We start from the raw sequence: 72,089 nt of genomic DNA on the forward strand, positions 1-72,089 counted from the left end.
CATGGACATCTTTATGCATCATTAAAAAGGACTTGTTTTATCCTCGGTGTCTTGGGGCTCCATCCATAGATAGCTCTAGATCTCGTCTGTAGATATCATGGCTCCTTCTGTCAGCATTCCTGGCTACTCTTCAAAACAATGAGGTGCGTTGTGTTGCTGTGGCATTCATGGTCTGAAATACTGTGGGAATTTATGAAAACTTGCAAAACAGGTTGCCCTCTCTGGGATGGTCCACTTGGGGGTTGGTTCTGGGCCGCTAACTGAATAGGACTGATCTAGCCTAATCCAGAGCCATACTCCAGTCCAGCAGGTGGCGCTCACGCGCTCGGCGGGTTTGCTAACCGCCATAAAACTTCAAAGAAGAAGAAGAAGAAGAAGAAGAAGAAGAAGTAGTTACTGCTGAGAGAAGAAAGGGAAGAAGCTCTAACAGTGCAGACTGTTTAACCTGAAGCTCCGAGGACTAAACCACACACCAGACTCCATCTACACCCAAAAAACCTTTTAGTAACAACAACGGAAACCGCGGACAGTAATGGCGCCCCCTCTGCTCCTCCTGTTAACGTCTGAGTGAGAACATAACGGTAGGTGGACGGACGGAGCTAGCTTAGCATTAGCACCTGTGGCAAAGTTCTGTGTGATGGAAACATGAAAGCTGGTCAGAGTCAGGTACCTTCAGCTTTACCTGCTGCTGTTAACATGGAGATATCTGCTGTTTATGGAGATATCTGCTGTTTATGGAGATATCTGCTGTTAACATGGAGATATCTGCTGTTTATGGAGATATCTGCTGTTAACATGGAGATATCTGCTGTTAACATGGAGATATCTGCTGTTAACATGGAGATATCTGCTGTTTATGGAGATATCTGCTGTTTATGGAGATATCTGCTGTTTATGGAGATATCTGCTGTTAACATGGAGATATCTGCTGTTAACATGGAGATATCTGCTGTTAACATGGAGATATCTGCTGTTAACATGGAGATATCTGCTGTTTATGGAGATATCTGCTGTTAACATGGAGATATCTGCTGTTAACATGGAGATATCTGCTGTTAACATGGAGATATCTGCTGTTTATGGAGATATCTGCTGTTTATGGAGATATCTGCTGTTTATGGAGATATCTGCTGTTTATGGAGATATCTGCTGTTAACATGGAGATATCTGCTGTTTATGGAGATATCTGCTGTTTATGGAGATATCTGCTGTTTATGGAGATATCTGCTGTTAACATGGAGATATCTGCTGTTTATGGAGATATCTGCTGTTTATGGAGATATCTGCTGTTTATGGAGATATCTGCTGTTTATGGAGATATCTGCTGTTAACATGGAGATATCTGCTGTTAACATGGAGATATCTGCTGTTTATGGAGATATCTGCTGTTAACATGGAGATATCTGCTGTTAACATGGAGATATCTGCTGTTTATGGAGATATCTGCTGTTTATGGAGATATCTGCTGTTAACATGGAGATATCTGCTGTTAACATGGAGATATCTGCTGTTTATGGAGATATCTGCTGTTTATGGAGATATCTGCTGTTAACATGGAGATATCTGCTGTTAACATGGAGATATCTGCTGTTAACATGGAGGTATCTGCTGTTAACATGGAGATATCTGCTGTTAACATGGAGATATCTGCTGTTAACATGGAGATATCTGCTGTTAACATGGAGATATCTGCTGTTAACATGGAGATATCTGCTGTTTATGGAGATATCTGCTGTTTATGGAGATATCTGCTGTTAACATGGAGATATCTGCTGTTAACATGGAGATATCTGCTGTTTATGGAGATATCTGCTGTTAACATGGAGATATCTGCTGTTTATGGAGATATCTGCTGTTTATGGAGATATCTGCTGTTAACATGGAGATATCTGCTGTTAACATGGAGATATCTGCTGTTAACATGGAGATATCTGCTGTTAACATGGAGATATCTGCTGTTAACATGGAGATATCTGCTGTTAACATGGAGATATCTGCTGTTAACATGGAGATATCTGCTGTTTATGGAGATATCTGCTGTTTATGGAGATATCTGCTGTTTATGGAGATATCTGCTGTTAACATGGAGATATCTGCTGTTAACATGGAGATATCTGCTGTTTATGGAGATATCTGCTGTTTATGGAGATATCTGCTGTTTATGGAGATATCTGCTGTTAACATGGAGATATCTGCTGTTAACATGGAGATATCTGCTGTTTATGGAGATATCTGCTGTTAACATGGAGATATCTGCTGTTAACATGGAGATATCTGCTGTTAACATGGAGATATCTGCTGTTAACATGGAGATATCTGCTGTTTATGGAGATATCTGCTGTTAACATGGAGATATCTGCTGTTAACATGGAGATATCTGCTGTTAACATGGAGATATCTGCTGTTTATGGAGATATCTGCTGTTTATGGAGATATCTGCTGTTAACATGGAGATATCTGCTGTTAACATGGAGATATCTGCTGTTAACATGGAGATATCTGCTGTTAACATGGAGATATCTGCTGTTAACATGGAGATATCTGCTGTTAACATGGAGATATCTGCTGTTAACATGGAGATATCTGCTGTTTATGGAGATATCTGCTGTTAACATGGAGATATCTGCTGTTAACATGGAGATATCTGCTGTTAACATGGAGATATCTGCTGTTTATGGAGATATCTGCTGTTTATGGAGATATCTGCTGTTTATGGAGATACCTGCTGTTTATGGAGATATCTGCTGTTTATGGAGATATCTGCTGTTTATGGAGATATCTGCTGTTAACATGGAGATATCTGCTGTTTATGGAGATATCTGCTGTTTATGGAGATATCTGCTGTTTATGGAGATATCTGCTGTTAACATGGAGATATCTGCTGTTAACATGGAGATATCTGCTGTTAACATGGAGATATCTGCTGTTTATGGAGATATCTGCTGTAAACATGGAGATATCTGCTGTTTAACATGGAGATATCTGCTGTTAACATGGAGATATCTGCTGTTTATGGAGATATCTGCTGTTTATGGAGATATCTGCTGTTTATGGAGATATCTGCTGTTAACATGGAGATATCTGCTGTTAACATGGAGATATCTGCTGTTTATGGAGATATCTGCTGTTTATGGAGATATCTGCTGTTTATGGAGATATCTGCTGTTTATGGAGATATCTGCTGTTTATGGAGATATCTGCTGTTTATGGAGATATCTGCTGTTAACATGGAGATATCTGCTGTTAACATGGAGATATCTGCTGTTAACATGGAGATATCTGCTGTTAACATGGAGATATCTGCTGTTAACATGGAGATATCTGCTGTTAACATGGAGATATCTGCTGTAAACATGGAGATATCTGCTGTTAACATGGAGATATCTGCTGTTTAACATGGAGATATCTGCTGTTTATGGAGATATCTGCTGTTTATGGAGATATCTGCTGTTTATGGAGATATCTGCTGTTAACATGGAGATATCTGCTGTTAACATGGAGATATCTGCTGTTAACATGGAGATATCTGCTGTTTATGGAGATATCTGCTGTTAACATGGAGATATCTGCTGTTTATGGAGATATCTGCTGTTTATGGAGATATCTGCTGTTAACATGGAGATATCTGCTGTTAACATGGAGATATCTGCTGTTAACATGGAGATATCTGCTGTTAACATGGAGATATCTGCTGTTAACATGGAGATATCTGCTGTTTATGGAGATATCTGCTGTTAACATGGAGATATCTGCTGTTAACATGGAGATATCTGCTGTTTATGGAGATATCTGCTGTTTATGGAGATATCTGCTGTTAACATGGAGATATCTGCTGTTAACATGGAGATATCTGCTGTTTATGGAGATATCTGCTGTTTATGGAGATATCTGCTGTTTATGGAGATATCTGCTGTTTATGGAGATATCTGCTGTTTATGGAGATATCTGCTGTTTATGGAGATATCTGCTGTTTATGGAGATATCTGCTGTTAACATGGAGATATCTGCTGTTAACATGGAGATATCTGCTGTTTATGGAGATATCTGCTGTTAACATGGAGATATCTGCTGTTTATGGAGATATCTGCTGTTAACATGGAGATATCTGCTGTTAACATGGAGATATCTGCTGTTTATGGAGATATCTGCTGTTAACATGGAGATATCTGCTGTTAACATGGAGATATCTGCTGTTTATGGAGATATCTGCTGTTTATGGAGATATCTGCTGTTAACATGGAGATATCTGCTGTTTATGGAGATATCTGCTGTTAACATGGAGATATCTGCTGTTAACATGGAGATATCTGCTGTTAACATGGAGATATCTGCTGTTAACATGGAGATATCTGCTGTTTATGGAGATATCTGCTGTTTATGGAGATATCTGCTGTTAACATGGAGATATCTGCTGTTAACATGGAGATATCTGCTGTTTATGGAGATATCTGCTGTTAACATGGAGATATCTGCTGTTTATGGAGATATCTGCTGTTAACATGGAGATATCTGCTGTTTATGGAGATATCTGCTGTTAACATGGAGATATCTGCTGTTAACATGGAGATATCTGCTGTTAACATGGAGATATCTGCTGTTTATGGAGATATCTGCTGTTTATGGAGATATCTGCTGTTTATGGAGATATCTGCTGTTAACATGGAGATATCTGCTGTTTATGGAGATATCTGCTGTTTATGGAGATATCTGCTGTTTATGGAGATATCTGCTGTTAACATGGAGATATCTGCTGTTAACATGGAGATATCTGCTGTTTATGGAGATATCTGCTGTTAACATGGAGATATCTGCTGTTAACATGGAGATATCTGCTGTTTATGGAGATATCTGCTGTTTATGGAGATATCTGCTGTTAACATGGAGATATCTGCTGTTAACATGGAGATATCTGCTGTTTATGGAGATATCTGCTGTTTATGGAGATATCTGCTGTTAACATGGAGATATCTGCTGTTAACATGGAGATATCTGCTGTTAACATGGAGGTATCTGCTGTTAACATGGAGATATCTGCTGTTAACATGGAGATATCTGCTGTTAACATGGAGATATCTGCTGTTAACATGGAGATATCTGCTGTTAACATGGAGATATCTGCTGTTTATGGAGATATCTGCTGTTAACATGGAGATATCTGCTGTTTATGGAGATATCTGCTGTTTATGGAGATATCTGCTGTTAACATGGAGATATCTGCTGTTAACATGGAGATATCTGCTGTTAACATGGAGATATCTGCTGTTTATGGAGATATCTGCTGTTTATGGAGATATCTGCTGTTAACATGGAGATATCTGCTGTTAACATGGAGATATCTGCTGTTAACATGGAGATATCTGCTGTTTATGGAGATATCTGCTGTTTATGGAGATATCTGCTGTTAACATGGAGATATCTGCTGTTAACATGGAGATATCTGCTGTTAACATGGAGATATCTGCTGTTTAACATGGAGATATCTGCTGTTAACATGGAGATATCTGCTGTTAACATGGAGATATCTGCTGTTAACATGGAGATATCTGCTGTTAACATGGAGATATCTGCTGTTAACATGGAGATATCTGCTGTTTATGGAGATATCTGCTGTTAACATGGAGATATCTGCTGTTAACATGGAGATATCTGCTGTTAACATGGAGATATCTGCTGTTAACATGGAGATATCTGCTGTTAACATGGAGATATCTGCTGTTAACATGGAGATATCTGCTGTTTATGGAGATATCTGCTGTTTATGGAGATATCTGCTGTTAACATGGAGATATCTGCTGTTAACATGGAGATATCTGCTGTTAACATGGAGATATCTGCTGTTAACATGGAGATATCTGCTGTTTATGGAGATATCTGCTGTTTATGGAGATATCTGCTGTTAACATGGAGATATCTGCTGTTAACATGGAGATATCTGCTGTTAACATGGAGATATCTGCTGTTTATGGAGATATCTGCTGTTAACATGGAGATATCTGCTGTTAACATGGAGATATCTGCTGTTTATGGAGATATCTGCTGTTAACATGGAGATATCTGCTGTTAACATGGAGATATCTGCTGTTTATGGAGATATCTGCTGTTAACATGGAGATATCTGCTGTTTATGGAGATATCTGCTGTTTATGGAGATATCTGCTGTTAACATGGAGATATCTGCTGTTTATGGAGATATCTGCTGTTTATGGAGATATCTGCTGTTAACATGGAGATATCTGCTGTTTATGGAGATATCTGCTGTTTATGGAGATATCTGCTGTTAACATGGAGATATCTGCTGTTTATGGAGATATCTGCTGTTTATGGAGATATCTGCTGTTAACATGGAGATATCTGCTGTTTATGGAGATATCTGCTGTTTATGGAGATATCTGCTGTAAACATGGAGATATCTGCTGTTTATGGAGATATCTGCTGTTTATGGAGATATCTGCTGTAAACATGGAGATATCTGCTGTTTATGGAGATACCTGCTGTTAACATGGAGATATCTGCTGTTTATGGAGATATCTGCTGTTTATGGAGATATCTGCTGTAAACATGGAGATATCTGCTGTTAACATGGAGATATCTGCTGTTTAACATGGAGATATCTGCTGTTAACATGGAGATATCTGCTGTTTATGGAGATATCTGCTGTTTATGGAGATATCTGCTGTAAACATGGAGATATCTGCTGTAAACATGGAGATATCTGCTGTTTATGGAGATATCTGCTGTTAACATGGAGATATCTGCTGTTTATGGAGATATCTGCTGTTTATGGAGATATCTGCTGTAAACATGGAGATATCTGCTGTTTATGGAGATATCTGCTGTTTATGGAGATATCTGCTGTAAACATGGAGATATCTGCTGTTAACATGGAGATATCTGCTGTTTATGGAGATATCTGCTGTTAACATGGAGATATCTGCTGTTAACATGGAGATATCTGCTGTTTATGGAGATATCTGCTGTTTATGGAGATATCTGCTGTAAACATGGAGATATCTGCTGTTAACATGGAGATATCTGCTGTTTAACATGGAGATATCTGCTGTTTATGGAGATATCTGCTGTTTAACATGTATTGTAAAAAGTCTGTCCTACACTCACAGGAGTGCTGACTCAGCAGCTGCAGTTGCAGCCTCTTTTGATAACATGTTTGGGACGTTGAAAATAGATAAAGAACGTGCATGTCGTCCTACGTGACATGCGCGAAGCATGGCAAAAGCAGTGACGGACTTCTGTGTGCAGTCTCTCGTGCACTAAGGTGTGTCCAGCATTGGAGATGTTTGTGTCACTAGAGCTGTTTACAGTGAAATGCCCATTCAGCTTGGCTGCTTAGTTAGTTTGTGCTGTTTAAAGCAGAATCAGGAGAACTGCTGTAGTTGAAGTTTTATTCTGTTCATCTTGAGTTTTAGAAATTTAGAATCGTAATTAAGCTCTGAACCATAGATACATGTTTTGCATTTGAGAATCTGTGTTGTTGTTGTTGTTGTTGTTGTTGTTGTTGTTGTTGCTGTTGTTGTTGTTGTTGTTGTTTAAAGCCCTTTGTCAGGAGTATCTCAGGGAGCCATCCTGCAAACTGGCTGAGTAATAAGGAGAATCAATCTAAATGTAGAAGCTGTTTCTCTTTTGCTGCTGCTTATTGCCCTCAGAAATGCAGATGACTTTGGCTGCACTGTTAAAAATACATGTAAGCATGTAACACACATGTAACCCAAAGACATCACTGTAAGTTTGTCATTAGTGTATAACTGTGTTTGAAAAAAAAAAAATCAACAATATATCCTTCAGTTCTGATAAAAATCAAATGTTTTGTCTGTTTGTACAAAAATAGACTACCAATATTTAGAAAAATTGTTGTCCATGATAGAAATGGTGTTTTTAACAGTGAAACAGAATGGAATTAAATATCGGTTTCAGTATCGGGCAAAATTTGTTTCAAAATATCAGCATATCAGATATCGACAAAAATCCAATATTGTGCATCCCTAGAATATAGTGACCATATATGGACTATAGTGGACTATAGTGGACTATATAGTGGACTATAGTGGACTATATAGTGGACTATAGTGGACTATAGTGGACTATAGTGGACTATAGTGGACTATAGTGGACTATAGTGGACTATAGTGGACTATAGTGGACTATAGTGGACTATAGTGGACTATAGTGGACTATAGTGGACTATAGTGGACTATAGTGGACTATAGTGGACTATACAGTGGACTATAGTGGACTATAGTGGACTATAGTGGACTATAGTGGACTATAGTGGACTATAGTGGACTATAGTGGACTATAGTGGACTATAGTGGACTATAGTGGACTATATAGTGGACTATAGTGGACTATAGTGGACTATAGTGGACTATAGTGGACTATAGTGGACTATAGTGGACTATAGTGGACTATAGTGGACTATAGTGGACTATAGTGGACTATAGTGGACTATAGTGGACTATATAGCTCACAATTAAAACATTACTTTTGCTGTTTTTTTTTTGTTTTTTTTTTTAAGATTTATTTTTGGGCATTTTGTGCCTTTATTAAATAGAGGAGGACAGTGGATAGAGTCGGAAACAGGGTCGAGAGTGGGGGAGAGGCATGCGGTGGGGGGGCCTCAGGCCGGATTCGAACCCAGGCCGCCCGCATACATGGGGAGCGCCTTGAACCACTTTTGCTTTTTTAAGAGAAGTAGAACTAGACAAATGAGAACAGAAGCTGGGCCCCTTAAATGAACTAATTCTATTTCTGGTTCCGGCTGAGAACCAGCTGTTCAGGTTCAGAACCATTTTTTCGTGGCCCGTTCAAAATTAGGTTAAGAAACCGGAACCGGCATGGAGCCCTGTGGGTCTGAATGGCCTATCTGTGTCCCATGCACGTTAACTTTGTGTGGAAAATGTGACTGCAGACCTGGTTTTTCCTCACATCAGTCTGGTTCTCTTTGGTTTTATCGATTAGGGCTGAAATGATTCTCTGAGTAATTCAAATCACTCAATTACAAAAATTCTATGAGGCTAAAAATCTGCCTTAAATCAGTCGTATCCATGTATAACCATGTTTAAGTACGGACATCAGGCTGTTTAGCACGGACGGTTGTGGCTAGGTGCACTTCCTCTCACTGTTATTATAACGTGGCGTGCAGTAGAGGTGATGAAGATGATGCGATGCTGTTGAAAGGTACTTGTCCTGCCTCTTTTCATAAAAACTGCTGCTCATTTTCCTTCACAGATAAAATCAGTTGAATATAAAGCTACTCTCTGCATCTCTGGACAAATAAAGAAACTGAAAACTTGTGCTAAATCAACAGTTTACATCTTTTTTAAAGCCACACTTCATCTGCTTTAGCCTGTCTTCGTGTCCGCCATGTTTATTTCCTCGACTTCTCTGTTCTTGTTCTCTTTGCTGCTCTTAAGTCCGTGTTTTTTTAAGAGATGTGGAAGTAAGGCATTGATCACTTAAAGTGGTCCTGACTGACAGATTCCTTTGACGTGTTCTGATTTTTGTCTGTTTTTATGGATATGCCCCTCTCTGTCCCTCTGTCCCAGGATGCCAAGACTGCTGTCAACATGGAGACGTCGTCGAGTCCCAGGAACACTTTCAGTATGCAGGTAAAGCTTGTGCAACTGATGGGTGCCCTGCACCCAGCCTTCACGGCGAGTGTGGTGCATGTGGCATCCTCCCTGACCGCCGTTAATAAAGACAGAAATTCTTTATTAGACTTAGATTAAGACTAGCTCTATTTTTAAATGTGTTTTTTTCTCTCAGCTCATAAACACCTCCTCTCCTGTAGTTGAAGTAGCGTTCTACCTCATAACAACCCCTCCTGTTTCCTCCTTTTATCTCCTTCCACTCCTCCCTCTCTCCTCCCGTCTTCCTCCTCCTCCTCCTCCTCAGTGCTGCAGCTGTGAGAGCCCCTCCTCCTCCTGCTGGTGTGTGGACTGTAATGAAGCTCTGTGTGACGCCTGTTTGTTGGCTCATCGCAGAGTCACACTCACCAGGTCTCACCAGATCCTCAACAAGCCGCCTACAGGTACAGACCACTGAGACTGAAGATTATGATGAGTCTAAATGCCACAGGCAGGGCCCCAATGGCCTCTTAGTTTGCATCAGTGATGGGTTTTCACCATCCAGATACCGAGTCACGTATCTTTAGTCTGTGCTTCCAAATGTGTCTTAGTGATTGTAGTATATAGACACCTGAGTGTGCGTGGCCCAGTCTCTGGTTCACGGGTATTCATGGCTACCATTAAACCATGAAGACAAAAGAACACTCAGAGAAAAGGGTTAATGTCAGGGGATGAAGACAAACATTTCCAAGTCTCTGAACATCCCCCAGAGTTCAGTTAAATCCATCATCAGTCAATATAGGTCTATATTTACAGTCAATATAGGTCTATATTTACAGTCAATATAGGTCTATATTTACAGTCAATATAGGTCTATATTTACAGTCAATATAGGTCTATATTTACAGTCAATATAGGTCTATATTTACAGTCAATATAGGTTTATATTTACAGTCAATATAGGTCTATATTTACAGTCAATATAGGTCTATATTTACAGTCAATATAGGTCTATATTTACAGTCAATATAGGTCTATATTTGCAGTCAATATAGGTCTATATTTACAGTCAATATAGGTCTATATTTACAGTCAATATAGGTCTATATTTACAGTCAATATAGGTCTATATTTACAGTCAATATAGGTCTATATTTACAGTCAATATAGGTCTATATTTGCAGTCAATATAGGTCTATATTTACAGTCAATATAGGTCTATATTTACAGTCAATATAGGTCTATATTTGCAGTCAATATAGGTCTATATTTACAGTCAATATAGGTCTATATTTGCAGTCAATATAGGTCTATATTTGCAGTCAATATAGGTCTATATTTACAGTCATGTAGACGATCACATCATCTTTCAGAGGGAGAAGAGTTGATGATAGATATTTTGCCCCTTATTTTTACTAAATCCTGATCTTTTTCAGTTTGATGAAGGATATAACCATAATTACCGATAATGATGGTTTGGACTGACATGACCATGTGTCAGTTCTTTGTAGCTGTTTGCCAGAAGGTTCCTGATCTCTCCATCTGTTTCTGTGTTAAACTTTAGTACTGAAAGTCTGGAACAGTGGTTGAGAAGCCCCCCCTCTCAGTAACAAAACGCCTGACTCTTTTTTCTCTGTCAGCAGCAGTGGTCCCATTGTTGCCCACCAAGTTCTGTAAAGTCCACCCCTCCGAGCCGCTCAAAATCTTCTGCTTCACCTGTCAGCAGCTCACCTGCCGGGACTGTCAGCTCGTCACTCACATGAACCACAGGTATGTTGGCTGTACAATCCACCTGTCTGTTTGAGTGTCTTTAGGAACAGTAGATGATTAGATGATATCTTCAGGGGTGGTGACACTGATCAGGACCTCTACTTTCTTATCTTTTAATCGGTTAACAAAGTGTCTGTCTGTGAAATTCATGTGGATAATCCCTTCATTCTGGTTAGAATTTGTGGATGTTAAAAGTATCATGGATTTCACGAGGAGCATACTGTGTTTAATACTGTCAGCGACACTGGAAATCAATGAATGTTTTTATATAACCAAGATTCAGTCAGAGAGTCGTTTTGATGACCACTCAGCACTCCCTGTCACTGCTTTACTATCCTGCAAACACTGTTAGAAACCTCACTGTGGTAGGGCAGCACAGGGAGTTTGGTCAGAACATTTCATCAGAGGATCCCACTCAGACTTTTCTACATGACAGCGATCCTGATCACAGGACAGGCCGACCTGAAAAAAGGGAAGGTGAGATCTCAAATGTGCGGTTCATGCAAGACGAGGGCTGAACGATTTGCAAAAATAATCTAATTGCAATTTTTCCTGCAGTATTGCAAGTTGAAGTGCGATTATTTAGGTTCCTCAGTTTTTCTGTTGTTTAACAAACATCAGCAAGAAATCATTCTACATTATAACAAGTACAATATTAGATCAGTTAAACTAGAGCTCAATTTAGAAAAAATATCTTTCTGTGATTTTGGCTCACATAGCAAATTTGATATCAGTTGCTTTATTGAAGGGGATGATCATTTCTCATATTATTCTTATTTTGATGAAGAAAAATAAATGCATGAGCAAGAAAAGTAATATTTTTGTATAAAATGAAATAAAATAAAAAAGATACTTAAAAGTTTGAATAATGTATAAAGCAGTGATAGTGCGTGGCTCTGGAGCCTCATGTGGCTCTTTTATGTCTTCATTTTAAATATTATTCCCCCAGAAAACCTTAAAAAAGGGAAACTTTTTGCATTTTTTCACCTTTTTTCCACTTATCAACCATTTAGCTACCTTTTGCCATTGAAAACCACTTTTCCCCCCCATTTTTTGCCATTTTTACCCCATTTTTGCGTGTTAAGGCTGTCTTTTGCCATTTAATACCAGTTTTTCCCTACTTTTTTGCCCATTTGACACTTTTTTTGCAACTTTGTACCCATTTTTTGCAACTTCTATCCCATTTTTGCCCCTTTCCACCCTTTTTCTCTGCATTTTCACCCATTTAAGCTACTTGTTGCTATTAAATACCATTTTTTTCCCTATTTTTTTCCCATATTAGCCAATCTTGACTGCTTTTTGCCCATTTTATTCACATCCACTCCTTTTTTTCCACAGTTTTGCCACTTTTGTACCATTTTATGCCAACAGCAACTCATTTTTGTCACTTCTTACCCATTTTTGCTCCTTTCTGACCCTTCTCCCATTGTTCCTCCCAATTTTCTCCCCTTTTCACCCATATTTGTTGCTTTTTGACCATTTTTGCCACCTTTAACCTGCTACCTAACCCATTTTTGCCAGTTTTTACCTCTTAGATTGTGGGTCTTGCAAAGGTATTTTTCAACTATTTGGCTCTTTGGTTGAGCAGGGTTGAGTAACAGTGGTATAAAGCAAACAAAAAGAAACAAAGGTTGTATCAAACTGGTATTTTGACACTTTTCAGGTTAAAGAAATGTTGCACTGTCTGCGATTTGAAAATTGCAGCATGCTATATTGCGATTTAATCTAATTTGTGATTAATTGCCCAGCCCTACGCAAGACGGTCCAGGAATTTACAGGACCTTGAAACTTCCTGCCAAGAAGAACGGGCAGTGTTCCCATCTGATAAAACCTGGGGCCTAATCCACAACCTCCACAAACGACTACAGGCTGTCACTGATGCTAAAGGGGGGCCGTACTCAGCATTTAGAACCAGGGACCCTCTCACTATTCTCCTAGTTGGTAAGCTTTTTTCAGGAGTTTTCTCTTTTAATGCCTCATAGTTTAGTTTGAATCCCTTTTGCCTCATTCATGTTTTCATGAACGTGTGCCAGGGTAAACATATGAGCACAACTACTATCGATTAGTGATGTGCCAATTGATACTGAAATATTGATCTCTCTGATATCAGAGATTTATGTTCTAGAGTCCATTCTCATATAAAAATATTGATATTTTAATAAATGTGGGCAAATGTATGGTTTACCATTAACAGGAATACAGTGGAAAGTAAAAATACTGTCATGAACTTGTCGTAATGATTCCCAGTTGGTAGGAACTTCTTCTTCTTCATGTGTAATAGTAGTTACCGCTCATTCCTAGCTGGATGTGACTTAAAGTTGTAGCCTTTATTTTCACACCTTACAGGTAAGCAGAGTTTCCCTCGTCTCTCTCTCTCTGTAATAACTCAGCTGATCTCTTTACCCTATTGTAGGAAGATAAACTTGAATAATAATCCACATTTGTACTATTAAACAGTATCTAGGCATGTGAATCATTGTCCTGAGTGCTTCTAAACAAACAGCCTAAAGATTGGCTGTAATTATTTATATCCATGTTGTGCGGCCTGGTGAGCTCCGTCGGGCCACAGGTTTACTTTTTAGGTTGCTTATAAAATGTTACGAACCATGTTAGAGCTTTAAATAACTTAGAAACATCGATAAACTTCATCTAAATTTCCCAAAAAAGGGGGCTAAGAGAAGTTGAGACGTTGTTAAAATCTGTTGATGGGATGATTATGGCTGACTTTGCTGCTGCAGCACGCAGCACCTGTGGTTATTAAAAGACTAAACGTGAACATTTCTCATCACTGATCTACACACAGAAAGAAGAATTAGAGAGTGTTTTAAACTCACCACACCGTGGATCACATTACAGCCAGCAGTGCACTTTAACACTTGAACTTTAGAGGAGCACAGCGAGTTTAAATACTCCAGCATAGCTCTGATGACTTCATCATTGGCCAAACTGAGAAGAAATCATAAGTAGGGCTGGGAAATTAATGGAAAATGAGATTAAATTGCAGTATGGCCTGTTGCAATTTTCAATTCACAGAAGGGGCAGTATTTCCTTAACCTGAAATTTATGTCAAAAAACAGTTTAAAACTTTTTTTTGCAGCAGAGATATTATGCATTACATACCATGCAATTATTTAAGTGCCATTTAGCCTACAAAAAAGCCTACTTTCTTTATTTTTGTACTTTTTTTCTTATGAGTGACATAAAAAATTACTCCCTTTAAGACAAAAATCATATCCAATTTGCAATACGAGTCATAATCATCACAATCCTATCTTTTTTTCCGGATTGGTCAGCCGTTGTTTTTTTTTTTTTTTTTTTTTTAAGACTTATTGTTGGGCATTTTTGTGCCTTTATTAGAAAGAGGGGAACAGTGGATAGAGTCGGAAACAGGGTCAAGAGCGGGGGAGAGACATGTGGTAAAGGGCCTCGGGCTGGATTCAAACCCGGGCCGCCCACGTACACGGGGAGCGCCTTAAACCACTAGGCCACCTGCGCCCCATGGTCAGCCCTTGTTTGATCTGATACTGTGTTGGTAATAACTTAGAGTTATTTTTTGCTTTTGTATAATAGAAAACACATAAAATGAGGAACTTGAGACCTTAATTGCGTATCAAATCGTAGTCGCAGTATTGAGGGGAAAAAAATCGCACTTAGATTATTTTCCCAAGTTGTTCAGCCCTGATCATAAGCAGGATTTCATTTATGATGTTAAAGCATCTTCATACGCTGGCAGTGGTGCTGCTGGTGGAGAGGGACACGTGTTATCAAGGCATTCGTTTTAAAACCTGCACTCATCACATGGCCCCGTCTTCATCACGGTAATTGAAGCAATACCGTGGCTATTTTTTAATACACTGGTATACAGTATTAACATAATACCGCCCATTCCTAATTCCCACCATGCTGATCAGTCTGGAAAGCCCCTCTTGTCCTGGGTGAACACTGCATATAACATATTACAGCATTTTACTGTTAATATACCTTAGCATATTAATGGACCACTGGTTGACACATGATTTTAGAACAGTCATCTTCTTGACAATCTTACTGTATTGATGTTTTTTATATTTTGAACATTTAATCTCCTGACAATCATATTAAGAGTGGAAATAACCAGCCTGTGCATGCGTTTAAACATGTGTTGCACAAGTAAGGGATATGTAAATGTGAGTTTGAATACATTTTTAGATAAATCCAGGCTTTAGGATTGGACAGTAATGGTGGTCAGTTTATCAGAAACTGGACTATATTACTGCCAGATCTAAATAAGGACATTATGAAGAGAACAGGAGCAGAAGTTCTGCTCCTTGAGAATCAGAGTAGGAGGCCCTTTTGCATCCAAAGCTTGTAAAAGCAGAGTACTGTCAACACATTTTCTGTTGCTTGGTCGACCCCAACTCCAGTTTATTGATTGTATTCACCTGAGCACTGAATGAACCGGAGGTTGCGCTGGACTTTTTTGTTGTCCGTCATTCTGATGGAAAGGGCCGTAAAAATTCCGTCATGCCATTTTACAATCCGTCATTATAATTCCCTCTTTAATATCGGTAGTATGATATAATTCAATGTGAGTTTATTAGTAGTGTTTAATTTATGAAGCACCATTTCTAATCTTTTATTCAAAAACAGTCTTTGAGGTTCTGCATTTAAACGGCACTGAGAGAAAGATAAACACAGCAGCGTTTACTCCTCGTCATTTTTACGCTGTGACAGAGGAGCAACAATCTCTTTCTTTAAGCAAGCAACTATGAACTGGGACATTTAAGATATCACGCACAGTTTTAAGGATATTTTTAATGTCAAGGTGTTGTAGTTTGACGACCGTAGCTGATAACAAGTAGTTTAAAGGCTGCACTGTGGAGCTGTGCGCATCTGTCTGCTCCATAGGAGTCGTAATCTGAAAAAACGTCACACACTCTGACCTTGCACACTGAGTCCATTGTGTTTGTATTTGCCTTGACTGTGAAAATTTGTAGAATATGGCAGATAGTTTGGTACTGCGATCCTGTGGCTCTGTCACTCCTTTAAAATCCCGCTGGATCCATCCTGACAGAGAGCTTCATACGGCACACGACCATGCGTCAGCGCAGAGAGAAGCTGGAGAGATGGAGAACAACTTAATAATTCTGTCTCTAGCTGGGTTTCCATTACACTTGGAAATGTGCAAAATCTAAATAGCACAATAAAAAACTGGGAATGGAAACACCTGAGTTAAAAAAAAAAACAACCTAAAATATCGCAAAAAAGTTTTTACGCTTTCATGAGGAGGTTTTCCAGGTGTTTCGATATAGAAATATATCGCAAAAGTGCAATGGAAACACTTTTTCTGCATTTACAAGTCACGGGACGTGACATACGGTGTCACGTGACCAGTCACTCTGAGACAACATGGCGCAGTACGTGTAGGCAGAAGAAGAGACGAGACTTTTCTTAACATCATACTTCTACCCTTATGCGTGGCTTTTACCGTACATACGGACTTTACCTCTGAACTATCGTCCGCTGCCTTTGTCTTTTGTTCAAAATGATCAAGACAAACGCCGTAGATGTAACCAAAACCGTACCAACACGCAACAGGTTTTGAGCGTCAAGCTTCCCTGCAGCGGATTCACACAAGATGAGATTTTACGAGAATTGCAAGGCCTACGCCCAAAACTCCCTTCAATGGAAACGCATTCAAAGCACAATTGTACTTAATCGAAATTTAAGGGATATCGCTTTTATTCTGCGAAACCCAGCTACTGTTATAACCTGACTAGGCTACAGCCATATGCCTTTATCTGTTATATTTCCATGGTTGATATCCACATGATAAATGAGCAAACAGTGGTGTTTAAAGTGAAGTTTTGGTGGTGAGCAAGCGAGGTGGAAGCAGTGGGAACTCTTTTGGATCATCAGTCACCTTGGACACATACGAAATTTTACATAAAATCGAACCTGTTCCAAAAAAAAAAACAGGAAATAAAACGCCAGTTTGGGCATCAGTGTGCAGACATGATTAGAACAACATGAAGGCTCATTGTGCAAAGACCTTAACGCTCCGCATGCCGACCTGTGTACTGAGACACCTGCAGCAGCCTATCAGTGCTGTCAGCACAGAGACCGGCGCGCTTTTACTAATCTACGATGTCGAGGTCAGTGAGAGAGCCGCAGGGTAGCACGTTTTTGACAGATTAGAATAAATAACCTCCTTGATAGTCTATGTATGCTAAATGAAAAAGGTCTATGCATCTGCCTTCAAAATTCTCCGTCATCCTTCAAAATGTTCGGTAATGCGACCTCTGGAATAAACTCTTTGTGCATCAGATCCTGGTCTGCTCAGGAGTTCTTGAGCCAGTTTTTGACTCTTTGTATTTTTTGGTCAATTCTTCAACCTGAACAACACCAGTCTGATTTTGTATCCACTACACAACTATCAGTGACTTTTCCACCGTAGACCTGTCCTATCAGTCATTCTAACAGCACAGTAGCATTAAACTGGAATGTGACAGATCTCACTGAACGTAATACGCTCTCTGAAACCTACGTGAAAAACTAGCATGCTCTCCTTGACGTGCCCTAACAGCGTGTTTCTGCGAGGACGTTATTGTCATGGGGCACTAGAGTGTAGTGAGATATTATTTTATAAAGTCACAGCTTACCATGGAGTAAAAACAATGCAGTTTCTCTGGTCTAAGTCCTCTTCTCTGCTGCAGCCGGGTGAGTGAGTGGGGGAGAGCGCCTGTGCGTGAGGGGGAGGGGCCAGGCGCTCGGGCTGAGTTCAGCAGGGACACACAGGAGCAGAGCGCCAGAATCCCCGCGCAGCAAAAGAGTGAATATGTCGGCTACATATTGGCCGATGTTGATTAATCTGTGATACGATGTAATCGGCCCGCCGATCAATCAGTCGCACTCTAGTCGAGGCTAACAGACGACACGTGAAGGCTGCAGGTGGTCGTCCAGAGCATTTCATCCTCCCCCTCCTCTTCCTTCTCTTCCTCCTCTTCCTCTCAGGTATCAGTTTGTCAACGAGGCGCTGGACAAACTGAAGAGGCAGATGGACATCTTGTTTCAGCCTATCAGAGTACAGAATGAGATGGTGGGGCGGAGCCTGCGGGACATGGAGACCAGGTAAAGACACACACGAGATAATAAGAGAATAACGGACTAGATTTAAGAAAAAAAGGCTTCTTATAAACCTGATCTGCTCTTTATTTATATGAACTGAGTGCTGTTTTCCACTGAAATTCTTCTGTTTTTTTTCTAAACCTAAAAAATCTCTGCAAAGTTTCTGAGTTTCGTTCTGCCAAATCTGAATTTCTCTGACATGCATGTGGAATTTCACATTTTTATTGGGTTATGGATTTATTATTTTCAGATTTAGTTCCCATATCAGTGATGCTGTATGGCACCAACACTGCTGAGTTTCCCTCTTTGACTCTTTTTGTCTGAATTATTTTCTTTTACTTTTTTAGAAACAGCATTTCACTTTTCTTTTATTAAATGATTCCATCATGTAAAACATCCGCCACGGTCCTCAGACTAACCATGTGATGTGTTTTAGAAATCTGTCCTGATGCTTGGGATTCTCTTCTCTGTTTAAAATTCTGAAATATTTCAGGGGTTTTTCAGTGATTCAGTGTTTTTTGTCACTTTTTTCAGTGAAACACATCATTTCACATCTATTTAAAAAAACTTGATATATATATCTATATAGATATATATAGCCAAAAGTATTTGCTCACCTGCCTTGACTGGCATATGAATGTAAGTGACATCCCATTTTTAATCCATAGGGCAGGGGTCATCAAGTCCATCTGCACAAGGGCCGGATTTAGTCTCAACAGAAACTCTGGGGGCCGGACTTTCAAATACACAAACATTAAAGAAATGTTTTATTTTATTGTAGTCGTTACCAGTGAGATCTATCCCTATTATCAATAACGCAGCAGGCCACGAGGAGACGGGCCTGACAACAGAATAGGCCGGACCCCTGAAAATCCCAGAGAATGGGCCCTCCCCAGTTGTCTTTTAGCACCAATATTAACCACTTTTTGACACTTTTAACCCCTTTTTGATACTTTTTGCCCCCTTTTGCCTCTTTAACACAATTTTTAAAAAGATTTTAACCCCATTTAAACCACTTTTCATGCATGTTTTATCCCCTTTGTGACACTCTTATCAATTTTTTCCACTTTTCTTCTATTTTTGCCACTTTTTAACCCCTTTTCATTACATTTTTTCAACAATTTTTGCAACTTTTAAACCAATTTTTGCCACTTTTAACCCATTGTAATGATTTTAAAAGTAGACATAGTACTGTTTTTAATGGATTTGAATCATTGTAGTGCTCATGTCAGCTGCCCCAGAGACTACGGTTGAAAATTAGCCAACTTGGCTAAACCGGCATATTTACAGTAATGTTCATTAATGTGCATTGTCTCTGTATTTTAAACCAACCAACAAACAAACAAATAAATAAATAAATAACATTGTTGATACTTTTGCCTCTTGTTGCCTCTTTTAAACAATTTTTGAAAGATTTTAACCCAATTTAAAACAATTTCCCTGCATGTTTTATCCCCTTTGTGACACTCTTTTATCCAAGTTTTGCCACTTTTCTTTTTTTGCCACTTTTTAACCCCTTTTTAGCAGTTTTTTTCAATATTTTTTGCAACTTTCAAACCAATTTTCCCACTTTTAACCCAGTTTTGATACTTTTTGCCAATTGTTGCCTCTTTGACACAATTTTTGAAGAATTTTAACCCCCTTTAAAACACTTTTCCCTGCATGTTTCATCCCCTTTGTGCCACTCTTTTATCAATTTTTCTGCTTTTGAACCCCTTTTCATCACTTTCTTGCACTACTTTTTTGTCAGTTGTAAACAATTTTTATACCTTTTGTACCTTTTTCTTCTTTTAGCATTTTTTGCCACATTTAACCTCTTTTCACCACTTTATTTGGTCATTTTTGCAGCATTTCTGCCAACCTCAACCCTTTTTAAAATACTTACTAATTATGACAGTAAAAAAAACAGATAAAATGTTTAGTCATTCTAAAACTATTTCAGTGTTATTTTTATGGGATGGATTTAACAGCTGCAGACATTTAAAGCCAAAAGATACTCTTAAAATCTTCTTTTCCTCCTTTTCTGAATTTAACGATCTCTCGGGGACCGGACAGGAAGCTTTGGGGGGCCTGACGTGGCCCCCGGGCTGCCAGTTGATGATCAGTGCCATAGGGTTTAATCTGACGTGGGTCCACCCTTTGCAGCTATAACAGCTTCAACTCTTCTGGGAAGGCTTTCCACAAGGTTTAGGAGTGTGTTTATGGGAATTTTTGACCATTCTTCCTGAAGCACATTTGTGAGGTCACACACTGATGTTGGACCAGAAGGCCTGGCTCTCAGTCTCCGCTCTAATTCATCCCAAAGGTGTTCTATGGGGTTGAGGTCAGGACTCTGTGCAGGCCAGTCAAGTTGATCCACACCAAACTCTCACATCCATGTCTTTATGGACCTTGCTTTGTGCACTGGTGCACAGTCATGTTGGAACAGGAAGGGGCCATCCCCAAACTGTTCCCACAAAGTTGGGAGCATGGAATTGTCCAGAATCTCTTGGTATGCTGAAGCATTCAGAGTTCCTTTGACTGGAACTAAGGGGCCAAGCCCAGCTCCTGAAGAACAAGCCCACACCATAATCCCCCCTCCACCAAACTTTACACTTGGCACAATGCAGTCAGACAAGTACCGTTCTCCTGGCAACCACCAAACCCAGACTGGTCCATCAGACTGCCAGATGGAGAAGCGTGATTGGTCAATCCAGAGAAGGTGCTCCACTGCTCTAGAGTCCAGTGGCGGCGTGCTTTACACCACTGCATCCCACACTTTGCATTGGACTTGGTGATGTATGGCTTGGATGCAGCTGTTACCATGGAAACCCATTCATGAAGCTCTCTACCACTGTTCTTGAGCTAATCTGAAGGCCACATGAAGTTTGGAGGTCTGTAGCCATTGACTCTGCAGACAGTTGGCCACCTCTGCGCACTATGACCTCAGCATCCTCTGACCCCGCTCCGTCATTTTACGTGGCCTACCACTTGGTGGCTGAGTTGCTGTCGTTCCCAATGGCTTCCACTTTGTTCTAATACCACTGACAGTTGACTGTGGAATATTTAGGAGCCAGGAAATTTCACCACTGGACTTGTTGCACAGGTGGCATCCTATCACAGTACCACGCTGGAATTCACTGAGCTCCTGAGAGCGAGCAATTCTTTCACTAATGTTTGTAGAAACAGTCTGCATGCCTAGGTGATGATTTTATACACCTGTGGACATGGAAGTGACTGGAACACCTGATTTACATTATTAGGATGGGTGACTCAATACTTTTGGCATATAGTGTATATATATATATTTATATTTCAAAAGGGTCAAAGGAGCTGCAGAGTTCAGAGACAGGATTGTTGACAGGCACAGCTCTGGGGAAGGCTACAGAAACATTTCTGCTGCTCTGAAGGTTCCAGAGAGAACAGTAGGCTGCAGAATTCCCTCAGTGACAAAAGTATTCGGACATTTTACTCAGTACTTAGGTGAAGCTCCTTTGGCATTACTGACAGTCTTCTATCAAACCTTCATTCATTTCTCCAGAGCAGGACTAACTCACTGTATGAAGTATAAACCTATGATTAGACCCTTCATGCTCTGTGTCGTCGTTTCAGGCTCCAGGACATCGCAGAAAGTGAAGCTCAGCTGCATAATGAGCTGCAACAGGCTCACAAAGTCCTGACTCAGCATATCAAGAACAGGATGCAGGAGATCTTCAACAAGATCAAGGTAAGACCCATGGGCTCTCTGAGTGACTCTCACATTATTGACTGTCTGTGGGAGAGAATGCTGCTAACGGAACATCTCAGTCTGAATACAGAGCCGTCTCTGCAGCTAAAAGCAGACAGGACAGATCTCTGCTACCTGAGGACGTTTCTCTCTTTCTTAACTTTAAACGTCCGAACCACAGAGAGACTCTGAGGGGTCCACAGGGACTGAGGCAGGGCAGACCTCATGTCCCTGTCACAGCGGGGTGTGGAGGCCTGGATCACAGCGCTGAGTGAAGCTGTTCACTCCTGGTCACATCAGGCATCTCCTCACCTGTGGCTGATTCAACGTCTCTGCTTCATGTGCAAATCCACACACAGCCACATTCAGTTGCATTAAGCTTAAATGAGGGGTAAGGAACCGCTGCATCAACTCCTGAGAGGAGAAAGAGGACGTGTTCACGTGAGAGGAGAGAGAGGACGTGTTCACATGAGAGGAGAGAGAGGACGTGGTCAAATGAGATGAGAGAGAGGACATGTTCACATGAGAGAAGAGAGAGGACGTGGTCACATTAGAGGAGGGAGAGGACGTGTTAACATGAGAGGAGGGAGAGGACGTGTTAACATTAGAGGAGAGAGAGGACGTGTTCACATGAGAGGAGAGAGAGGACGTGTTAACATGAGAGGAGAGAGAGGACGTGTTCACATTAGAGGAGAGAGAGGACGTGTTAACATGAGAGGAGAGAGAGGACGTGGTCACATTAGAGGAGGGAGAGGACGTGTTCACATTAGAGGAGAGAGAGGACGTGTTAACATGAGAGGAGAGAGAGGACGTGTTCTCATTAGAGGAGGGAGAGGACGTGTTCACATGAGAGGAGAGAGAGGACGTAGTCACATGAGAGGAGAGAGAGAACGTGGTCACATGAGAGGAGAGAGAGGACGTGTTCACATGAGAGGAGAGAGAGGACTATTCACATGAGATGAGAGAGAGAACGTGGTCACGTTAGAGGAGAGAGAGGACGTGGTCACATGTGAGGAGAGAGAGAACGTGGTCACGTTAGAGGAGAGAGAGGACGTGGTCACATGTGAGGAGAGAGAGGATGTGGTCACGTTAGAGGAGAGAGAGGATGTGGTCACATTAGAGGAGAGAGAGGACGTGTTCACATTAGAGGAGAGAGAGGACGTGTTAACATGAGAGGAGAGAGAGGACGTGTTCTCATTAGAGGAGGGAGAGGACGTGTTCACATGAGAGGAGAGAGAGGACGTAGTCACATGAGAGGAGAGAGAGAACGTGGTCACATTAGAGGAGAGAGAGGACGTGTTCACATGAGAGGAGAGAGAGGACGTATTCACATGAGATGAGAGAGAGAACGTGGTCACGTTAGAGGAGAGAGAGGACGTGTTCATATGAGAGGAGAGAGAGGACATGTTCACATGAGAGGAGAGAGAGGACGTAGTCACATGAGAGGAGAGAGAGGACGTGGTCACGTTAGAGGAGAGAGAGGACGTGTTCACATGAGAGGAGAGAGAGGACGTGTTCACATGAGAGGAGGGAGAGGACGTGTTCACATGAGAGGAGAGAGAGGACGTGGTCAAATGAGATGAGAGAGAGAACGTGGTCACGTTAGAGGAGAGAGAGGACGTGTTCACATGAGAGGAGAGAGAGGACGTGTTCACATGAGAGGAGGGAGAGGACGTGTTCACATGAGAGGAGAGAGAGGACGTGGTCAAATGAGATGAGAGAGAGAACGTGGTCACGTTAGAGGAGAGAGAGGACGTGTTCACATGAGAGGAGAGAGAGGACGTGTTCACATGAGAGGAGAGAGAGGACGTGGTCACATGTGAGGAGAGAGAGGACGTGGTCACATGAGAGGAGAGAGAGGACGTGTTCACGTTAGAAGAGAGAGAGGACGTGTTCACGTTAGAGGAGGGAGAGGACGTGTTCACATGAGAGGAGGGTAGAAGGGGCCACCACTGACTCCAGACAAAGAAGTGATAAACTAGAAGACTAGAGGGAATCTTAACTGTCGACACAGGAGGAGTGTGAGCAGAAATGTGCTAGAAAAGTCTGGATTCATGGACATGTATGAGGTTTGTTTTTCTTAAAATGAGCCCCCCTTTCTCTCCCAGCATGTGCACATTTAACCAGGGTTGGTACGGCTTGTTCTTTTCAGATGTAGGTGCTAAATCCCTACTCTTCAAACGGTACTGGTATTTAGGAACAACAATATAATGGTCAGCAACATTAAAAAACACTACAAAGGTGACTTTATGCTTCAGACTGAGTGATTTTATTAAATCTTAAAAACAAAAATCCACCATGAACAGATTCAAGAGTTTGCATAAAACTCTCCCCAACTCTAAAGCAGACCTTTAACAATGGCATGTTCTCTATCAGGCAGAAGCTGCAGCTGCAGGAAACTTCTCAGTTCCATTAATTTTATTTATCATTAATATATATGAAGCACAGAAGAATAAACAGAATGTTGATCCTTGTAGAATGTGAATTTTATCCAGAAATTACATTTTATTCACACATTATGATAGATAACTTACTATAATAGATAGTTAATAGATAATATATTAACACACTTTCTAAAATTTGATTTAACCTTTATTTTACCAGGAGAAAACCTCATTGAGATTAAAAGTCTCCTTTTCACTTGAAAATAATCCCAGCATGAATAAGGGAATACATTTAAAATGAAATAAAGTAGAGCTGGGCAATTAATTGAAAAATAATCAAAGTCAAGGCAAGTTTATTTATGTAGCACATTTCAGCAACAAGGCAATTAAAAGTTTTTCACACGGGACTTTAAAATACGACAAAGGGAAAAAGAAACACAATGGAAACATTTTTAAAGAAAAATGTAAAAGGGGATAAAAACGGCAAATAAGACCTACAACAGATAAAAACATAGATAACTGGCCTTCACACAGGAAACCCACACATTAATATTTCACTGTCCCTGTGTTCTTATTTTCTAGCCTCAGCCTAAAGGCTGAAAATGTCCTCACCACGTTTTACCCCCTTATTTGTCTAAGATCCGGGTCACTCTCTCTATATTTTTATTATTATTATTATTATTATTATTATTATTGTTATTATTTTTAAACTGACATTTAGAGCCTCTAACCGACGTAAACCTGCTGTGTCAATTATTTCAATTTTTCCCCTTTTTTTGGAAAAATTTGTCTTTTTGTGAAAAACATTTTCATTTCAGCTGATGTGTGTTTAGATTTCAAATATTTCAATAAATAACCAGAAATTGTTAATCTGTACATGTTCCTTTCAGTTGTTTGTTTTAGGATTATAACAAATATTTACAGAACAAATAGAGTCGGAGGTTGGGGTGGAATAATCGGTCATTAATCATAATCGAAGTAAAAAGATCAGTTAATCATGATTTTGACTTTTTGCCATAATCGCTCAGCCCTAAAATAAAGGGTGTCAGTTTTCTGGTGGACATTAGTTTCAGTTAAAATCAGAGATGGTCATTCAGGTCACATGACCTTGTTAAGTGGACAATTAGTCAGTCTGTTTATTATGGACATAAGACTTAGGTGGCTTTCACACTAGGGACCCGGTCCCGGATCCAAATGCACTTGAGCTCAAGGTACGGTTTGTTTTGGTTAGTGTGAATGCAAACGAACCGTGCCCGGGCACCAGGCCCCGGCCCCATATTTATGTAGGAAAAACCTCACTGCAGACCGATCGGCCCGTCTCATTTGGTTGACAGATAGCTTGACAGACAGAAGCTTCCCCCAAAAGGCTAGCTAGCTGACAGGAAGTCAAGCTCAGTGGGCAGGCCCTTGTCTGCCGTTAGTTTGATCCAAAGTCGGGTTGAGACTGCGATTTCAATATAGAAGCCATGGATTGGCCTCTAAAGTTGTTTGAGTCTGTCTGCTGTAATCAAACGGCTGACGTCACAGTCTGATTCTTCTACAGTCTGTGGATGTAAGTGGAAAACAAAACAAGCACAACACAGCATGTGGAGCTGGATCCACTAAATCCAGATCATCTTCCTTAATGCTGGCAGGAGCAAAAATGGTCATTGATGTCGAACACTGATAATTTTTCTTTGTGTTGAAGACCAAATGATCAATATAATTTAATGTTTTCCTGGTGGTGGAATTGATATTTCACATGAGAACACAATGATTGCTGGTGATGAGGTTTATTAAACTGCACTAACATGTTGGTAGATGCTGCTGCTCTTCATCATCATGCTGTTTGTGTGTTTGAGCAGAGCGTCAGTGAGAATGAGAGCCAGCAGATCAGGGCGCGGATGGCGATGCTGAAACGACAGCAGGAGCAACGACAGCGGCTAGCGGAAACAGCAGAAGCAGTCAAAAACACCAGAGACCTGGAGAAGATGCTGAGGTTCAGCTCCCAGGTACGCCTCGCACAGTCAGTGTTAGATTCAAATACTCGTTTCTGTTTTCCTTAAAGACCTACACAACAGACTTCACAGGAGATTTAGAAGCAGGAGAACATCAGGTATTGATGAGAACTAAACATGGTTGGTATACGAGAACTAAACATGGTTGGTATATGAGAACTAAACATGGTTGGTATACGAGAACTAAACATGGTTGGTATGTGAGAACTAAACATGGTTGGTATATGAGAACTAAACATGGTTGGTATGTGAGAACTAAACATGGTTGGTATACGAGAACTAAACATGGTTGGTATATGAGAACTAAACATGATTGGTATACGAGAACTAAACATGGTTGGTATGTGAGAACTAAACATGGTTGGTATACGAGAACTAAACATGGTTGGTATGTGAGAACTAAACATGGTTGGTATACGAGAACTAAACATGGTTGGTATATGAGAACTAAACATGGTTGGTATACGAGAACTAAACATGGTTGGTATACGAGAACTAAACATGGTTGGTATACGAGAACTAAACATGGTTGGTATGTGAGAACTAAACATGGTTGGTATACGAGAACTAAACATGGTTGGTATATGAGAACTAAACATGGTTGGTATACGAGAACTAAACATGGTTGGTATACGAGAACTAAACATGGTTGGTATATGAGAACTAAACATGGTTGGTATATGAGAACTAAACATGGTTGGTATACAAGAACTAAACATGGTTGGTATATGAGAACTAAACATGGTTGGTATATGAGAACTAAACATGGTTGGTATACGAGAACTAAACATGGTTGGTATGTGAGAACTAAACATGGTTGGTATACGAGAACTAAACATGGTTGGTATATGAGAACTAAACATGGTTGGTATACGAGAACTAAACATGGTTGGTATATGAGAACTAAACATGGTTGGTATGTGAGAACTAAACATGGTTGGTATGTGAGAACTAAACATGGTTGGTATACGAGAACTAAACATGGTTGGTATACGAGAACTAAACATGGTTGGTATACGAGAACTAAACATGGTTGGTATACGAGAACTAAACATGGTTGGTATACGAGAACTAAACATGGTTGGTATACGAGAACTAAACATGGTTGGTATACGAGAACTAAACATGGTTGGTATACGAGAACTAAACATGGTTGGTATACGAGAACTAAACATGGTTGGTATACGAGAACTAAACATGGTTGGTATACGAGAACTAAACATGGTTGGTATGTGAGAACTAAACATGGTTGGTATGTGAGAACTAAACATGGTTGGTATATGAGAACTAAACATGGTTGGTATACGAGAACTAAACATGGTTGGTATACGAGAACTAAACATGGTTGGTATATGAGAACTAAACGTGGTTGGTATATGAGAACTAAATGTGGTTGGTATAATGATTAAATATTGAAAACTGAATACATTTGATATAATGATTAAATAAAAGATTTCTGAGGGCCAGTGAGAAACTAAAGGCCAGTAAGAAATAGGGGTGTGACGAGACACTTATCTCACGAGATGAGACGAGACAAGATTTTACACTTTTTTTGAATTTGGAAAGAAAAAATACATGGGTGAAAAATACGTCCTTTAAACAACTGAAAGTCTTAATTGCAACGCCTTCAGGTCTATTAGACCAAGAGATTGATGTTTCCATGGCGAGAGATCTTGTGGTGATTTGATAACGCAAGATCTAGTGCCACGAGATCTCGTGACACCCCTAGTAAGAAACTAAAACACAGATTGCTGTCTCCAGCACTTACAAAGTATCACTTGACCTGTTTGGCATAGAGGTCTGAGCCTAAACCACCCCACCATAGAGGTCTGAGCCTGAACCACCCCACCATAGAGGTCTGAGCCTAAACCACCCCACCATAGAGGTCTGAGCCTGAACCACTCCACCATAGAGGTCTGAGCCTAAACCACCCCACCATAGAGGTCTGAGCCTGAACCACCCCACCATAGAGGTCTGAGCCTAAACCATCCCACCATAGAGGTCTGAGCCTAAACCATCCCACCATAGAGGTCTGAGCCTGAACCACCCCACCATAGAGGTCTGAGCCTAAACCACCCCACCATAGAGGTCTGAGCCTAAACCACCCCACCATAGAGGTCTGAGCCTAAACCATCCCACCATAGAGGTCTGAGCCTGAACCACCCCATCATAGAGGTCTGAGCCTGAACCACTCCATCATAGAGGTCTGAGCCTGAACCACTCCATCATAGAGGTCTGAGCCTAAACCACTCCATCATAGAGGCCTCAGGAAAATAAATCTGTGAAGTCCAGTTTTTGTTTAGTTAGTTCAGAGTGCTCACTCCTCCAGCATATTTTAGCGTAGGGAGGAGTGAGCGGTTTCAGCGGTCACAGCCTCCTACTATGATTTACTATCAGACAGGATCCCATGGAGCCTGTGGGAGGAGCACCTGGAGTTTTCATCACTCTGAGTTCCTGTATGAGGCTTTATCACACGTACTACATAGATTATGCTTGTTCTGATCACTGAGTGTATGAGTCAGGCAGAAGTTTGGACATTTTAAAAATCTGTATTCATTGTTTATGGAGAGCTTATATTGATTGATTAGATAAGGAAATTTGGGTGTAAACCAAAGATGTCAAATAAGCAGGTACCAGCTGTAAAAGGTTGTCCAAATATTTAATGCTTAGAAACATTTTCAAGCCATGCATCTATGAAACAAAACTATTTTAATACCTCTGCAGGGCAATGGATGAAGCTTGAGGTGTTGTATTTTCAGGTTGTCCCTCCGTTTGTCCTGTCCTGTCCAGGCCAATCCTCTAAAGCCATATCTCAGGAATTCACATGCAGAGATGCTAAACGGCTTTAGACCAGAGGACTCCCGCTCCTTGGGAATCCCTCTTAACCTGCTGAGACATTGAACAGCAGTGACCAGGTGTGTCTCCTGTCTGCAGGTTCAGGCTATCCTGAAGAAAGTCCAGGATCAGGATTTGTCTCCTCCTTCCAACATGTTCCAGCTGAGAGTGACAACAGACGCACCCGCTCTGGAAGCCCTTTTACAGTTTGGTAGGTGAAAGTATGGAACATAATGATAGGAGTTTATCATCGCATGTAGAGTCTGGATCCACTTCAGCCTTATTTTGATATTTTTGTACAGCCACCTTAGGGCTGGCCAGTTCATAGAAATGTAGATTAAATCACAATGTGACTTACTAGAATTTTTAAATCGCAGAGGGTGCAATATCTCTTTGACCTGAAATGGGTTTTGAAATACCAGTGTTATACATTTTTTTAAGCAGAGGTGTTTTGCTCTACATACAATGCTTTGAAACCTTTAGGTAATTTTATGAAAATTTGAGAAATGTATTTGTACATTTTTGGGAATTTAGGCTAATTTGAATTTCTTTGGAAATTTGTTTAGAAAATTGTAGGTATTTTTATGGAAATTTTTAACATTTCTTTGTAAATTTTGGGAAATTTGATTCAAATTTCTGGGGGAATTAGCTTTAAAACCTTTAGGTAATTTCATGAAAATTTGAGAAATTTATTTGTAAATTTTTAAGAAGTTGCTTTGATTTTTTTTGTTTTTTTTTTCTTTTGTAATTTTATGAGAGTTTGGGGACTTTACTTAAAAGTTTTTGGGGAATTTGATTTGATTTTTGGGTGGTGGGGCAGGTTTTTTAATTTGTAGTTATTTTCTTAGAATATTTGAACATTATTTGTAGATTTTGGGAGATTGGATATAAATTTCTGGGGGAAATAGCTTTGTGTGTTATAATATAAAATGGTTTATAAGATGAGGAACCTGAAGAATTATTACGTTAAATTGCAACTGCAACTTTGAGTGGAAAAATCGCAGTTAGATTATTTTCCCAAATGGTTCAGCCCTAAGCCACATTGTGATATGGGCATGTGTTTTCACGAACATGGTCCTGTAAGGGCAGCGTTTGATTATGTTCTCATTGGCTGATTGTTTCTTGATAGAAAGATGATGCCCTGAACAGGCTCTATTTGTTTTATCTGCAGGTAATCTTCAGGTGTTATCGGTCCCTTTTGCAGTTAATCCACCTGCCAGTCAGAATACCGGCGCTTCATCTGCCCTCACAGTTACGCCTTTCTCCAGCAATTCCCCCACTGCAGGCTCCCTGGACAAGCCTTTAACCACCTCTCTGGCCTGCTCCTCCACCTCCTCTGTGCTGGTTCAGAGGCAGACATCGGGGGACTTGGGAACAAATAGAACAAATCTGACACCAGAAAGTCAACCCCAGCCTGCCGGGACATCATTAGTCCTGCAGACTGTTGCACCATCCAACAATGTCCTCCAAGTGCTCCAGCCCCCACTTGTTGTGAACCAGCAGACTGCCCCCTCTCAGAACCAGCCTGCTATCGTCCAGCTGACCGAAGCTCGAACTGTGTACCAGGTGTCTAACTTAAAGACGCCCTTTGCCCTGGCCCAGCCCTCTATGCTGCTAACTCAGAATTCATCTCAGTCCCAATCTGGAATAACTTGGTCCAGTAAGAGTGTGATGAGAAAAGAAAGCATAGTAAATCAGCAGGTTGGTGACGGTAATCATGCAGTCCTTTGGATGGGAACATCTGCAGGACCAAATCCCTGTCTGCCACAACAACCAAAACCTAACACCCAGCTGGCTGTCCCTCTACAGAACCTGATGATCAACCGCCAAACACTGCCTGCCCCCAGTTTTTCAGGAAACCACCAAGCATTTCCAGTCACCACACAAACTCTGCCAAACCAATCCCTGCTGGCTTACTTTCAGAAGCATAAACAAACTTTAGACCAACAACCCACAGTACTCCACAACCAAACATCAGATACACAAACGTTACTAGACAACAAAGCAACACCAGATCATCAACCATTGCCACTCAACATTATACAAGTGGTTGTAGGTGGCACACAAACCCCAGACCAGCAGCCATCGCTGACAGACCAGCCATTGCTGGATCACAAACAAGCACTAGACAGACAAACATCATTAGATAACACTCAAACATCAGCTAAACAAACACTGTTTGACAGCCAGCAAACACCAAACCAGGGACTGTTGCCAGTCCACAAACAAACACCACACCAGGGACCATTGCCAGTCCACAAACAAACACCACACCAGGGACCATTGCCAGTCCACAAACAAACACCACACCAGGGACCATTGCCAGTCCACAGACAAACACCACACCAGGGATCGTTGCCAGTCCACAAACAAACACCACACCAGGGACCATTGCCAGTCCACAGACAAACACCACACCAGGGATCGTTGCCAGTCCACAAACAAACACCAAACCAGGAACCATTGCCAGTCTGTAGAGAAAAACCAGACCACCATCCATTGCTGCAATCAATGCTGGATAACAAAAACACACCAGACATAAAAACATTATCAGATAAACAAACTGCAAACCGAAAGCCATTGCCAGTCCACAAACAAACACCAGACCAACAACCATTCCCAGTCCATAGAGGAACACTAGACCAGCATCCATTGCCAGTCCACAAACAAACACCAAACCAGGAACCATTGCCAGTCCATAGAGAAAAACCAGACCACCATCCATTGCTGCAATCAATGTTGGATAACAAAAACACACCAGAAATAAAAACATTATCAGACAAACAAACTGCACACCAAAAACCATTGCAGGTCAACAAACAAACACAAGACCACCAGCCGTTGCCGGTCCGCAAGCTAACAGCAGACAAGCAGTCAGTCATGAGCTACACATCGTTTGAACAGCTTGTAACTGGAGACCACAAGCAAACAGTGGACAACCAACCAAGTCCAGAAAACCTGTCATTTTGGAACTGCAAACAAACACCAGGCAACCAGCAGTTGTCCATGAATCAAACATTGCCGCCCCACAGACAGTCACTGGATGAAGAACCATTGCCAGCTCATGAACAGTCATCAGATGAGGAACCAACGCCAGGCTTCATAATACTCAAACACCAGCCATTGCCAGATGTTACAGAGATGTCACCACAGCGGGGGGAAACGTCTCCTGATATCAGCCCTCAGTTCTCACCCCAACAGCCCATCTCTGATACCAGCCCCTGCTCCTCTGAGAAACCCCATCAGCCCAGTCCTGTGGTGAAGGCGGTGGCAGACTCAGCCTGTGACAGTGGTGTACAGCTGGTGACGCCGTGGCAGCCGGAGCCTGCCGAGAACGAGCCGACCTCCACCATGTCTGAAGAACAGGAGCCTTTAGAGGACCCTCCTTCACCAGATGTAATAGAAATAGACGCTGAGGAACAGAGCTATGACATCGAATGCCCGGACTTCAAAATGAGCCAATGGCAGCCCAGAGTTTCTCTGTACAGACTCCCCTTGGCGCCTTCCCACCCTGGCGGGCCCCTCCCTCAGTTTCGTCTGGTTGCTGGTGATGCTGAAGACGAGTTTTATTTGGAAGAAATCAATGAGGATTCAGAGGTAAAAGCTTAACCTTTAAATAAATGTTTTTTGTTTATCAGCCACATTTACACAAAAACGATCCACATGAACTGAACTGTTCTTCACTTTTTGTTTTCAGAAAAATTCTGTGTTCATACAAATGTATTTTGTTAACAACTAGGGATGCACGATATTGGGTTTTTTGTTGATATCCAATATGCTGATATTTACAGATTTATTTTAGCTGATACCAACATGGATACCGATATTTAGATATGTTGTTTAAACCTAAAAAATGTAGTCCTTTTAACATTCTTTAAGGCAGTGATACTCAACGAGTGGCGCTTTTATGTCTTAATTTTAAATATTATTCCCCCAGAAATACTTTATAAAGGGAAACTGTGACATCAGAAATTATCCATTAGAAGTCACATTAATCAGTTTGAATCCCCAAATGAATATGGTTGGCTTTAATTTTTAACCTTTATTTTTTCTCTATATATTTCCATTGCCCTTATTTGCAATTTAAAACATTTTTTTGCAACTTTAAATACATTTTTACTTCTATCCCATTTTTGCCTCCTTTATCCTGCTTTTTTTATTTGCAATTTTTTCCTTTTTTTGCCACTTTTTGCCCATTTAAGCTGCATTTTGCCATTAAATGCTACTGTTTTTAGCACTCTTACCACTCTTTGCTGCTTTTTGACCATTTTCCTGCATTTTTGCCCATTTTTTGCCATGTTTATGCAGTTTTTTGGCCATTTTTTGCCACCTGTAACTCGTTTTTGGTAACTTCTCACCCATTTTTGCCACTTTCTGCCATATTTTGCCACTTTTTTGCTGCTGTTTGACAATTATTTGCCACATTTAACTTACTTGTATTGCCACTTTATTCAGTCTTTGCTACTATTAGCCACTTACATTGTGGCTCTTACAAAGGCATTTTTCAACAGTTTGGCTCTTTGGTTGAGCAGGGTTGAGTAACACTGATTTAAGGTTTAAGGATGAAAAAAAGAAACAAACATTAAACTTTAAAGAATAAGGATGAATTAAAAAGACCTCTGCTACATAGATCTGCTGGTTCAGTCTAAAACTCAACCAGTTTATTAGTGGCCAAAATTTACAGTCCGTATATGCTGATATTCGAAGCCTAAATATTGGTTTTATGTATTGACAGAAATGTTGATACCTGCTGTAGAGCTAACCCAGGCAGAAACATCTGTTGACTCTCTAGATTCATAAGGGGGGAACTTTTAGCTTGAGTCTCAAGAGTTGTCTCCAGCTTGACCCCTCGGATAAAAAGCAGGCCTCAAAGGACAGTCACAGCCCAAGACCGGTACAATCTCATAGGATTATCGCTTCGCCAATGGGTTGTTTGTAAAAACTTCTAAAACCGTGGGTTTTGCTGCCTTTCGAGTCCATCTTACTGGTCTACCTTTTGAATCTGTCTTTCGCTCAAGCACCCGTTTCTGTGCAGAGCCACACATGTATGTTGGTTGTTCTTTGACCACTTCTGTATGAATGAGTTGATGTGCCAAATGACCTGTATGTGTTGTCTGTGCAGCAGACCCCTCTGCCCAAGACAAATTTCTCCCAAGGCAGACCAAAAAAGACACTTTGACTTTGACTTTGACACGCTCACATTTTCATTCGACTTTGTTAGTTTTATTCAGGTCCAGCTGTTTTTCTAGTTGTTTTTTTATTATTTCGTCTTTGTTGCTGCATCTCGATCCTTTTTCAATTTTTTTTGTAACGTCTAAATCCTGCAAGCCCAGCCTTCACAGTTTACCTGCCTGTTAAATTCCTCAAGTAACCCACAAAAGTGACGTCAGCTCTCCTTGGACATTATCTTTGACGGTTATTTGGGCCAACTGAGGACTTTTGGAACAGGACAAGTTGGCCTGGTTGAAGGGAAGTCACCTGCTGTATCAGACCATCAACTGGAGGGATCCACCGATTTCCACATAACTTTGCAGAAGTAGTCAGCTCCTTGACTGCTGGATCCAAGCTCCGGATCAGCTGATCCAAGCATCAGCCATGGACCCCCCTCTTTTCAGCTAGACGGTTCGTCTCCAGTACACCATCCCTCCAGGGCAAAAGTGGGCGATTCCTGTCTAACTCTTTATGGGTTGATGTGTTTCACTCGGGTTCCATCCAAAACCACTGATCAAGATCAGACCTGTTTTTCAAAATTAATTCCCAAATTCTACCATTTAATTTCAGATCTTTTTTCCTACATTCTAATCCATATAGGTCACACTGTTTAAACATTTTAATCCTGTTATTCACAATAAATCTTCAAAACTTAAATCATTGTCCAGATAGCTTAATTTAGGAAAAATTGTCCCTGAAACGAGAATTCACAACTTGACACATGAGTCTGGTATTCATTTAAAAGCTAAATGTGGTTATTCCATATTTAATTCCCACATACAAGGGTTTTGCCCCATTTTAGGAGTCTGATTTAAATTTGGTATCCCTACACTGCAGATACCGATATTTGCCCTTTTCTGCTAATATCTGCTGATACTGATACCAGGCCGATAATATCATGCATCCCTACTTACAACAGGAGCTAGCACACAAATGTTTGTGAGGACGGACACTGATAAGGGGTTGTTTCTCCAAATGAGGGAATGTCTTTATATATTGTATTAACGATGTGTTACAGTCTTCCAGATACCACTTTAGTCCATGCGTCCATACTCCGTATTTACAGTCCGCCTCCAGTGATGACCTGCTATCAGAACTCACTGTCCTTCCTTTCATTCTAACAACAGTCCAAACATCATTTCTAAGGGTGTCTGCAGAGTCTCAAAAAACATCAATGTTTATCAGTCAATTTGGCAAAAATTAAGGCTGACATGAGAATATAGAGATTTAGATTGTTACAGGTAAAAATGGACTGTGCAAGAGAGCCTTGACTGCCAAAATAGAGGGCTTTTTTTTTTAGATTATTTCCTAACCCTAACCCCCATGGTAACTTAAGAGAAATCACCGTTTTAAAATTTACCAGTTCACTGAAACTGAGAGTTCACCAAGTTCACCCAAAAAGTCCCTTTGACTTTCTGTATGTGAAGGCTGTGCAGCTTCTGCAGGAAAGGCCTCGCTGTCCCTTGTGGTTTTCATACTTCTTCTTTCAGCAAGTTCCCCGTTCAGCAGGTTCAGCAACAACCATTGCCTTTTCTATGACCTCTTATACATTTACAGAACCAGAGACACCAAACTGTTACATTTGTTTGAATAAACCCAACCTTGGTTAAATATTCAAATGTTTGAAGAAAACAAATATAATTCACCAGATACTAAGTCTTTTTCTTGTTAAGAAATAATATAAGAATTTAGGTTCTCTGCTCAAGGCTTTTAGATAATTTCACGAGCCTGGCCAATATTTGAAGGAAATACAGGCTGAGGTGTACAGGCGATATAATTCTATTCTACAGAAGGCCGATATTTACAAGAGAGATAGGCCTGTATTTACAGAAGATATAGACTGATATTTACAGGAGATATAGGCTGATATTTACAGCTGATATAGACTGATATTTACAGGAGATATAGACTGATATTTACAGAAGATATAGACTGATATTTACAGGAGATATAGGCTGATATTTACAGCTGATATAGACTGATATTTACAGGAGATATAGACTGATATTTACAGGAGATATAGACTGATATTTACAGGAGATATAGACTGATATTTACAGCTGATATAGACTGATATTTACGGGAGATATAGACTGATATTTACAGCTGATATAGACTGATATTTACGGGAGATATAGACTGATATTTACAGGAGATATAGGCTGATATTTACAGGAGATATAGGCTGATATTTACAGCTGATATAGACTGATATTTACGGGAGATATAGACTGATATTTACAGGAGATATAGACTGATATTTACAGGAGATATAGGCTGATATTTACAGCTGATATAGACTGATATTTACAGGAGATATAGACTGATATTTACAGGAGATATAGGCTGATATTTACAGCTGATATAGACTGATATTTACAGGAGATATAGACTGATATTTACAGGAGATATAGGCTGATATTTACAGGAGATACATACTGATATTTACAGGAGATATATACTGATATTTACAGGAGATATAGGCTGATATTTACAGGAGATATAGGCTGATATTTACAGGAGATATAGGCTGATATTTACAGGAGATATAGACTGATATTTACAGGAGATATAGGCTGATATTTACAGCTGATATAGACTGATATTTACAGGAGATATAGACTGATATTTACAGGAGATATATACTGATATTTACAGGAGATATAGACTGATATTTACAGGAGATATAGACTGATATTTACAGGAGATATAGGCTGATATTTACAGCTGATATAGACTGATATTTACAGGAGATATAGACTGATATTTACAGGAGATATAGGCTGATATTTACAGCTGATATAGACTGATATTTACAGGAGATATAGGCTGATATTTACAGGAGATATATACTGATATTTACAGGAGATATATACTGATATTTACAGGAGATATAGGCTGATATTTACAGGAGATATAGGCTGATATTTACAGGAGATATAGGCTGATATTTACAGGAGATATAGACTGATATTTACAGGAGATATAGGCTGATATTTACAGCTGATATAGACTGATATTTACAGGAGATATAGACTGATATTTACAGGAGATATATACTGATATTTACAGGAGATATAGACTGATATTTACAGGAGATATAGACTGATATTTACAGGAGATATAGGCTGATATTTACAGCTGATATAGACTGATATTTACAGGAGATATAGGCTGATATTTACAGCTGATATAGACTTATATTTACAGGAGATATAGGCTGATATTTACAGGAGATATAAACTGATATTTACAGGAGATATATACTGATATTTACAGGAGATATAGTCTGATATTTACAGGAGATATAGACTGATATTTACAGGAGATATAGACTGATATTTACAGGAGATATAGTCTGATATTTACAGGAGATATAGTCTGATATTTACAGGAGATATAGTCTGATATTTACAGGAGATATATACTGATATTTACAGGAGATATAGTCTGATATTTACAGGAGATATAGTCTGATATTTACAGGAGATATATACTGATATTTACAGCAGATATAGTCTGATATTTACAGGAGATATATACTGATATTTACAGGAGATATATACTGATATTTACAGGAGATATAGTCTGATATTTAAAGGAGATATAGTCTGATATTTAAAGGAGACATAGTCTGATATTTACAGGAGATATAGTCTGATATTTACAGTTTATTTGGGCTGATATTTAAAGGAATTACAGGCACAGGTTCATAATGGATAAATGCTGACATTTACAGGAGCATCTGTATCTTTTGTGTTATTGATCAGTATATTCAATTTTTCTGAGAAGTGGTTAGAGTAGAGTGTGTTGGAACTGGGCCTATTTTTTACCATTTTATAGTTTTTTTTTACAAGTCAAAGCAGCTTTACAGTGAAACTATAGCCTAGTGTAGTACCAGCACAGATTCTGTAAATGCTAGCACCCCTAGCATCTCAAAGACAGCTTTTTCTGCATACTGCAATAACCAATCTACATCTTTTTAACTATGTTATCACAGCTCTGTATATTTAATCCCCTTCATTTTTGCCTAAAAGTCGGCCATAGTTGTCAACTTTTGGAGAACTGGGTAGAACTGGTGAGGAGTGAGGGTTTAGTCATCAAATGTTAAAATTGTTGGTTAATGTGTCTTCTAGTAATGACAGAGAGTTGAAGTACTGGTTAGATAGAAAAGACAAGATGACCAGTGTTGAGGCATAGAACTCGCAATGCGTCAAACATATCACGAAAACAAGAGTCTAGAGACGGTGAGATAAGTTTAGGCCTAGCCGATATTTACACTGTTCAAAATACGGAGTGATAGAGGAGCTGATCGAGAGAGCCCCGAAAGCTAGTGACAGACCCTTTTATAGCATCTAATCTAGACATGCACCTAGCCATGAATCAAGCACACACATACACACTTCTAGAAGGACCACCAAAACATGTTTTTGTTCTCTTGACGTTGCTTCTTGCACGTACCCTTAGTCCCAGCCAACTCTTACCTAACCTCGTGATATCAGATCTTTCCAGATCATCCTTTTTGGTCATGAGAATCAGCTCCTCACTAGTTTCTCAACCTTCTTACCAGACTGAAACATCTGTAGACCCTTGTCAATTGTTTACCTGACCTGAGAGCCAATCCATCATGTACAGGATGCGTTCAGCCTCCTCTGAGAACAGCCTCTTCGGAGAACAGGCCACAAAGCAGCAGGAGCAGAGTTGAATAGTTGAATAGTTATATGCAGTAAATTAATATGTGAGTACATATATGAGATATATGAAATATCCCTACACCAGCTGTGAGTGAGTGGGACCTGCTCCTCTCTGCTGTTTTCCAGTCTGACGATGATGACATCCCAGAAGAGTACATGGAGCCGCTGTCGTCTCCAGACTCTCCTCTGACCCTGCAGACCGTCGGCTGCGCCGCCTGCGGGTCGGCCAACGCGTCGATCATCTGCTCTGCGTGTGGTCGAGGGTACCACGGAGACTGTCACATTCCTCCTGTTGGCTGTGACATCTGGTGAGGAAAACGCTGACGAAAATGCTGAAACAGCGTGGTATAAATGCCTCAGACAGTCTCTGATGTTGCTTCGTTCCTCTTCTTTGTCTTACAGGATGGAGTGGACCTGTTCACTGTGTCAGGACCTGTTGGACCCCTTAGACCCCTACAGTTCTGACAGACCACCACGACCTCAGGGTGTCTGTCTCAGTCTCCAGGAACAGAGGGTCAGTATCCACTGTGTGGAAATTTTTCTCCGCTGCTGGTGAACAAATGAAATATAGACTTCTGCCGGCTGACAAAGCTTTTATTTCCTGCAAGAAAGTGACAACTTGAAAAGCTGTACATAAGGTTGGTCCGAGTTCGTCTTACGAGCTTTATCATTAGACGACAACTTTATTGTCGTCGGCAGGAAAGGAGAAGAAAGTATGTAATCCTGCGAGCCATTGTGACACCGACTCGGGAGAGAAGGCCTTTGTTGTAAAACTCTCGAAAAGATGAGCTGTCAATAGTGAGGTATAACTTATGCCCTGTTTACACAACGTTTTCGAGTGAAAACACAAAAGTTTTGTAGCGTTTTGGCTGTCCGTTTACACGGCAATGACGTTTTTTGAAACGGGCTCCAGAGTGGAGGTTTTCAAAACATCTCTGTCTCCGTGTAAACAAGGAAAATGGCACTTTCTGAAAACAAACATGTGCGCTGCGGCTGCAGTAAATATCCATGCGCGAGTCGGCTTATAGCACATGTGCGGATGGGAAGTCCTAAACGAAGATGGCCGACACCAGTGTACTGTTTGGGCTCCTCACTCTTTTGAATTTAACTGTACCTCTCCAACAAAATGTTGATTTACCTCATCATCACTTGGATCAGTGAAGGGTGTATGGGTCGAGTCAGAATCTGGTGCAGGCACGAAAATCACACCGCCATCTACTGGCCTGGCATGTATACTACATTGTTTTTGGTGTTTTGGAGATCATTTCGAAAACGCTGCCGTCTGAACATGGAACTTTTTGGAAACGAAAACGAAAACCGAAGCAAAACGTCATATAAACAGGGCATTAATCTACAATTTTATGAAATTTTCCGTGCTGGGACAATCCCCATTCAACATAATAACTGACACTTCTACTCCTCGCGTAACGTAAAGCAGCTACTGTTAGCCCACCCTGTCCAGGCTGCTGGTCAATTTCGGTAGCGTGAGATTGCTGTGGGCTCTTCCGCGGCTCATTTTGTTACAGTCATGGATTTCCTTAACCTGACACGCCAGATGGATTTGTTTCACACATCCATCTGGGAAAGCTTCAATAGGAAACGTTTGAGAAAAGGCAGAGGCTTTGAAAAAAACTCGGAGTGTGATTGGATGAATGTTCTGTCACATCTCTACGCGCCAATAAGAGCAACAAAACATGTGACCACCTCTTTTAGTTGGACCAAGGTCTGGCTGTTTGGTCCGGACCACGGTCCAGGGGAGGTTTTACACCTATCATTTTGGTTCGGACCAAACAGAGAAGTCCGAAAGTCCGGACCAGACCACGTAGGTGTGAAAGCCCCCTTAAACATTTATACCTGAGGAACACCCCCCAAGGCACCCCCACCGTCTGCCGTGGGATCCTGTACCAGGACAGCGCTTTGTATTCAGGCGGGGGATTTAGGAGGTCTAGACATCACACAAAAGGACCTTTTGATTCAGTCATTAAAGGTTTTACACCTACACAGGAACTGGCACAGTCACCTTTGTTTAAAGAAACAGTGGGGGGTGTTACACCACAGAACTACATGAGAACTGAGACGGATTCAGAAAGTATTCAGACCCCTCTTCACTTTTTCAGTTTTCTTGTTTTTCATCCTGATGCTACAGTCATTTAAATCCATTTTTCTCCAATCAGTCTACACTCAGCAGTATTACGCCCCTAGTTACTCATTAGGGGACTTCTGAAGGTGATTGGTTGACCTGGATTTTATTCATGGCTATCAGACTCCAGGGGGCTGAGGACTTTTTCACACCACACTTCTCAGATTTTCATTTTTACAGCATGTTGAAAGCCATGTATAATTTTCCTTCCACTTTATAATTATGCACCACTTTGTGTTCATCTATCACGCAAAATCCCAATAAAATATGTTTACGTTTGTGATTGTAACATGAAGAAATGTGGAAAAATTGAAGGAGTATGAATACTTTTGCAGGCCACTGTACCTTTATGCATTATTGTGATCACATGACATCAACCAGCTGTCCATGTCTCTGTTCTCTGTTTTTAAAACCATCCTAAGAAAATAAAAGAGACAGCCCTGCTGGTACAATGCCTCCTCCTCCTTTCTTCCTGTAGATCTTTGTCAGATTTGTTTTAACCTTGCCTTTTTGTTCCTTCCACAGAAGTGTGAAAACCTGCTGCTCCACCTAAAGGTTGAAGGCTGCAGTCGACTGTCAAAGGTCAGAGCTTCTACTGTTTTTAAATCACCTGCTTGTCTAATTCAGACCTCAGATGATCAGCTGCTGTATTTACATGCTATCCAGTGAAATGAGTCCTGGGCCACTGTGGAGCAGCGAGGAGGTCACAAAAATAAAAATCTAGACGTTATACTCGGCTCATGAACAATCTCTGGCAGAGACAGCGCACCAGTTACAACAAGAGGAACATCAAAATACGACAAACATGACATAGAAACACAAGAGACAGAGAGCAGGACAAACCAGCCTCATGAAGCAGTCACATCTTCAGTTTAATGGCCTTTTAACATTATTTAAATATGATCCAGTGAGACTAGATCAGGGGTGTCAAACTCACTCACAGCAGGGGCCAGATTCTGAATTTGGGTCTAACCTGAGGGCCTAACCAGATCAACATTTAACCATTGACTGACAACCTAAATGATTTTAAGATTAAAAGATCAACATGACAAGTTAAAAACTCAAAATCTGAGATAAAAAGTCAAACTTTTAAGTTTTAAAGGTAAAAACATGACATTTAAAGTCAAAACAATGTTTTTATAAGGTAAAATATGAGATAAAAATTCAAATTCATGAGTTTTAAAAGTCAAAATATATATAATTAAAAATCACAAGTTATAAAGGTCAATTTATGAGATATAATTAAAAATCACGTGTTTTAAAAGTCAAACTATGAAATAAAATTAAAAATCACAAGTTATAAAGAGCAAAATATGAGATAAAAGTGAAAGTTAGAAGTTGAAATGGTCAGAAAAACTGGGATAAAATTCAAAATCATGACATTTACCAATCAAAATATGAGGTAAACGTCAAAATCTTGAGTTTAAAAAGTCAGAATAGAAATAAAATTCAAAATCATGAGTTATAAAAGTCTAAATATGAAATAGAATTAAAAATCATGAGTTATAAAGATCAAAATATGAGATAAAAGTAAAAGTTAGGAGTTGAAATGGTCAGCAAAACTGAGATAAAATTCAAAATCATGATATTTAACAATCATAATATCAGAAATTATGAGTTTAACTTGTCAAAATAGGAAGTAACAGTAAGAATCACAAGTTTTAAAGGTAAAAACAAGATAAACGTCAAAATCATGACTTTAAAAGGTCAAAATAAGGTTGAAAATATAAAATTATGAATCTCAAAGGTAAAAATATGAAATAAAAATTCAAAACCATAACTTTTAGTCATAACTGTGAAAAGCAAAATTGAAAATCTAGAGAAAACACAAATTTGTCCTGCGTTCCTGACTTTGTATCAAATCATTTTTACGGTTTACTTTTTCTGATTTTTATGACTCAACAAGGATGTTGTAAATCATCAAGGTTAAATTTACATTTTTATACTGGAGGAAATCTGCAGACCTCATACTGGTGGACCAGTTTTAATAAAGATGTATGATCTGGTGGGCTGGGTATAACTGCACCACAGGCCGGATTTGGCCCCTGGGCCTTGAGTTTGACACCCCTAGACTAAATATTTGGGTGCTCTACAAGGTCCAGCGAGCTCAGAATGAACCCCGGACTCTGGTGAAAATAGATATGAGAGAGTTTACCAGCACAGATTTATATAAACATGCAGATGACGTCTGAGCAGAGTTAGTGAAGGCCATCCTACCAGCTCATTTAACTTTAACTTTAATGGACATGTTGAAAGCCTGACTTTTTACAGTGTACTTCCTGTAGATTTACTGCATTAAGGATGTGTATATTTCCTCCACCAGGTAGTGCTGTAACGGACGCTCTGCAGTCTGCTGATCCTTTTGTTTCTGTGTTTTCAGATGGAGTCTGTTTGGTCTCGTCTGATAGCGATGTCAGAGCGTCTGACACATCAGAGCCCACAGGTGTACCTGACGTCTGCAGAGCTGCTCTATGACATCTGGAGGCTGTTCAAAGATGCTGTACAGGTACAGGCAGGTGCACAGGTACAGACAGGTGGATAGGTACAGACAGGTGCACAGGTACAGACAGGTGGACGGGTACGGACAGGCAGACGGGTACGGACAGGCGGACAGGTACGGACAGGCACAGACAGGCGGACAGGCACAGACAGGCGGACAGGCACAGACAGGTGGATGGGTACGGACAGGTGGACGGGTAGGGACAGGCGGACGGGTACGGACAGGTACAGACAGGTGGACAGGCACAGACAGGTGGACGGGTACAGACAGGTAGACAGGTACAGACATCTGCACAGGTACAGACAGGTGGACAGGTACAGACAGGTGCACGGATGCACAGTTACAGACAGTTGCACAGGTACAGCCATCTGCACAGGTACAGACAGGTGGACGGGTACAGACAGGTGGACAGGTACAGACAGGTGGATAGGTACAGACAGGTGGATAGGTACAGACAGGTGCACAGGTACAGACAGGTGCACAGGTACAGACAGGTGGATAGGTACAGACAGGTGGATAGGTACAGAGAGGTGGATAGGTACAGACAGGTGGATAGGTACAGACAGGTGCACAGGTACAGACAGGTGGATAGGTACAGACAGGTGGATAGGTACAGACAGGTGGATAGGTACAGACAGGTGGATAGGTACAGACAGGTGCACAGGTACAGACAGGTGGATAGGTACAGACAGGTGGATAGGTACAGAGAGGTGGATAGGTACAGACAGGTGGATAGGTACAGACAGGTGCACAGGTACAGACAGGTGCACAGGTACAGACAGGTGGATAGGTACAGACAGGTGGATAGGTACAGACAGGTGCACAGGTACAGACAGGTGCACAGGTACAGACAGGTGGATAGGTACAGACAGGTGGATAGGTACAGAGAGGTGGATAGGTACAGACAGGTGGATAGGTACAGACAGGTGCACAGGTACAGACAGGTGCACAGGTACAGACAGGTGGATAGGTACAGACAGGTGGATAGGTACAGAGAGGTGGATAGGTACAGACAGGTGGATAGGTACAGACAGGTGCACAGGTACAGACAGGTGGACAGGTACAGACAGGTGGACAGGTACAGACAGGTGGATAGGTACAGACAGGTGGACAGGTACAGACAGGTGCACAGGTACAGACAGGTACGGACAGGCACAGACAGGTGGACAGGTACAGAGAGGTGGATGGGTACGGACAGGTGGACGGGTAGGGACAGGCGGACGGGTACGGACAGGTACAGACAGGTGGACAGGTGGACAGGCACAGACAGGTGGACGGGTACAGACAGGTAGACAGGTACAGACATTTGCACAGGTACAGACAGGTGGACAGGTACAGACAGGTGCACGGGTGCACAGGTACAGACAGTTGCACAGGTACAGCCATCTGCACAGGTACAGACAGGTGGATAGGTACATACAGGTGGATAGGTACAGACAGGTGGATAGGTACAGACAGGTGGATAGGTACAGACAGGTAGATAGGTACAGACAGGTGGATAGGTACAGACAGGTGGATAGGTACAGACAGGTGGACAGGTACAGACAGGTGGATAGGTACAGACAGGTGGATAGGTACAGACAGGTGGATAGGTACAGACAGGTGGACAGGTACAGATATGTGATTGATGATGTACTTCCTGTTTTCCCGTTCCCAGGTCAACAGCTCCGTTAACGACCTGCAGGACAGTTTCCAGAGCAGAGTGGCAGAAACGTTCCGCCCAAAACTTCCTGCTCAGGGGGGGGAGAAACAGACCGATTCTCACATCACATCTGACGAGGCCATGATGTCACCTGGAGGAGATCAGGGGGAGGAGCCAGAGGGTCAGGGGGAGGTGGAGGAGGATGAGGAGGAGGAGGAGGAGGAGGAGGAGGAGGAGGAGGTTGACTTTGACATCAGGAAGATGAAGAAGAGGCTCAAAGACCTTCTTGAGAGGAAGGAAGCCAAGAGGAGGAGGATGGACGACGTGACTCCGCCTCCTTCAGAGCCACATGAAGAAGGCCTCTCAGCCCCCAGTAACACTAACTGTGACATCATCATCACATGAATTCAGGGAGTTGAAGTCTGAACAGCGTTGACCTTGGACTGGTCCTGGTCTGACATTTTTCTGTCATATTGTGAATTTATTTTTGTCTCATTTATAATTAAAAAACTCAAGTGAATGTTTTTTTTTACTTCAGCTGATATTAAAAACAGCTTTATTGACAATAATTCAGCTGACAGTCTGCATTGTTTCTATGAAGAAGACTATGGAGTCTGTCTGTTCTTGCACTTAAATGCAACAAACACCCAGGGACTCTAGACTGGTGAGTTTACCTCCACCAGTCCACTCAGTCCATGCCAGGCCTGAGGACTCAGACTCATACTCTAGTATGATGTTAGCTTCTAATGATATCTCCACCACATTGGAAATGAGGGAAACCTTCTGAGAATCAAAGGTTTGAATTGAATATGAGGATGTAGTCAAGGGGCCATCTCTGTAGTCCTCCTCTAATCTGGACTTTATTGCAGAGACAAGCCTTTCCTCACTGCAAAACCACAACACACCTTTGACGACTCCACATAAAAGACCAAGAAGGTCTCCATCTCTCCTCTCCTCCATAAAGTCCAGATCAGTGGAGGGCTGCAGGGATGGTTCTCCTTCCAGAACTTTGTCCCATCACCTCCAGGATCTCAGAGTGACCATCAGGTTCTTGGTCTCCTCACTCACTAAGGTCCTTTTGCCCCCGATGGCCACCGGCTCTAGAAGGGTCCTGGTTGGTCCAGACTTCTTCATGTGAGAATTCTGGAGGCCACTGTTCTCTTGGGAACCTACAGAGCCCCAGACATGACATGGTCAAAAAAAAAAAATTAAATTGCGGCCAAAATGTAGCTGTAACATGCGCAGAAAATACTAATTCATGGCCACGAAATACTAAATTGTGGCCACAAAATACTAATTTACATACAATTTAGTATTTCATGGCCATGTATTAGTATTTCGTGGCCACAAATTAGTATTTTGCGGCCACAATTTAGTTTTTTGTGGCCATGAAATAGTATTTTGTGGCCACAATTTAGTATTCTATGGCTATGAGTTAGTATGTTGTAGCCATGAATTGGTATTTTGAGGCCAGAACTTAGTATTTTGTGGCTATGAATTAGTATTTTGTCGCCACAATTTAGTATTTTGTGGCCATGAATAAGTATTTTGTGGCCACAACTTAGTATTTTGTAGCTCGCTTTTCTTTTTTAACATGAGAAAAATTTGGACAAAATAATCGGACCAAGTGTGCGAAGGCCTTAAGGGGATCAAAACTGAAAAAACACCGTTTTTCATATGTGCCCTTTAAAAGTTGTGAAAGTGCTAAGAACCTCCTGTTTTTGGTCTATTTTAACATGACGTACCTATGAGTACACACCCACCAATGAGCCCCCCACCCCCTTCCTCCCCTGGGGCCCTGGGCTAATGCTTGGAGCACCTGAACACATCAGCTATAAATCACAGATTTCTCCCGTCTTCCTCTCCTCTACTACAGTGGTTTTCAGTGTGAGGTGGGCCCGCCCTGGGGGGGGCGCCACAGGACTTCAGGGGAGGCGCGGACCCATAAACAAACCACAGGATTGCAGGATTTTCCTCTAGTGGTTGTGATGATGCTCAAGATTGATGCTGTTTAATTTGCAAAGATGTACAAACTAATGATAGCAAAAGGCCGTGTAACCCCTGGGGTCACTCTGAATCAAAGCACGAAGTCGCGGGAATTTTTTGATAGGAAGAAAAAAGGAATTCTGGTCACTCAAGGTAACAGAGACATTTAGCACTGTTAAAAACTAAAACAGCCTCTGCAGCTGTTTGGCTCCGGCTAGGATCAGAAGTGAGTACCAGGCAGGGTGGGGGGCGTGGAATAAAAGATCTTCTCCTAGGGGAGGCTCACTCACCTACACTTTGAAAACCCCTACTCTGCTATTTTTCCTTTATTCTGTTCCCAGCCAGCAGAGGGCAGCAGAGCAGCAGACATGCTGGAGTTTTCTAGAGCAGTGGTTCTCAACCTTTTCAGCCCACGACCCCCAAAGTGAGAGACCGGGGACCCCCACTGTACCTAAAGGTGGTTGGACAGCCATGAACATTCGAGAAAAGTCATGTGGAGACGAGGCCGTCCATTAGGCGGGGGATGGGAGAACTTTCTGGGGCCCAGCCACACTGGGGGTCAGCAAAATCCTGGTCCATAGTAAAGTTAAACTGATATTTTATATTTGACCTGAATAATAACCACTCTGATCAAAGAAACACATTTTAAATGATTTGTGTAGTAAGCAGCCCTCTTAAAACTGTAAAAAAAAAAAAAAAAAGGCTAAAATTGGTTAATAATGGCAAAAATGGTGGGAGAGGTGGTGAAATTAAATTTAAAGTAGCAGAAATGGGTTAGAAATGCCAAAAATTGGACAAAAGAATAACAAAAAAAGGGGGAAATTGGTTAAAGTGGCAAAAGTCTGCATATAAAGTGGCTTAAATGGCGTTAAAGTGGCAAAAAAAGGTGGAAATTTGGTGAACTGGGATGAAAATTTAACCCGACACGAAACAATACGAAACGTTTGAGAAAAGGCAGAGGCTTTGAAAAAACTCTGAGGGTGATTGGATGAATGCTCTGTCACATCTCTACGGGCCAATCAGAGCAACAAAACGTGACGTAGCAGCTATCCAGCTACGCGTGCGCAGCTACCCGGGAATAATGGTAACCATGGCGACTGTAGACATGTCAGTACTCCACTTTTGTGGTTTTTGAAAAGAAAACAACTCACTGCTGTTCTTTGTTCTTCTTTTAACAAAGAAATGTCTTCAAGTTCTGATAAAACTGGCACTTTAGCAGCATCCACGCTAATCTCTTCCTCCATAACTGCACCAGCTCTTGCTGCTGCTTGTTTACGTCACGACTCTGCTGCGCCTGAAAGTACCGCCCCTCGTCACTGATTGGTCCTGTCACTTTCTAACTGGGCCCAAACAGTTCAGATGGGAGCTTTGAAGATGAATTCACCAGTGAAAAACACGGAAACGGGCGAATCCATCTGCTTCACAAGGTTATGAAATTGATATAAACTGGCAAAAAAGGCTTAGCTGAGGCAGAACGGGCAAACGGGCATATCAAATTGTGAAATGTTGCTTATAAAGTGTTAAAAGTGGTTAGAAGTGGTAATAATGTGTCAACCGAGCCAACAATAGGCACAGAGTGTCGAGATTTGGTTTAGAAGTGACAAAAACAGGCAGAAAAAAAGTGGTGGAAAGGCTTTAAAATGACAAATGGGTTATAAGTTGCAAAAATGTGTTAAAATGGGCAAAATTGGTTTGAAGTGGCAACAGTGTAATTCAAAAATGTTCTTAGTTTTTTTAAGGCATCTGGAGACCCCCTCTCAGTGTCTCATGACCCTCAGTGGGGTCCTGACCCCAAGGTTAAGAACCACTGTTCTAGAATATGAAGCCCTTTTCCCATTTCTCTAAACTCACAGTGACTGACGTTCTGCAGAGAACGACAGGATGAATCTTCAAACATCCCCGGTCCTTCAGCTCTGAGGAGAGCATCAGGACTCAGACTCCTTCCATACTGAACCGGTCTCTAGTCCTGGTGAACTTATCCGAATAAAAACAGATGCTCTCTATCGCTGATATTTCTGTTCCTCTGAGGAGAGCATCAGATTTCCTGATCCTTTCACCTCACAGTAATCCACAGATCCTTTATTCTAGTCCGTCTACAGGGATCTGCAGTAATCCACAGATCCTTTATTCTAGTCCGTCTACAGGGATCTGCAGTAATCCACAGATCCTTTATTCTAGTCCGTCTACAGGGATCTGCAGTAATCCACAGATCCTTTATTCTAGTCCGTCTACAGGGATCTGCAGTAATCCACAGATCCTTTATTCTAGTCCGTCTACAGGGATCTGCAGTAATCCACAGATCCTTTATTCTAGTCCGTCTACAGGGATCTGCAGAAATCCACAGATCCTTTATTCCAGTCCGTCTACAGGGATCTGCAGTAATCCACAGATCCTTTATTCCAGTCCGTCTACGGGGATCTCCAGTAATCCACAGATCCTTTATTCCAGTTCATCTACAGGGATCTACTGTTGTTACTTTCATTAGACTGATGGCCAGATATCCGGGGGTCTGTTGAGGGTCCTGGACCTCGATGTTGGTCCAGGGGTCCTCCCAGGGGCCTGATTAGTCAATCAGAATCTATTTTATTGTCGTCTTAATCAGTGAAAGTCGTTCAGAACAAAGCGCTCGTATTTAATGTGCACCTTTGTTGATTATATCTCAGGACCCCCGGGGACCAGGACCCCTTGGGGACCAGGACCCCCATGACTCCTTCCCTACGTGAGGGTCCAGCTCCCTGATCTGGACTCTGATCTCCAGCTGCATTAATCTCCACAGCTCATCATCCACCAATCATGCTACAGCCTCTGCCCAGAGGCCCCGCCCACAGCTACATAAAGCCCCGCCAAGGCTCAGAGCTCATATGAAGGTGGATGATCGGAGCAGAGATGGTGGTGGAGGTCAAAGGTCGTCTGGAGGTGATGGAGGGAAACCAGCAGAAGGTGGAGGTGAAGCTGCTTCTGCTCGGCGCTCACAGCGTGGGGAAATCTGGTAGGACACGTTAGAAATATTTACACGCCTCATTTCAAGTTTAGTTTCAACTCTTTATAAAGTCTGAGGTTCTGAGCTACGGAGGCCCTGAAGGGCAAAAACATCACACTTAATAAAATATATTTATTTTTATTTAAAAAAACAATGAGAATGCATAAACTATGACCCACAATTACAGCACTGATTTTTAAAAACACGATTAATCGCATGGCTTATTGTTTGAATCCAGGTCTCTGCAGCGTCAGTGATGTAAATAAATCTTTAACCTGTAAACACAGGTCAGACCAGCCAGAAGTCACCTACTGATAAAATGTGGAGAAAAGGGTGTGATTAATCCCGATTAACTCCAGAAATCATGAGATTAATCGCAGTTAAAATACTTATTCCTTAGACAGCCATATTTTAAGGGATTTTTTGTATTTAAGTATTTTCGTATTTCAGCAAATGTCTTTAGAGTTTAAATAAAATTTTAAAGAACTTTTAAAAACTGTTTTTGTATTTTAAAACGTAATTTAGTTTAAGCCCCAAAATATCTCAAGGAGGTTTGTTTGTGTTTCCCTTTTTTCTATTTGCTAATCTGTCTTTTTTTTTTTTGCTCAAAAAATCATTTTTAGGTTTTATTAAAACATTTCTTGTCATTCAAGAAATATTTTTGTTTTTCCCAAATTATTTTGTGTCTAATTGAATAACTTCATATTTTCATGGAGTGTTTTTTCTTTTGTTGTTGTTTATGAAATCTTTTTGCATTTTGTGTGTTATTTTATATTTTTATGTTGTGAAGACATTTTAGCAGTTGACCTTCAGGGCCACCGTACTGAACTTACTGATTAAATTTATTGTAGAATGTCAAAATCCTGTTGCTTTAAAAGTGTTTTATGATTTAAATCAAAAGATTATTGATTTAATTTTGCTGTCACAAACACTTTAATAACTTCATAGATTCATAAATTCATCTCACACATTTATTTTAGTTTTATTACCACTGTTTGACTTCCATCCTGGAGGTCGATGAAAATGTTTTCAATGATGAAATCACTTCATAATTAACCGCTCGGTTATTCTGAAGGGTTTTTATGTTTTCATTCACTGTTAGCCCGCTCTGCTGTTATTTAGACCAGTGGTTCTCAACCTTGGGGTCGGGACACTGTTGCCCCTTTACACCAATTTTACCAAATTTTACCCTTTTCATCACTTTTTAACACCAATTTGGTCAATATGGCACATTTTTGTCACTTAGAACCCATTTTTGTCTATTTTAAACCCTTTCCACCACTTTTTTCTGCCTGTTTTTGCCACTTCTAAACCAATTTTTGCCAATTACTAACTATTATTGCCTCTGTTAACCCCTTTTTACACCACTTTTATGTCAATTTTAACCACAGGTAACCCAATTTTCCCTATTAATATCAATTTTTCATCTTTTTCCACCCAACTCCCATCAATTTCTGCAATTTAAAGCCATTTCAGCCACTTTAAAATCACATTTTACCACTTTTTCTGCCCATTTTTGCCACTTAAACACTTTTTTTTTTGCCACTTTTAACCCATTAATGTTCTTTTAAAATCCAATTTCACCACCTTTTCACCATTTTTTTGCCATTATTAACCAATTTTACCATATAAAACTATTTTAATTATGTTTGTAACAAAAGTTTTTTCATCTAAAGAAGGCTAAATGAATAATAATCCTCCGTTTGTTTCTGCAGCTCTCACAGTCCGGTTTCTGACCCGGAGGTTTATCGGCGAGTACGGAGACATCGGTGAGGACACGGCCAAACTCTGATCCCTGATCTGAAGACCACGTTCCATTATTCTAAAGTCACGCTGGTGAATTTTGTGTTTTTCAGATTCAGTTTACAGCCGAGTGGAGCGGCTCGACGGTCAGGACGTCTGCTTCAGTGTCTGGGACTCTCTCTACTCACAGGTAGACCCACACCTGAGGCTGTCCTATCAGAGACCGTTTCTAAAAGAACAAAGATATTTTAGATGTACGTGTCAGACATGTTTGATCGGGGGGGTCACACTGCCGCCTCAGTTTAGGATATTTAGACAAAAACTCAATCACAAGTCCTGGTTTGGGATTACAGACTGAACCCAGAATGCTTTGGGAGTATCTCGGGGTAACCATGAGGACACTTTAACCCAGGGTTCCTCAACCAAAGGGCCAAACTGTTCAAAAATACCTTTGCACAATCTAAGTGGTGAAAGTGGCAAAAAAAGCTTGAAGTAGCACTAACGATAAGTTAAAGGAGGCAAAAATGGTCAAAAAGCAACAAAAATGGGTGAAATGGAGAGAAAAATGTGGAAAAATGGTCAGAAAGAAGCAAAAGAATGGGTGAAAAGTGATTAAAATGGGCAAAAAGCAGTCAAGAGTGGCAAAAATAGGAACCAAGTGGTATTTAATGGCAAAAGTAACTTAAATGGGTGAAAAGTGATGAAAAAAGGCAAAAATGGTATGAAATTACCAAAAAGAAGTGGCTGAAATGGACAAAAACTAGGAAGAAAGTGGTATTTAATGACAAAAGGTAGCTTAAATGGGTGAAAATAGAATGTTTAAAATGAAGACCGCTTTTCTCTCTTTAGATGTGAAATTCATCTATGAAACCAAAACAGTGGATTACTGAAACACGTCATAAAAGTAGGGACAGGTCCATGTTTACCGTTATGTAGCTTCCCCTCATCTTTAACAACAGTCTGTAAACGTCTGGAGGTGAGGAGACCAGCTGATGGAGAGGAATGTTGTCCCGTTCCTGTCTGACATAGGATTCTAGCTGCTCTTCCTCCTTTTCTGATGCTCCAAATGTTTTCTGTTCAGATGAGATTATTGACTTTGGTTTAACTTAAAGAACCTCTTACAGAGTGTCCCAGCTTTTTTGGAATTTCAGTTGTAAAGTATTTGCTATTATTTCAGAGTTGCCCTTGCGACACGCCCCCACGCCCCGAGGCGGTCTCCCCTCTGTAAACCATCCTGATTTATTGGTCGTGTGAATGATGGCATGACTGAATAGTTTCGTTTTCTCTCCCAGGACGGCGAGCAGGCTCCGCCCATCAGTGACAAACAGCTGCAGTGGGCGGACGGCGTGATTCTGGTCTACAGTATCTGCGACCGCCTCAGCTTTGACATCGTCCGTCAGCAGCTGCAGCAGATCCGCCGCAGCAGGAAGTCACTTCCCGTGGTCATCGTGGCGAACAAACGGGACCTCCGACGTCACCGCAGCGTCTCCAGCGAGGAGGGTCTTCTGCTCGCTCTGTCGCACGGCTGCGGCTTCTTCGAGGTGTCGGCGGCGGAGACGTACCACGGCGTCCTGCTGGTGTTCCACCGCCTTGTCGACCTCGTCAGAGAGAGCCGCGCGCTGAAGAAGAGCTCGGCTGGCGTTCGAGAGATCGTCCGCAGCGTGTCAGCCGTGTTTGGAAAGAAGCGAGCAGAGTAGGCGAAGACGGTAAAGAGATGTTTGATGACATCAGAGGTCAAAGGTCAGAGATGTGATGGTTGGACGCAGGTGCAGAGAAAGGGTCGACGGCAACGCTGGCGGCAGAAAGAGGCGGCTCCAGTTGATCTAAGGAGATGTTGAGGCGTTGGCGCTACCATCAGGATGAACTTTAATGACCCTGGACTGTGAATGTAACGCCACTCTCAGGTCAACATGGAAGCATGTCTGACATCCTGCAGCAGTGATGTCATCACCAACAGACTTTGTTTATAATGCTAATCATGTTAGCATGCTAAAGGCGCTAAACCTCCATGTCATGCTATTGTGGGATCTGTTTCAATATTTATTATATATTAAATAAAGGCTCTAAATCAGAGAAACACCAAAAGTTTGGGATTCTTTTTTATCCAAGATAAATAAATAAATAGTAAATAAACAGATAAATAAAAAGATAAATAAATATATAGACAAATAAATAAATAAATAGATAATTAAGAAAATAGATAAATAAATAAATAGATGAAAAACAGAAATAAATAAAAATAAAATACAGATAAATAAAATAAATCAATAAAAAGATAAATAGATAAATAAATAATGGATGAATCAACAAAAAGATAAATCCATAAATAAATAAATAAAGACATAGATAATAAATAAACAAACAAACAAATAAATAAACAAATAAAGTGGAAGTTTTCTAATTCACTGGATTTTCTTTTTGTTAAGAAGAAACAAAACTTAGAATATCTAATTTATAAAGTCAAAGATGTAGACTTAAAACCCAGAAATGTCAAGTTCACAGAGTTAAAAAGGATGAATTCATGGTGGAGTAAATTTCATTTACTTCTCTTCACTGAAACGTCTCTTCTTAGTCCAGATGAAGATGATAATCTGAAGATTCTGGTCCAGATTCCAGGATAAAGAACAAATCAATGAAACTCCTCACTACAGGAAAACAGCGTAATCTGCTCAGATGTTCTCTACACAACAAGATATTTCTGGATTTATAATCAAAATCTCCGTTTTTTTTGGTTTTCCTAGATTAAAAACTCAAAGAAAACAGTTTAGTCCTTAAATGTATGACTTTTGAACACGTTTATTTCTTTGAATTTACAACTTTTCTTATAATCATACGTTTCTCATGAATTTAACCTTTTTAGACATTTAAACCTCAAATTCAGAGAAGAACTCCCCTCCAAACGCATTGGAACGGTGGGCCCAATTCCTTTTTTTTTTTTTTTTTTTTGCTGTAGACTAAAAACATTTTGGCTTGACATAAAAAGACAAATATGAGACAAGAGATCAGCTTTTCAGGTATTTACATCTGGATCTGATAAACAGTTAAGGAGAGCTTTATTCATCATGAAACGCCATACTTGTACTTTTTTACACCAAAAGTGTTGGAACAGAGACTAAAAACAGATTAAAGTGGATAGACTTCATATTTAGCGATAAATCTTTTTTATGGTTGGCTGCTGCTGTTCTCCCTGTTTGTCCGCTGTTACTGGGTACTCCTGCTTTTTCTTCTTCAGGTCATTCCTAAAGGTTACACTGACTATAGCCACAATTAAATGTAGTTTTTTTTTTTAGTGCAGTCAACATTTTCAGTCAATTTCTCTTCATTAATCACACCACCAGTAATGAAGTCTTACTTCAATCCTAAACATAAGCCATAGGTCACAATTATGATTAATTAGGGAACATATAATCAATAAGGTTTTTAATTGACTGGTTGCACTAGTTTTTTCTAATTCAGTCATGACCTAATGTAAACTCAAAAATTTCCAGTTCTTTTTATAAACTATTAACTGATTCAAAGAGACAAAAAGCTGCAGAGTCCACCAAGCTTTATTTAAACAACAGAGACATTTCTGTTTAAAGAGAGCAGATATTTAGGAACACAGACAGAAGGGGTTATTCTACACATTTGACTGGTTAAGAGAGACAATACATGGTTCTAACTGAAACCTTAAACTTTAGTGTAAACTTCACATCAATCTGTTAAAACATCTTCAATCGCTTTTTATCACCTTTAACTTTCTCACTGCCGTGCTACCAGACCTTCATCATCTTCATCACCTTCAAACCAAAAAAAGAATCATAAAACAGGGAAACTTCACAATAAACCCTCAAACTAAAACACATTAGAAAAAAAGGAAAGTTACAGATAATATCTCCTGGACTTTTCCTGTTGTGGTCTTTTGAGAGGAAACTTGTAAAAAACTGCAGAAAGCACTGGAAAGACCCGACAGTATTGGCCCGGTGTAGCCTGACCTATCCCTCTCCTGACACTACAGAGGGATGCAATGGCGTCAGTTAGAGCGAGCAACAGGACCGCTGGGCTGAGAGGAAAAACATTCTGAGGAACTGCTCTCTGTTCAGTGGTTATATGGAGGAAAATGTTAGCGTAACAGACAGAGCAGCAAAACATTCTGTTCATTGGGAATAGATGAGAATGAAAGGCTGTTTCCTGTTTACTTCCTACTGAGTCTGAATATTCTGCCAATCAGCGGCTGTGATCCACACAGAAGAACACTGAACTAATAACTAACATGATCAATGAATATGAAAGAAAACTTTATTCAGATTAAACACCACATTTTTGGAACTACAAGGTTACCATTTCTGGACAGGGGGTGGGGCTGGAGAGGCTCCCCACCCCTTTTCCAAATATGGTCACTTCCATGGACAACATGAGCAGCTATTGTCTGAGAACTTCATGGAGTCAAACCAAACACAGTACAGGATATTCCAGAATCTTCTCAGCATGTTTTACTGTCATATTTCAGGATGTCTGTCATATAATCTTCACAAGTTTGATGGCTAATTTCATTTTATAATATCCTGACATTTCAAAACTACAAAAATAAAAATAAAAATAAACAGAAACTGAAAATCCAGGGAGAGATCAGAGCAAATGTAGAGTTAAAATCATGTCTGATAAAGTTAGCTTCAATCTGGCAGTAGCTAAAATGATCAAACAGGTTTTTATTTTAACGTAGAATAAGGTCCAGTTGAGTGTCTTTATCCTGTTTTAGCCACTTTTACTCAGGAAACAATGAAATTAAAACTATTTTCAGAATCTCAGCATTGATGTGATGAATCCCGGGCATATTTATAAAAGAAGGTTCAACAAACTCAGAGTCTATCCCTGAACTCTGGGTGGATCAACCCTCAGATGAGAAACTGAGGTTTAGGTTTCAGCACAGCCAATCTGAATTAATCAACTCTGAGTTGGTTCACTCTGAGTTCAGTGTGGGCAAAACGGATGACGAAACTGGTGACGAAAACCCTCTCCTGACTAGGTTAACTTCACAGACTCAGTTAACACAGAGTTAACTCAGTTAACACAGTAGCTGAAGCAGTGCTACAGTTCCCTCTCCTTAATCAGGTTTGAGTTATCAGGTTTTAGCTATCAGGTTTTAGTTACCAGGTTTGAGCTATCAGGTTTGAGTTATCAGGTTTGAGTTATCAGGTTTGAGCTATCAGGTTTTAGCTATCAGGTTTGAGTTAACAGGTTTGAGTAATCAGGTTTTAGCTATCAGGTTTGAGTTATCAGGTTTTAGCTATCAGGTTTTAGTTACCAGGTTTGAGTTAACAGGTTTGAGTTATCAGGTTTTAGCTATCAGGTTTGAGTTATCAGGTTTTAGCTATCAGGTTTGAGTTATCAGGTTTTAGTGACCAGGTTTGCGTTATCAGGTTTTAATTACCAGGTTTGAGTTATCAGGTTTTAATTTATCAGGTTTGAGTTAGCAGGTCTTAGTTATCAGGTTTTAGTTACCAGGTTTGAGCTATCAGTTTGAGTTATCAGGTTTTAATTATCAGGTTTAAGTTACTAGGTTTTAGTTTTCAGGTTTGAGTTATCAGGTTTTAATTATCAGGTTTAAGTTACTGGGTTTTAGTTATCAGGTTTGAGTTATCATTGGGTTAGGGTTGAGGTTCCTCCTTCACTCAACCACAAATGTCAGAGTATCCTTCATCTAAGCGTTAACAAACTCAGAGCTAAAAGACACAGAATTAACAAAACTCAGAGGTAACAAATTCAGGGTTAACAGACTCAAAGTTAACAGGCACAGCGTTAACAGGACTTAGAGCTGTAAGACTCAGGGTTAACAAACTTAGGGTTGACAGAACTCAGAGCTATGATACTAAGGGTTAACAAACTCAGAGTTAACAAACTCAGGGTTAACAGGCTTAGAGTTAACAGACCCTGGTTTAAAAAAATGAGCGCTAACAGACACAGACTTACAAAAATTAAGGGTAATAGACTCAGAGTTACCAGGCCTAGAATTAACAGAATCTGGGTTGACAGACTCGGGCTTGACAGACCCCAGGTTGACTGACTCAGGGTTGACAGACTCAGAGTTACAGACTCAGAGTTGACAGACTCAGGGTTAACAGACTCAGAGTTACAGACTCAGGATTGACAGACTCAGAGTTAACAGACTCAGAGTTACAGACTCAGAGTTGACAGACTCAGGATTAACAGACTCAGAGTTACAGACTCAGAGTTGACAGACTCAGGGTTAACAGACTCAGAGTTACAGACTCAGGATTGACAGACTCAGAGTTAACAGACTCAGGATTGACAGACTCAGAGTTACAGACTCAGAGTTGACAGACTCAGGATTAACAGACTCAGAGGTACAGACTCAGAGTTGACAGACTCAGGGTTAACAGACTCAGAGTTACAGACTCAGGATTGACAGACTCAGAGTTAACAGACTCAGGGTTGACAGACTCTGAAATAGAACTGTCCAGCATGGTAACAATGATTCTGAATGTGGTGGACCTTGGCTGACTCTATAATCGGGCTCCAGGTAGCGACCTTTCTATCCCAGGTAGCCCTGCTCTAATTTCTGCCTTCTCTGCTCTAACTGACCATAAATACGGCCGTGAATGACTGACTGAGCATCAGAAGAAGACTTGGAACTGGAGACTGGGACCATAAACTCATAAATTAAAGGAATAAGTAGGAACAATCAAACTTTTCATTTACAGCCTTCTGGAAGAATCTAGTCATGAATCTTTGGTATGAAATATTAGTAACATTTATGTTTAATGATTAAAGTTTTAAATGTAAATATCATTTATTATAAATTCACTAACATGTTTACAGTTTGTGACACTGAAGTTAGTTAAGAAAACCAAACAGAACAAAATGATGAAGGATTGTGGGAAAATTTACTAAAATAAAACCATCAGATTTGTTTAAAAAGACTCCTAAAAAGATTCAAACTAATTTTCCAATCACGTTGTTGGTGAATGTGAACGCACAAGCTAACGCCAGCTGAGGCAGAGACGTCTGGTCTCTGAGGGCTGAGATGGGAGGCTGTGATTGGGTGGGGACCAGGGCTGGTGGCCACGATTGGCGGTGGATCAGGGAATGGTCGAACCTCAGCGCAGATTTTAAGAGTCTTCCGTGTTGTTGGCGGCGTTGTCGGTGGAGTTGGGGCTCAGGTACTCGAAGGCTTTCTGGCTCTGGGTGACGAACTGTTTGAGTGGCGTGAGGAGCAGCTCGGTGGCTGACGGGCGGCGGTGGCTGACCACGCTGTCGGAAGGGAGTGCCAGACTATCCATCTCCTGGGCAGGGGTGTCCTTCAGACTGGAGCGACGGCGGCCGTTTGGAGGGTCAGGACTCTGAGGGCTCCCAGGTGTACGGGCAGCACGGGAGTAGAGGCTTCGGCGACGGCGAGGACGCCCATCCATCGCCTTCAGGAAGAGACTGTTGGCAGAGCTGCGACGCGACGAGCTGTTGACAAACTCCTCCCTGTTCAGGAAGTCCTCCACCTCTTGAGCTGATGGCTGCTGGAGCTGGAAGATGGAACAACTCAGTCAGGATAAAGTTTTTTAACTGTAACTTTAATGTCCAAGGTGTGTTTCAAGCATGTTTTTGGCATACACTAGGTGTGTTTCAAGCATGTTTTTGGCATACCCTAGGTGTGTTTCAGCCATGTCTTTGGCATACCCTAGGTGTGTTTCAGCCATGTCTTTGGCATACCCTAGGTGTGTTTCAAGCATGTTTTTGGCATACCCTAGGTGTGTTTCAAGCATGTTTTTGGCATACCCTAGGTGTGTTTCAAGCATGTTTTTGGCATACCCTAGGTGTGTTTCAGCCATGTCTTTGGCATACCCTAGGTGTGTTTCAAGCATGTTTTTGGCATACCCTCGGTGTGTTTCAAGCATGTTTTTGGCATACCCTAGGTGTGTTTCAAGCATGTTTTTGGCATACCCTAGGTGTGTTTCAGGCATGTTTTTGGCATACCCTAGGTGTGTTTCAGCCATGTCTTTGGCATACCCTAGGTGTGTTTCAAGCATGTTTTTGGCATACCCTCGGTGTGTTTCAAGCATGTTTTTGGCATACCCTCGGTGTGTTTCAAGCATGTTTTTGGAATACCCTAGGTGTGTTTCAGGCATGTTTTTGGCATACCCTAGGTGTGTTTCAGCCACGTCTTTGGCATACCCTAGGTGTGTTTCAAGCATGTTTTTGGCATACCCTAGGTGTGTTTCAAGCATGTTTTTGGCATACCCTAGGTGTGTTTCAGCCATGTCTTTGGCATACCCTCGGTGTGTTTCAAGCATGTTTTTGGCATACCCTAGGTGTGTTTCAAGCATGTTTTTGGCATACCCTAGGTGTGTTTCAGCCATGTCTTTGGCATACCCTCGGTGTGTTTCAAGCATGTTTTTGGCATACCCTAGGTGTGTTTCAAGCATGTTTTTGGCATACCCTCGGTGTGTTTCAAGCATGTTTTTGGCATACCCTAGGTGTGTTTCAAGCATGTTTTTGGCATACCCTAGGTGTGTTTCAGGCATGTCTTTGGCATACCCTAGGTGTGTTTCAGGCATGTCTTTGGCATACCCTAGGTGTGTTTCAGGCATGTCTTTGGCATACCCTAGGTGCGTTTCAGGCATGTTTTTGGCATACCCTAGGTGTGTTTCAGGCATGTTTTTGGCATACCCTAGGTGTGTTTCAAGCATGTTTTTTGCCATGCCTCTGGTGTTTTTCAGGTATGTAGTGCTATTCCAGCCATGTTTTTGCATGTATTCTGAACAATGCTATGGGTGACCTCACCATGTTGTAGAGTGGTGTTGCATTGATCACGAGCTGCAGCAGGATTCTGGAGAGTTCTTGCAGGTCTCCAAGTAGATTCTGGATTTGAACTGGCAGCTCTCTGATCTGGCGGATGGGACGCAGCTCGACCAGCATCATGGTCTGAGCTTTGACCCGGCTCAGGGTCAGCTCTCGGAGGCTCTCGGCACGGTACACCAGCGACACCAGAAGGTTCTGCAGGTATTGCAGCAAGTCACCAACCAACTCGATGACTTGACTCAGACCCACCTGCATGGACAGACAGGTCATCAGCTCAGACAGGCAGAGCACCCTCCAGGAACAAGCAGAAACTGGTAAAATCACATTATTGTGATAACTGTGGTACACATGCTGTGATAACATATTACTAACAATAACCAGTTTATGTTGTTCTGTCCCTTAGATGATGTCATCCTTAAAATATTTGATAGATTAGAGTGATGATGTCATCCTTTAAAGTCTCTGATCGGCTATAGAGTGATGATGTCATCCTTTAAAGTCTCTGATCGGCTATAGAGTGATGATGTCATCCTTTAAAGTCTCTGATAGGCTATAGAGTGATGATGTCATCCTTTAAAGTCTCTGATCGGCTATAGAGTGATGATGTCATCCTTTCAAATCTCTGATAGGCTATAGAGTGATGATGTCATCCTTCAAAGTCTCTGATAGGCTATAGAGTGATGATGTCATCCTTTAAAGTCTCTGATAGGCTATAGAGTGATGATGTCATCCTTTAAAATCTCTGATAGGCCATAGAGTGATGATGTCATCCTTTAAAGTCTCTGATCGGCTATAGAGTGATGATGTCATCCTTTCAAATCTCTGATAGGCCATAGAGTGATGATGTCATCCTTTAAAGTCTCTGATAGGCTATAGAGTGATGATGTCATCCTTTAAAGTCTCTGATAGGCTATAGAGTGATGATGTCATCCTTTAAAGTCTCTGATCGGCCATAGAGTGATGATGTCATCCTTTAAAGTCTCTGATCGGCTATAGAGTGATGATGTCATCCTTTCAAATCTCTGATAGGCCATAGAGTGATGATGTCATCCTTTAAAGTCTCTGATAGGCTATAGAGTGATGATGTCATCCTTTAAAGTCTCTGATAGGCCATAGAGTGATGATGTCATCCTTTAAAGTCTCTGATAGGCTATAGAGTGATGATGTCATCCTTTCAAATCTCTGATAGGCCATAGAGTGATGATGTCATCCTTTAAAGTCTCTGATAGGCCATAGAGTGATGATGTCATCCTTTAAAGTCTCTGATAGGCTATAGAGTGATGATGTCATCCTTTAAAGTCTCTGATCGGCCATAGAGTGATGATGTCATCCTTTAAAGTCTCTGATCGGCTATAGAGTGATGATGTCATCCTTTCAAATCTCTGATAGGCCATAGAGTGATGATGTCATCCTTTAAAGTCTCTGATAGGCTATAGAGTGAGGATGTCATCCTTTAAAATCTCTGATAGGCCATAGAGTGATGATGTCATCCTTTAAAGTCTCTGATCGGCTATAGAGTGATGATGTCATCCTTTAAAATCTCTGATAGGCCATAGAGTGATGATGTCATCCTTTAAAGTCTCTGATCGGCTATAGAGTGATGATGTCATCCTTTAAAATCTCTGATAGGCCATAGAGTGATGATGTCATCCTTTAAAGTCTCTGATAGGCTATAGAGTGATGATGTCATCCTTTAAAATCTCTGATAGGCCATAGAGTGATGATGTCATCCTTTAAAGTCTCTGATCGGCTATAGAGTGATGATGTCATCCTTTAAAGTCTCTGATAGGCTATAGAGTGATGATGTCATCCTTTAAAATCTCTGATAGGCCATAGAGTGATGATGTCATCCTTTAAAGTCTCTGATAGGCTATAGAGTGATGATGTCATCCTTTAAAGTCTCTGATAGGCTATAGAGTGATGATGTCATCCTTTAAAATCTCTGATAGGCCATAGAGTGATGATGTCATCCTTTAAAGTCTCTGATAGGCTATAGAGTGATGATGTCATCCTTTAAAGTCTCTGATAGGCTATAGAGTGATGATGTCATCCTTTAAAGTCTCTGATAGGCCATAGAGTGATGATGTCATCCTTTAAAGTCTCTGATCGGCTATAGAGTGATGATGTCATCCTTTAAAGTCTCTGATAGGCTATAGAGTGATGATGTCATCCTTCAAAGTCTCTGATAGGCTATAGAGTGATGATGTCATCCTTTAAAATCTCTGATAGGCTATAGAGTGATGATGTCATCCTTCAAAGTCTCTGATAGGCTATAGAGTGATGATGTCATCCTTTAAAGTCTCTGATAGGCTATAGAGTGATGATGTCATCCTTCAAAGTCTCTGATAGGCTATAGAGTGATGATGTCATCCTTTAAAGTCTCTGATAGGCTATAGAGTGATGATGTCATCCTTTAAAGTCTTAGATAGGCCATGGAGGGATGATGTCACCCTTAAAATATGTGATAGGTTGTTACTGTAAAAGTATGGACACAGACTTAATTGAAGCCTCTCGGTACCTGAATCATCTTTAATCCATGATAATGTTTAGTTTGGACTACTGTAGTCCTGACAGGCCTCAGCCAGCTGCCTTCCTTTGCCTGATGGTAAAACATCCTCTGTCTGATGAGAGGCTCTGTTATCTCTTCATCAGTGGAGATGCAGCGAGCAGCACGTAGGCGCAAATGGACCAGCCTGCAGGAAAACGGCCATTATCTTCACTCAGAGCGATTGTCTGTCTGTGTCTGTGTGGTCGGGGGTATTTTGGATGGCGTGTCTCAGATTTCTGTCCTGATTGAGAGGGTGAGTCTGTTTGTTTTAGGAGCAGCTGCTCAGAAATATCATCAGTTTAAACTTTAAATCTCCTCAAACAAAAACAACGTTATGTTCTACCAATCAGGAGGGCTGAAATGTTGTTTCCTTTTCTTGTCAAGCACATCCGCTCTTACCTGCCTCACTGCTTGTCTGTAACTTTATAGAATTATTATTATTTCAACTTCATGAGAAAAAAAAATTGTTTTACATAATGCAATAAGACTAAATAAACTCACCTCCCAAAAAGAATGAATTGTAAGTAGATTAATCAATTAATTTTGATTTAACTGATTAATAGATAAAAGAAAATGGACAAGTTGAAAAGAAATAAAAAAAATCAGGAAAAATAATAAAAAATAATTTGACCTTAAAAAATTACATTATTTGAATTATGAAGATTTTAATATAAAATTCAATATCTATTTTCAATAAATCAAATTGATTAATTAAAAAATAATTCACAAATAAGTTGAAAAATTAGGGGAAACAAATAAACGACAAAAAAATTCACTTAAACCAAAACATTGAAATAATAAATAATAAATAATAAGATAAATCCAAGAAATTAGGAAATATTTTTTAACCGCTAAAATATATCATTAATAAAATCACTAATTACTAAAAATATCTGATAAGCATCCTAAAATAGTAATAAAGCCGTAATATCTCATTAAATGTATAAACACTTCATTAAACACAACATATTTTGAATAAAGGCAAAATTTTTCAAAACACGTGAATATTTATTAAACCCCAAAACAAATCAAAACACAAAAATCCTACTGAATGTAAAAATATTTCAAAAAACTAAATCATTTTTTACATATGTAAATTAACTTAATAAAACTTAAAATTGTCCAATGGTCCAAAATCACTAAAAAAGAAGACCTAAAAAAAAAAAGTCATATTACAATCACAAACAGAACTATTCATCAAAGCAAGAATATTTCATAATCATTTCCAAAAACTTTCAAAAACACAAAAGGGGCTCTTTAAATGCAACAATATTATCGTGTTTTTATTTTAATTGTAGAAAAAGTCCATGAATTAAATTTTTTTCACAAAGTACAAAAATATTTTGTGACATATTAAAGTCTTAAATGATTCACATTTCATTAAATGTTTTTTTTTTCTATTTTCATGTTATCACTTTAAATTTGTAAAAAGTTTTTTTGTAGTTGATCTTCGGGGCCACCATAGATTTTCTATAAATGAACAAATATAATTGTAGAAGGCTGCGGGGTTATTTAGTGCTTATTTTTTAATTCAGATAACAGGAGGAGGAGAGGGGCTGAAGTCTAAAGTTTTAACGTGTGGACTAAATCCTCAACACGGCCTTTGACCTAGAAACTCGTTCTAATTAATGTCTTACATTTAAAAATTATAATGTCTTCTAAAAGAAAATATACACGGTGTCTGCAGTGTAACGTGTAGTTCGTCCTCTCACCACGTCCGCAGCGCCCCCCAGTGTCCGGACGGCTCTCTGCAGCTGCTCTCTGACCTTGGACATGCGGTGGTAGAGCTGCAGGCTGAGGCTCAACAGGAGGCTTCGGACCCTCGTCCACAGACTCGGCTCCTCATCCTCATCTTCATCCTCGTACTCCTGAACCCTCATCTCCCACTCACGACCTGAGCGATGACAGAAACATGACAAAGACAGGATTAACCCCTTAAAGCCTGTTGAATCATATTTGATACATACTTTTATGATACCTCTATCTAATCATAATGATTATAAATAACTAAAAAAAATTCTGAATACAATCTGACAATAATTAAAATGCCCTCAAGTGGATTATCAGTTACCGAAAACACCTAATGGATCAAATGAGATACAAAAAAAAAAAAAGTTAAATTTTATGGAAATTTGGATTTTTTGGATTTCAGCAGAAAGTGAAATAAACATTTCAGTTCCAAAAAAATTTGAATTTTATGGCTATAATTCGTGTTTTCAGGCTTGATGGGTTAAAGTCTTCATAAAATGAACTTAAAAACAGCACAGGGAATACTAAATTTTGTTCTCAGGTCATTGAACATGACTGTTTGAAATGGGGCTGAAAATCAGGGTTAACATTTCTAAAGTATATGGGTGTTAAAACTGTTTATTAAAAAGGATTTACTCAGCCTTAAAGGGTTATATGTAGTACATGCCATGCAGTGTTGTCATGAAGGGTCTGAGGACTTCTGTCAATGTGATTTTTCTGTTTTTTACTTTTAATAAATTCAGAAAAAATCCTAAAATTCTGTTTTCTCTTTGCCATGATGGGTTACTGAGTTTAGATGAATGAGAATAAAAATGTATTTAAACAACTGCAGCATCAGACTGAAACAGAACAAAACTGAAAAGAGGGAAGGAGCTCTGAATGCTTTCGGAATTAACTGTATGGTGGCCCAAAAGGTCAAATGCTAATATTTTTATATAACACAATTTAAAGCCTTTCATAAAACACTTCACGGCATTTTTTGTGTGTCAGGATTTATTTGTGATTCAATCATTTTGAGCTCCAGAAAAATATTTTTGTTTTACAGAATGTTTGGATATTTCTAAAAGAATTTTCTGCGTTTTACAAGTTTCTTGTTTTATTAAATGTTTTTAATTTCACAAAATAATTTTCTGTCGTGAACACTAAAAAACTCTGGGTGACATGAAATGTTTCTATCTCAGGAACCATATATCTTCCTTAATATTTTGAGAGTCATTAAATATTTTTTAGGGTTCTTGCCTTTGTGATAAATGTTTTTCAGATCATGATTTTTTTTTTGCCTTTCATGATCTGAAAAAATGTGTGTTTTTTTTTATTATTCTCATTACCATTATTTTTTACATGAATATTTTTTTGCATTTCATAATTTTTTTCTTTTTTGCAGTTGGCCTTCAGGGGCTCCGTAGTTTTATCCATAATTCAGTAAACCATGACTTCCTATCTGTACCTGGCATTTCAAAGCAGAAAAAGACGTCAGACCAATTTAATCTATGAGCACATTTCCCAGCATGCCTCAGTACTCACGCAGCATGGGTGGGAGGGGCAGGTAGTAGGCGGTGGCATCCTCCAAACGGCTCAGGACTTCATCCAATCCTGACGTGGCAGCTCGCCCCACCTGAGTGTCCTGCAGCGTTCGGACCGCCGACCACGCCGTGTCAGACAGACGCTCCAGCTGATCCAGAGCGAGGTCCAGACCGTCGACCACCCACAGCTGCACGTCGTCCAGTGTCAGGAAGAAGGCATCCTTTAGGTGACCCATCACCTGAGGGGGAGGAGACAAGACTAGTCAACAGGAGCGCTGTGAACGTCAGTCCACTTCCCTGCTGTTCAGATGGTCAGATTAAAGGTAAACAACCTGCTCAGGTGATCACTACACATGCTTTCTCTTAACCTCACCAAGCTGAAGGATTGTCCAGATTCACATCAGTCATTAGGCTGATTTATCTCACAAGCTTCAAGCTGGTTGGCTTGTCCTGATCAGATAATGACCGGACCAATAGGCATCATCAGAGGAGAAAGAGGGCGTGGCCATGGGCGTGGTTAGGTTGAAGTGACTGCAACCCGTTTTAAAAAAGGTTCTCCCCCTCTCAAACACCATCTATGGGGTGTTATATTTATATTTGTAAAATATTTCCCACTATCTGAAGATGTGAAGCAGGCCATCAGGTTAGGAAACACTCAGAAACACAAAGTCTCATTTGTTAAAATCCTCTGAAACACGAGTCTGTCTTCAAACGCTCCGTTTTCTGAGCTTCAGGCTAAAAATGACATGCTTTAGCCAAAAACATCTTCTGTAACTCATTAACAAAAAAACTTTGCTGAGCCATTCCTGTACAGGAGAAAATGTTTGACCTAAACAGGATAAAAAAAAATTCAAATTCCTCAGTCCACTTCGTGTAACTGGGACACCATGGACACAGGAAGCTGTTGGTCTGCTCTGCTATATCCAGATCTGTCCAGAGAGTTGGCTGGGCCCCTCACAAACCCAGAGAATGACCCCTGATAAACCCAGAGAATGACCCCTGATAAACCCAGAGAATGACCCCTGATAAACCCAGAGAATGACCCCTGATAAACCCAGAGAATGACCCCTGATAAACCCAGAGAATGACCCCTGATAAACCCAGAGAATGACCCCTGATAAACCCAGAGAATGACCCCTGATAAACCCAGAGAATGGACCCTGATAAACCCAGAGAATGACCCCTGATAAACCCAGAGAATGACCCCTGATAAACCCAGAGAATGACCCCTGATAAACCCAGAGATTGGACCCTGATAAACCCAGAGAATGACCCCTGATAAACCCAGAGAATGACCCCTGATAAACCCAGAGAATGACCCCTGATAAACCCAGAGATTGGACCCTGATAAACCCAGAGAATGACCCCTGATAAACCCAGAGAATGACCCCTGATAAACCCAGAGAATGACCCCTGATAAACCCAGAGAATGGCCCCTGATAAACCCAGAGAATGACCCCTGATAAACCCAGAGAATGACCCCTGATAAACCCAGAGAATGGCCCCTGATAAACCCAGAGAATGACCCCTGATAAACCCAGAGAATGACCCCTGATAAACCCAGAGAATGACCCCTGATAAACCCAGAGAATGACCCCTGATAAACCCAGAGAATGACCCCTGATAAACCCAGAGATTGGACCCTGATAAACCCAGAGAATGACCCCTGATAAACCCAGAGAATGGACCCTGATAAACCCAGAGAATGACCCCTGATAAACCCAGAGAATGACCCCTGATAAACCCAGAGAATGGACCCTGATAAACCCAGAGAATGACCCCTGATAAACCCAGAGATTGGACCCTGATAAACCCAGAGAATGACCCCTGATAAACCCAGAGAATGACCCCTGATAAACCCAGAGAATGACCCCTGATAAACCCAGAGAATGGCCCCTGATAAACCCAGAGAATGACCCCTGATAAACCCAGAGAATGACCCCTGATAAACCCAGAGAATGGCCCCTGATAAACCCAGAGAATGGCCCCTGATAAACCCAGAGAATGGACCCTGATAAACCCAGAGAATGACCCCTGATAAACCCAGAGAATGACCCCTGATAAACCCAGAGAATGGACCCTGATAAACCCAGAGAATGGACCCTGATAAACCCAGAGAATGACCCCTGATAAACCCAGAGAATGACCCCTGATAAACCCAGAGAATGACCCCTGATAAACCCAGAGACAACTTATTTCAGTTCCTTCTACTTTCTCTCTGGTATCCTGATGTTACACATGATGTTAAAGTCTGACATGACTTTCCTTAGTTAAGAGCGATTGTCATCACAGATTAATCTTACATTGGACCAGTACTTGGCTGACCTCCATGGGCCCCGAGTTTGTCTTGTCCCCAAAGAGCTCTCCCCTTTCTCCCCCTTTATGCTCTGTGTATTTGTGTGAGCATGAAGATGAACAAACCTCGTCTGTTGATTGGTTCAGGATCGGGAAATTTCTCTCCAGACGGTCGAGGCCGACCAGGGCAAAATTGTTTGCAACTTCAACTGCAGAGAGAAAGAGTGACAAATATTAAGACCAAAAACCAATCATCATCCAGCAGAAGAGGCTTTCACATGTGTCGTCCATGCAGAAATTACTCCAGCAGAAAGAGCACAGCAGTAGTGTCAGTATTTACAAAGGAACACAGGACCATGGAAAGAAAACAATCTCAGTTCATGAGATTAAAGTTGAAATCTGCAAAATAAAGTTTAAAAGTTTAGCAAAATTAGCAGCTTTAGCAGTGATAACAGTAGTACTGGTAGAAGTTTAGCAACATTAGCAGTGTCAGTGATAACAGTAGTACTGATAGAAGTTTAACAACATTAGCAGTGTCAGTGATAACAGTAGTACTAGTAATAGTTTAGCAACATTAGCAGTGTCAGTGATAACAGTAGTACTGATAGAAGTTTAACAACATTAGCAGTGTCAGTGATAACAGTAGTACTGATAGAAGTTTAACAACATTAGCAGTGTCAGTGATAACAGTAGTACTGATAGAAGTTTAACAACATTAGCAGTGTCAGTGATAACAGTAGTACTGATAGAAGTTTAGCAACATTAGCAGTGTCAGTGATAACAGTAGTACTAGTAATAGTTTAGCAACATTAGCAGTGTCAGTGATAACAGTAGTACTGATAGAAGTTTAGCAACATTAGCAGTGTCAGTGATAACAGTAGTACTAGTAATAGTTTAGCAACATTAGCAGTGTCAGTGATAACAGTAGTACTAGTAATAGTTTAGCAACATTAGCAGTGTCAGTGATAACAGTAGTACTAGTAATAGTTTAGCAACATTAGCAGTGTCAGTGATAACAGTAGTACTAGTAATAGTTTAGCAACATTAGCAGTGTCAGTGATAACAGTAGTACTAGTAATAGTTTAGCAACATTAGCAGTGTCAGTGATAACAGTAGTACTGATAGAAGTTTAGCAACATTAGCAGTGTCAGTGATAACAGTAGTACTAGTAATAGTTTAGCAACATTAGCAGTGTCAGTGATAACAGTAGTACTAGTAATAGTTTAGCAACATTAGCAGTGTCAGTGATAACAGTAGTACTGATAGAAGTTTAACAACATTAGCAGTGTTAGCATTAGTTATAGTAATGCTGCATATGATTGTACTTGGAACTCGGATAAATCTGACCTCCGAATCGGAAAATTGCAATAGAACGGCTCTTGAGCTCGGGACTCCGACTCGGGAATTCAGGTAGGATCTAAGCAGCCTGAGTCGGTCGGAATGACGTAGCAATATGGTGTTGCACACCATGAGAGCAATTTTCTCCTCAACTTTTACTTTTATCTGTCATCTAATTTAGTGTTTGTGTAACTACAGTACAGGCCTCTGCACAGCTCGCTTTGATGCCCTTATTAGTTCAATGATGCATGCAGGATTCCCCTCGCTGGTGCATTCAAGTCATACGTACGTTTCTCTTTCTCTCTCTCCCTCAAGTAGCTAATATATTTCCCCAGCAGTAATTTTTGATCCTCGAAAAACATCAAAACCAACATCAGCTTACTGCGGCCGGCCATGTTTTTTCCGAGCTTATGCGATGAGCATTTACCTCGAAGTCGGAAATTCCGATTTTGAGGTATTTCCGACTTTCCAAGTTCCGAGTACAATCGAACGCAGCATTATAATAAATACACATTAATGATGATACGTACTCTGTGGCTCTAGACTCTGGAGAAGGGGCGTGGCCTGTTGTATGGCGACACTAGAGACCTGGCGGACACTAACCTCAGCCACTCCCCCCACCAGGCGCAGCAGAGGATAACGACCTTTGACCTCTGAGTATGCTGATGTCATAGACTGTAGGGCGGAGCGAACCAAAGGGAGGCGGGAAACCCTGAGCACAGCACTGACCTGGAAAACAGCAACACAAGAGGAGCATGGGTAAAATCATGTGTTAACATTTTAAAGTCTAATTTTGTCATGAAAGGTGTAGTGTGTAGTTGTTGTAATTTGTAGAGGTGTAGTTGGTAGTTGTAGTTCATTGTTAAGGTTTGGTGGTAGTTGTAGTTCATTGTTAAGGTTTGGTGGTAGTTGTAGTTCTTAGTTAAGGTTAGCTGGTAGTTGTAGTTCTTAGTTAAGGTTAGCTGGTAACTGTAGTTCTTAGTTAAGGTTAGCTGGTAACTGTAGTTCTTAGTTAAGGTTAGCTGGTAACTGTAGTTCTTAGTTAAGGTTAGCTGGTAACTGTAGTTCTTAGTTAAGGTTAGCTGGTAGTTGTAGTTCATTGTTAAGGTTTGGTGGTAGTTGTAGTTCATTGTTAAGGTTTGGTGGTAGTTGTAGTTCTTAGTTAAGGTTAGCTGGTAGTTGTAGTTCTTAGTTAAGGTTAGCTGGTAGTTGTAGTTCTTAGTTAAGGTTAGCTGGTAGTTGTAGTTCATTGTTAAGGTTTGGTGGTAGTTGTAGTTCTTAGTTAAGGTTAGCTGGTAGTTGTAGTTCTTAGTTAAGGTTAGCTGGTAGTTGTAGTTCTTAGTTAAGGTTAGCTGGTAGTTGTAGTTCATTGTTAAGGTTTGGTGGTAGTTGTAGTTCTTAGTTAAGGTTAGCTGGTAGTTGTAGTTCTTAGTTAAGGTTAGCTGGTAGTTGTAGTTCTTAGTTAAGGTTAGCTGGTAATTGTAGTTCTTAGTTAAGGTTAGCTGGTAGTTGTAGTTCTTAGTTAAGGTTAGCTGGTAGTTGTAGTTCTTAGTTAAGGTTAGCTGGTAGT

The 72,089-nt window shown here is 40.6% G+C and overlaps 2 protein-coding genes across 3 annotated transcripts; both read left to right on the top strand.

The window, feature by feature from the left end:
* The first annotated feature begins 389 nt into the window (after positions 1–389).
* trim33l (tripartite motif containing 33, like) lies at positions 390–46,818 on the top strand. Of its 2 annotated transcripts, XM_041793139.1 has the most exons (14): positions 390–581; positions 9,561–9,623; positions 9,910–10,045; positions 11,225–11,351; positions 18,345–18,461; positions 22,050–22,164; positions 26,393–26,539; positions 29,480–29,591; positions 30,552–32,977; positions 39,412–39,593; positions 39,688–39,799; positions 41,951–42,007; positions 43,806–43,931; positions 45,583–46,815. In XM_041793139.1, the coding sequence occupies exons 2-14, from the start codon at positions 9,582–9,584 to the stop codon at positions 45,970–45,972; spliced, it is 4,089 nt and encodes a 1,362-aa protein (XP_041649073.1). In that variant the 5' UTR covers positions 390–581; positions 9,561–9,581; the 3' UTR covers positions 45,973–46,815. The 2 variants fall into 2 exon arrangements, with proteins under 2 accessions (XP_041649073.1, XP_041649074.1); XM_041793140.1 differs by lacking the exons at positions 390–581; positions 9,561–9,623; positions 9,910–10,045 and adding an exon at positions 13,100–13,292 and having other exon boundaries at positions 11,222–11,351; positions 45,583–46,818.
* A 2,438-nt stretch (positions 46,819–49,256) lies between these two features.
* zgc:171704 (uncharacterized protein LOC100124619 homolog) lies at positions 49,257–54,347 on the top strand. The gene is made up of 4 exons (XM_041793141.1): positions 49,257–50,542; positions 52,249–52,302; positions 52,390–52,466; positions 53,569–54,347. The coding sequence occupies exons 1-4, from the start codon at positions 50,425–50,427 to the stop codon at positions 53,971–53,973; spliced, it is 654 nt and encodes a 217-aa protein (XP_041649075.1). The 5' UTR covers positions 49,257–50,424; the 3' UTR covers positions 53,974–54,347.
* The last annotated feature ends 17,742 nt before the right edge of the window (positions 54,348–72,089 follow it).

The sequence above is a fragment of the Cheilinus undulatus genome, linkage group 8 (assembly GCF_018320785.1).
Source record: "Cheilinus undulatus linkage group 8, ASM1832078v1, whole genome shotgun sequence".
Classification (NCBI taxonomy): domain Eukaryota; kingdom Metazoa; phylum Chordata; class Actinopteri; order Labriformes; family Labridae; genus Cheilinus; species Cheilinus undulatus.

Excerpts from the sequence above, each read along its gene's own strand:
- trim33l (XM_041793139.1), top strand. The coding sequence starts at position 9,582 with ATGGAGACGTCGTCGAGTCCCAGGAACACTTTCAGTATGCAG. Across the intron at positions 10,046-11,224 it reads CCTCAACAAGCCGCCTACAG|CAGTGGTCCCATTGTTGCCC; the intron begins GTACAGACCACT and ends CTCTGTCAGCAG. Across the intron at positions 26,540-29,479 it reads TGCTGAGGTTCAGCTCCCAG|GTTCAGGCTATCCTGAAGAA; the intron begins GTACGCCTCGCA and ends TCCTGTCTGCAG.
- zgc:171704 (XM_041793141.1), top strand. The coding sequence starts at position 50,425 with ATGATCGGAGCAGAGATGGTGGTGGAGGTCAAAGGTCGTCTGGAGGTG. Across the intron at positions 50,543-52,248 it reads TCACAGCGTGGGGAAATCTG|CTCTCACAGTCCGGTTTCTG; the intron begins GTAGGACACGTT and ends TTGTTTCTGCAG. Across the intron at positions 52,303-52,389 it reads CGGCGAGTACGGAGACATCG|ATTCAGTTTACAGCCGAGTG; the intron begins GTGAGGACACGG and ends TGTGTTTTTCAG.